Here is a 72089-nt window from a genome sequence, read left to right as displayed (position 1 = left end):
ATGTTCATTTCTTGAAAATTATGGAGAATAACTGGAATGTAATAGCGAATGGGTCCCTAATGTTCAAGTTAATTCAGAAATTGAAAGGCCTAAAATAGGATCTAAATAAATTCCATCTACACCATTTCAGCCTCCTCAGTAAGAAAGTTGAAGTGGCCAACCTCCTCAGTAAGAAAGTTGAAGTGGCTAAGAAAGATTTGCTTTCTATTGAAGAAGGAATGGTAAAAGGCCTAATTAGACCTAAGTTAGCTAACTAAAGAGGAGACTGTTTTTGGAGTTGTATAATCACGAGGAAGATTTGATGATAAATAAGTCCAGGGTTGACTGAATAAGATTGGGTGATAGGAACAATAGCTTCTTCCATGCCTTTGTTAAAGGAAAGTATTTGAAACGCCAAATCAAATATATTAGAAATGAGAGAGGTGATTCGGTAAAGGGGGATGAAGAAATAACAATAGTTATCCTGTAATACTATGAGAACTTACTAGGAAAGGTTGATGTTTCAGATTGCAATACTGCTTATTTAAAAGAGATCATCGATTTCACCTAGCAGAAGAAGCATAAGCAGAAGCTGAGTAAGGAGATAACGGGTAATGAAATCAAAGAAGTTATGTTTTCTTTTCCAGATCAAAAGGCCCCATGGCTTGATGGGGTCAATGCAAAATTTTTTATGTTGTGTTGGCTGATAGTTGGGGAAGATTTTTTTGAAGCAATGCTGTCATTTTTCAAGGAAGGGAAGATTTTGAAGCACAACAACACTACTTTCATTACTCTAGTTCCTAAGGTTAAGAATCCTGCCGACATGAAGGATTTCAACCCATTTCTTGTTGTAATCTTATTTACAAATGCATTACTAAGTTGATGGTAAATAGATTCCAGACTTGCATTGGCAATTTCATGAGTTTGAATCAATCTGCTTTCATTAAAGGGAGGAGCATCAATGATAGCTTTCTATTGACACAAGAGTTGTTAAGTAAATATCATTTGAACTTAGGACGCCTAAAATGGCCCTTAAGGTCAATCTTATAAAGCGTTATGACTCTTATTAGCTGGAGGTTTGTCTTGCAGGTTCTAGAATACCTGGATACCCCCATAGAGCTTGTTCAATGTATTGGGGAGTGTATTTACAACCCTTGGGTTCTCATCAATGGGACTACAAGGGGTTTCTTTAAAGGGGAGAAAGCATTAAGATAGGGCAACCCTTCATCCTCTTACCTGTTGGTTATGGTCATAGAGGTTTTCAGTAAAATGTTAAGGAATGTCATTGCTAATCATTTCCTCTCCTATCATGCTAAGTTTGAGAAGATTTAGCTAGTAAATCAATGTTTTGCTTATGATTTTTTTATCCTTACCAAAGGTGGCCTTTTTTTGCTAGATGTGTTAAAAGGCTTTTGGGTATTTTTTACAGGATGTCTAAGCTTCGTTGTAATGAAGCTAAATATGTGGTTTTCTTTTTAGGTGTTGATCATGTAGAGGAGGAGCAAATAACTGCCTTGTTAGGCGTTGAAAATCTAGTGTTACCAGTTCATTACCTTAGCCTCACTCTCAGCAAAAAATGCTGATTTTTAGGTTCTAACTGAAAAGATTGGGGGCAAGATTAATCATTGGGCCTACAAACTTCTCACTTATGCAAATAAGCTTCAACTGCTGAAATCAGTACTACATAGTATCTTTTCTTTATGGGTTGGAATGGTTATTATTCCTTATTATGTCCTCAAGGAGGTTGAAAGGAAGTTTAAGTGTTTCTTGTGGAAAGGCAATGATTGGAACTCAAGACATGTAAAGTCAACTGGAGCAATGTTTGTAAGATTGTTAAATAAGGAGGTCTTGGTATGAAATCTTCTTCAGATTGGAAAACAGATGCTGTTATGAAGTTTTGTTGGTTTATTTATAACTCTAAAGCTTTCTCATGGGTGATATGGATACACACATATAAAATCAAAGAAAAAAGTTTTTGGGAGTTGTAATCAAGTCATATAACTCTTGCTGCTGAAAAGAAATATTGAATTACAGGAAAGGCATTTATAAGAAAATCAAATATAAGGTGGGAAATGGTAGCTCCATTAAGATCCTTTTTGATAACCGACACCCTTTCAACCCTTCAATTGATCACTATGGTTGTAGTGTGACCTGGGGATCTAGAGATACACTACCTTATAGCACTTTATCTCTGGGTCCTCATGGAACTGGCCAAGGAGATCCAGGGGCTGCTCAGTGAACTTGATTCAGATCAGCTTGGGAATTCATAAGACAAAGGGGGGCAAATAGTAAGATGGAGCAAAGTAGTCTAGTTTAAGCAAGCTCAACCAAGACATTGTTTTATCTGCTGGTTGGCAGCTTTTAACAACTTTCGACCAAGGACAAAATCCTTTCTTGGGGCAACATAACTGGAGTAAAATATGCTCTATGTAATAACCACAAGGAGAATAGAGATCATCTATTCTCCCAATGTTTAGTCGGGAAGACTATTTTGGAAAATTCTTCGTAGGGCATCACCTCGAATACCAGAAGCCATAATTGGGAGGATGTTCTAAATTGGATTGAAGGGATGTGTGGCAATGTGAGACAAAAGGTCAACACAATATGGGCAGCCACTGTATATTTTGTATGAAAACTCAAGAATGAGGTAATGTTTAGAAGTAATGAGGGTTTAGATAATTTGATTAACAAGACTATTATAAAGATTAGAAGATATAGGATAGAGTAGTGGTGTTGTAAAGTTTTTGGTCCGTGTCTGTATTGTTTCCCATTTGGTTTATATGAAGTTTAACTTTTTCCAAAAAGAAAAAAAAAAAAAAAACTATAAAAGTAGTATAGAAATCCAACTTATAGATAAAAATTTCATCGCAACTCATATTTTCTTTGGTAAGTCTTTTATTTGTTAGTGTTTTTTTTAAAACAAAAATAAAAATAAAAATATCAGTCGTTAAACTTGTTGGAGCTTATATAACTAAAACTCAAATGTGATAGAGTTTTGTCATTGCATGCATCATAAGTTTCCAATAATGTAAGGGACAATCGACTATTTGTGACATTTTAGTGTTCTTTAATTTTCATGTGGAAACTAACATTTGGGTTCAATGCATGTATAATTTATAATGCATACTTTCTTAATGTTGGTGTATATGTTTAGTGATGCTGGAAGCAAATTTACTTTGCCTCCGCAACAAATTAATTATGGCAGAGTCAGCAATGATGGGTGCTAGGTAACTTATATGTTTGTTCCAAATTTAACAAAAGGCTAACTTATATTAGATGCATGATTGGACAAATGAATGCCTACAAAAAAGACTATAGTTGAGTGAAAAAACCCTCTTACAATAAAATCACTTTTCATCATACAATCATATACAAATTTGAGAGTTTTATTTTATCATCTTGTAAAAAGTTCTCTGCAATTGATATATTTGTGAACTTTTAGATGAATAATAATACACTTGAAAGCCATAGGAATGCCAATGCTTTTAGAAGCTTGCTTTGGCAAAACACTCCATTCATTGATGTCTCAACATTTACCAAATATACAAGATTTTTTTAAAATTTTTTGCACTTCCACAATCTAGAATTATGGCAAAATGATTGTGGAATTGGTTTTTTTGGTTTGTTTACTAATGGTTTCATGAATTATTTTAAGACAATAACTAATAAAAGAAATTTCAAGATGAACATATAAAACTACAAAGTGTGTATATGAACATAAGTAAGGGATACTGTAGTGCTATCTCATATGAAAGGGTGGGAACTTTTTAATGGAATATTATTTTTGGAGTGAATATATTACTAACTTACAACCATACATTACTCAACACTCAAAAGAATTTCATCAAAATTATGTATATTTAGTTCTATATATATATTCATTTTAGAACACTCATTTCCCCTTTTAATAAAACTTATCCTCGCTACATACTATATTTGATTTTTTTATTTTTTATTTTTTTTTTTGGATAACAAAAGAAGAGATTTCATTGTTAAGAGGAGATTTCAAAAAGGAGAAAAAAACTTCTCCTATCAAAATTATGAAAAAATCTAGAAAAAATAAACTAAAAAAATAAAAACTGGGAAACATAATATTCAGAGCAGAAGATTCTTCCATTCTCATCGAACCTTCAAAAAACTAACTCCCTTAAAGCAACCAAACCCAACACACCATAAAAAAAAAGTCAGGTAGTAAACCTTCTTCCAAACTAACTACCATTTTAATTTTCTCTTTGAAAAAATGTGCATGATGTTAGGACCGGAGGAGCCCATGTGTGGCCTTGATACATATGGGTGAATACTAACTTGACCCAAAAGCTTAAGCCTATTGGGTCTTGGGTCCAACCATGTATATAAGCACCCATCATCTACTCAATTTTTTTAATATGGGACAAACTCAGAAGTGGAATTTTCAACAATCTCCCCCTTGAACAGAAACCATCTCCCTCATGAGAGTAACCCCAATTCCCCAATAATTGCTCAAGTGGGCCTTACCATTTGAGCCTTATGTGCATCGAATTGCATTCCACGTGTCTTCGAACCAATCCTACCTCTCACGTCTTGACCCTATTCGGATCCATCCCCAACATAGGTGATCCTTATCGGTCTTTGCCACACACTTGGTCATCCAACTATTAGCACGCCAGGAGAATTAGCTTCACGTCTTGACTTTTACGATGTCGTTCACCAAGAGTCATGAACCAGCAGCTCTAATACCACTTGTTAGGACCGAAGGAGCCCTTGGGTGGACTTGATACATATAGATGAACACTAACTTGACCCAAAATCTTAAGTCTATTGGGTCTTGGGCCCAACCATGTATATAAGCACCCATCATCCACTCAATTTTTTAATGGATGCGCTTTCTAACATATACGAGCAATCGTCAGCCACTAATAAGGTACATCTTACAAAAAGGTTATTTACTATGACCATATTTGCAGGTGAAAGTTTTAGCAGGCATTTGAATAGTTTCAACAAGTTGTCGGATCAACTAGTTTTAGTTAGGATTTGATAGCGAGATTCGTGCCCTACTGATTCTCAGTCAGTTGCCCGAAAGTTGGAATGGTATTGTTACTGCAATCAGTAGCTCTATAGGGAAATCAAAGCTAGTATACAATGAGGTCGTTAGCATGATTTTGACAGAAGAAATCAGAATGCAGACAAACCATGGTTCCACTTCGAGTTTAGCCTTGAACATGGAAAGTCGAGGCAGAGGAAGCAGGCATGGGCGATCAAACAATCGCAGCAAATCTAGGTCTAGACGGTCCAGATCCATAAATCCTAGAGGTTCTCAGGACGCAGGTTCCCAGGGCACAAAGAATATAGAATGCTAGAACTATGGAAAAACTGGTTATTACAAAAACTGGTGCAAAGGTCCGAAGAAAAAATACGAGACAAAGGCGAAGACAGAAGCAAATTTTGCTTCAAAAAAATGATGATATGTTGATCTGCTCTTTAGAGAGCAAAAAAGAGTCTTGGGTGTTAGACTCCGGAGCTTTGTTTCATGCCACTTGCAGTAAAGATTGCCTAGAGAAGTATACACCAGGTGACTTCGGTAAAGCATACCTTGGCAATGATCAACCTTGCGACATAACCGGCAAGGGGACAATGAATGTCAAGATGAATGGGTCAGTATGGAAGCTGAGAGATGTTAGATATATTCCAGATCTGAGGAAGAACGTGATCTCAATTGGTCAATTGGCTGATGAAGGATATAACACAACATGCATTGGTAATGAATGGAAGATTTCGAAGGGTGCATTGACGATTGCACGAGGTAAGAAAAGTGGAACTCTTTATGTAACCCTTAATGCATGCATGTCTATTACAGTTGCTATAGGAAATGATGATAGCAACATTTGGCATCAACAATTCGAACACCTGAGTAAGAAGGGACTCAGGGTGATGCACTCAAAGGGAAAGTTGACTGATTTACAATTAGTGAAGATTGACACGTGTGAGGATTGCATACTTGGGAAACAGAAAAGGGTCAATCTACATACAAACACCAGTACCCCAAAGGAGAGACTTGAGCTAGTCCATTCATATGTATGGGGACCAATGACCATTTCATCCACAACTAGGAAGCATTTGTAACGACCCCGGCCCGCCACGTGGGCCCAAAGTGCTACTTTAGTGACATCAGTGTACCTAATACCTTGTTCATTATATATTAAACACATATATGCAGCGTAAATAAAATATAAAATCTCCAAATTACATTACCAAAGTTCTAACTATCTTTATACACAAATATATTCATTTTCACATAATTACGTCCCATAAAACTAAACAAAAAGAAAATCTCTATCTACACACTACCTACATAAAATTTACACCTCTAGCTTGGCTCCTCTAACCCGTTAGACCCGATCTCTAGGATTTCCTGAAAAGATAGTTTGTAAGTAGGGATGAGGCACAGCTCAGTAAGGGAAAGATTAAGTTAATGCCAGTGTGTGACCAATATGCATTTAGTGTATAGAAAATAACCAATTTACTAAACAGATAAACACATTGATGAAAACATTCTTATTTTACACTCACACACACAATTAGCCGAGAATAGAGAAGATTACCCGCTCATACAAGTAGCTTCCCTCTACTCTAGTACCATTACTGCTACCAGGGCACTCACCTTTCTCAGTAAACCCTTGAAATTATCTTATTAATTAACCATATTCATATAAATTAACAGATATGCATATAAAACACTCCCTGTGACAAACACACCATTTACATCCCCATGGCATGGGTTGTGCGGCCTAAAGGCTAGACTTAGCCTGGGTGATCAGCCCAAACAAAGTCAAATACAACATCCTCTGCAAACACATCTGCAGGCATCCACAGCAAAGTTGCAGGTCCGACACCCTTACTTCAACCTCACGCAGGCAATCGGCTGGACCCCCTACACTTTTATCCAGACAGTGTGGGTGCACATGGTCTAAATAGCAACGGTATCGTGCTCACAATACACTGGTCCCCAGGGTGCCTAAAGCAAATCATGCAATTTAGATAATAGAAATCACCATTTAAAACACCTGGCCCCCAGCCACAAAATACAATCCGGCTTATAGCCATCAATTAAAACTCGGTCCTCGACCGTCAAATAATAATCATGGCCATTGGCCAATCAAATAACACCTGGTCATTGGCCGTTAGTTCAAACTCTTGCATTTCATAAACAGTTCCAATATTTTCACAAGCATTTCCAGTATTTCACAAACAATTCAGTATTTCAAAATCCCAAATCCAAATATACAATAATCCATACAAATTAAATCATCTGCCACATAATTTTTTCCACATTTGAACATATTCATATAAACAAACTAGCTTTTCACCGTTCATTTTATTCTAAAATATCATACCATATATCCTAAGTTTGTAAAATCCATTTGAACGGTTGGTTTCCAAAATAGCCTTTAAATTTCCAAATGAATAAATAAATAAATAAATAACTAAATAAATTTATATAAACATAATAATTTAATTGATTCAATTTTCATAAAATTACTAACTTAACTTAATCCCCTTACATGATTCCTGAAAAGCCCGACAAAACCTCGGCCTATGCCCTACGACGTTCAAAACCCCTGAGCCCTAAAATTCAAATTTCACCATGTCATTCATCACAATCCCTAGAATAATTTTTCCTAAAATTTTCCTAATTTCTGAATACCCTAAATAGCCTAATAAAAACCTAAATTATCAAACTTACTACCGATTTAGGATTGGTACCCCGGAACTCCAATTCGAAAACTCGCTCCAACTAGATTGTAGAGAATCTCCCCATGAGTCTCCTGACAATTTCCGTTCTTTAATGGGGCTTATAGTTTAAGAGAAATTGAGGTAAGTTTGAGATTTGGTCTTATCCCAGGAGATATACCTACACCGCTCCCACGACAGATCCACTCTGATAGAAATGTTGGTGGCAACGAGCAGAACCCAATGGTATTTTCGAATTTTCGATCGGTCGAATGTTGGAGAAGAAATTGAAGAGAGTGGGAGTGAGGAGATGAGAGACAGGCGAGAGTGGGAGAGAAAGCTGACAGACGAAGAGACTGTTGACAGAGGCGCAGAGAAAAACCCAGGGGGGGGGGGGTTCAGAAGAAAAGGATTTCAATGAATCCTTATAGATTGGGGGGTTCAGAAGAAAAGGATTTCAATGAATCCTTGATAGATTGCATTAAATGCAATCTCATCTCTATCTATATTATATTAATATAATGCATATATATATATATATAAATATATTTTTTTCAATTATTTTTTTTTCTTTTTCATACTAATACTATTCATTATATTTTTTTATTTAATTGACTAATTAAATCTAATTAATTATTTTTTTATTTTTAATTTTAATTTTATTTATTTATTTATTTATTTACATTTTCATGCACACAATTTTTTTTTTTTAGGTCATTACATTCTCCCCTCCTTATAAAAATTTCGTCCTCGAAATTTATTGAATACAATCTCAAGTAAAATCAATCGTTAACCTAATAAGTTTTGAGTTAATCTTTTAAACCATTCTATTAAAACTTGTAACTAACATAAATCGATAAATTATACATCATGTCCTAATACACCTTGCTTCAATACCAACACACAGCACTTCAATTTTTATCTCCAGTATTCTAAAGATCTAACACCAACATAACCTTAGAATAATCAATAGATAACTATCCTTTGATTATGACATGATCCTAAGTTTTCATATTTATTGTTCAGAACCCACATATCCTTATTAGCATATAACCGATGTTCTCATAATGTTTGTGAAGTTAATCACAAGTGTTATTCATGCTTCTTAAGTTTTTGAATATCCCAAAAATCATCCATAAAAAATATAATAATTTGATCCAAGTATGGTCAAATAACTTGATTCATTACATCTATGAAAATGTAAGGTGCATTGGTAGCCCCAATTGGTAACACTAGAAACTTATAGCAACCTTTTTGTGTACCCAGTTTTGTCTTTGGGATGCATAATTCCTAATTATTAATTGGTGAAAATTAGATTGCAAATCAATCTTTAAGAATTTTGGGATTCTACCAATTAATCAAATAATCCACCAATAGTTAGCCTCATTTTAAACAGAGAACTTGCAATGATGACTCATACTCATCAAGGATCATACCTGCTGAGACATCCCAGACCAGGTTGTGTAATCATTGGCCTGTCAGATCAAATGTGTAAAAAGCACTTCAAACTCTCATCATAACTTTGTAATTCATTTAAGTAAAAATTATATGAACTCTCGAATATTCCCTAGAAGTCTAATCACCCAATTCCTTTTCAATGTCAAACTAATGTACAGGCTTACACTTTTAAATCAGGGTAAAGTATCATTTTCCTACCAAATTGGTTTCTAGATTTTTTTTTTTTTTTTTTCCTCACTTAAAATAGTTTTTAAGACTCAACTTCTAACCTATGTTGGAAAACGTAGAATATCAAAACATGGTTGGAAAAAATATCCTCAGTGAAAAATAAGGATTGCAATTATGGCAAGTCCAAGTTTTAGTATACCAACTAAAGCCAACCCTAATCTTACTCCAGTAACTGGACAAATATGCAATAAACACGTATCTTGGTTTTTGGTACAGAATACAATACTAATAAAGTTGTTTAGTCAGCTATGATCAGTGATTGAACATTTTCTGGCAGTATAAATCTTGTGTGAAATAGACCAGGAAGGAAACTGTGATATTCATTTGTGCTAGAGAGTTGCTAATGGTAAATGAAGAATTTCATTACAAAGTTGGAGTTAGATTCTGAAGATGGCTTCAAAAGCTATAATTAACTACAGATCACCACAGAAGATGTAAAAACCCCAAAAAGAGATATAAAAGATTAGAGGAATGATTTCAAAAAAAAAAATTATTATTATTAATTAATTAATTAATTAATCGAATTTAAAAGAAAAAAAATTAATTAAAATTTATTTTTATTTTATTAATAAAATATATTATTATTAATATTAATTAAATATATATTTATTATTATTTTATATATATATATATATATATATTTATTTTACCCACATTACGCTTCTTTATTAATTCACCCCCCCGCCCCAGATATCTTCTTCTTCTTCTTCTTCTTTATTTATTTATTTATTTATTTCTTCTTCTTCCTGCAACCTGCAATCTCTCTCTCTCTCCTCACGTTCTCTCTCCCTCTCTCCTCTATTTCGTGACGGATTTTCGCCCGATCGAAAATCTGAAAATACCACTGGACTCCATTCGCTGCTGCCGTCATTTCTACTGAAGCGGATCGGTGGTAGTAAGCGTATTCCCCGAGGTAAGCCATTTTTCCCTTTTTCTTTAATTTCTTACAAAATATAAGCCCAATTGACGAACGGACACCACCACGAGAATCTAGAGATGATTCTCTACAAGTCTAGTGGGACGAAATTCTCGTGGGGGTGTCGGACCAAAACTCCAAATTTGGGGTGCGGCGATTATTAAGGGGTTTATTTTTAATTAATTAGCATTAATTTAGAAATGCTAAAATATTAAGCATTTGGGACTGAAGTAGGATTTCTGGAATTTAGGCCCCGGGTGAGCGCTGCGGGTATAATTTAGGGACCTGCAAACAAAATTTAAAAATTAAATAGGGATATTAAATAATAGTTTAAATATTAATTTGAGGTATATGGAGCTTAGGGAAGGTTAGATGAGTATTATTTTGGAGAAATAGATTAATTAATTTGGAGAAAATGTAAATTTCAGGAATTAGATTTCGGGCGCCAAGGGTGTGAAATTTTGGGTTCTAAGGAATTTCTCAATAGCCATGTAAGGGAATAAACTAAAGCAATAATTTTTCCATACAAATTATTATTGATTATGAGTAAATTTATTTTCAGAAAAGCATATGTTATATTGTGTATTACAAATGAAATGTACGATTGGGAAAATACTGCTATGATGATTAAAATGTATATGTATGCATGAGATGTAAGGAATTCACGATTTTAGAATATGAAGTATAACTCTTAACAACATATGTGTGGCATGAATATTATTTTATGTGAAATGTATTATGATGTGAAAGATTTTACGAACCAAGCATGATTTCAGGTATTATGAAAATATGAGTTATATTGTGATGGTTTTGACGATTATGTAATAAATGATGTATTTTCAATATATATATATATATACCTGAAACGATTTTGGCGCGGGGCCATATATTTATGTTATCGGCACGAGGCCATGTATTTATGTTATCGGCACGAGGCCGTATTTATGCTATCGGCACAAGGCCGTATTTATATTATTGGCGCGAGGCCATATTTACTATGATTTTGGCGCGAGGCCATATGTATGATTTCGGCGCGAGGCCGTATCTATGATTTCCGCACGAGGCCGTAATGATGTTACGTGTGATCATATATTATATGTTTTCACAACCAGGATGTTAGTTTAGTTCAGACCAGGAGCTCGGTACCGTAACTATGGGTTCATTTTGGCACGAGGCCTTATTAGTGCTACCGTCCCACGAGGGGATGGGAGATGGATAATCGATGTGGCTTTCAGTAGAGTGTGGACGTCCACCTGGCAGTTCGGACCAGGGTGTGGCGGGCTCATCGTACTTACAGACATATTTGATTCGGCAGTGGTCGGCCAGCCATTGTCGGGTCCCGCCTTCGGGCTGCACAACCCGTCATGGGGGATAATACATGACACCAGCTAGCTAGTCATCCTGGGTTTGTTTTCAGTACTACAGTTATAACAGATGATTTTATGTATGATATGATTTATTAACAGATGAGAAAATATATGTTTACCTAGTATGATATGATTATGTTTATAGAATTATGAAATGTACTGTATACGTACAAATGCATTAAATATTCATGTTGCCACACAGCTGTATTTAGTTTATTTTCCCTTACTGAGAAGTGTCTCACCCCCAAACTTAATTAATTTTTCAGGAGCCCTTGAGAGACCGGCGGGTCAGGGCCGCCGTTGAACTAGTGAGATTACCTTGTGAGAAGGGTAAGATTTTGTAATAGCGTCAGAGCTATTTTGTGTTTGACCCTAGAGGTATTCTGATGTATGTGAGGATGTACAGAATGCTCTGGTATTATATTTTATGATTGGATGTTTGAGATTTTATGTTTACTGCTGCTAGGTTTTCCGCTGTGTTTGACAGGTGTCCCCGCTACCCACGGGTTTGGGTTGACCACTTTATTTATTATGTGATACTTTATGTTAAGAAATTGAGGGACATTACAGAAGATTTCACATTAAGCTATATACAAATCAAATCCTAACCAAGCTAATGCCTAAGCAGTTAAATTAGTATCCCATTGCAAAGTAGGATTCGCACAGGATAGAGCGAAAAGATAAAGCTCCAGGTTGTAGTATGTATGGTTTTCCTTCTAGATAGCAATTTGTTAAAGGTCCAAGTATCATTATGATTTTTTTTCTAGGTAAGTTATTAAAGATAATTCTGTTAGGTGTTATTTGGTTCATAGGACCCTTTAGAATACTTGGCAATGTTATGCCTATAACATCTTATTCTCATGTTTGTTTCCAAATTATGGTGATAACATCACTTCCCAAGAAATAAAGAATTTTCTCAAAACATAGGAGTCCAATTGTTGCCCACTTAGTATCTTACATTCTAATGGGCATCTTAATTTTAGGATTAAACTGCCCCCACTATTTTGGCCGACTTATGGAAATAGGAAAATATGTAGTCGATGCACATTCTTATCGACCCATCTTTCTTTTTCACAAACAATACCGACGCTCCCCAGGGTTACACATTGGCCTAATAAACCCTTATCTAATTATTATTATAACTGGTCCTTTAACTCTTTTTTTAATTCTGTCGGTGTCAATTTGTACGGTACTTTAGAAATCAGCGCTTTCCCCAAAACTAGATCAATAGTAACCTCCACCTCATGATTAGGAGGTGGTCCCAACAAATCCTTGCGGAATATATCAAGAAAATCCCTCACTACCGGGATATCCTCTAATCTCAACTTCCCTTCTAGTGACCCCCTCGGGATGCCTAATTACCTCCTCGGTACTGGTGCTGTGGACGTGGATAGTTCAATGTCGCATGGCAGTCCCGCGCCATATGTCCAGCCCCACCACACCGATAACAAATAGCTGGTCCTTCATTGCACTCGCCCTAATGCCTATGGTGGCATCTGGAACATATAGAACACTGCGAACTCCCCTGATGGCTTGAGATCTCGTATCATGTCGCTGGCCCGAGAAATTACCAAGCCGCTTCCATGAGCCCTAACTAGTGATGGTCTGAAACCCCTGAGGCAAGAGTCTCTTCTTTTGATTTGTGGCTCTCTCCTCCTCCTGAATACTGACCTCAACCATCATAACCTTGTCCACCATTTTAGAGACACTCTAAGTCCACAATGCAACCACATGTATGCGTATTCTCTGCCTTAGACTTCTCTTGAACATTCGAGCTTTCCTCGGCTCTCCTAGGACCATATGAGGAGCGAAATGGAATACCTCCACAAACCTAACCACATAATGCGGTACAGTCATGGGTCCTTGGGTCAGATACAGAAACTCCTGAGCCTTCGCCTCTTGGTGGTAATAGGGAAGTATCTATTGAAGTGGATCTCCTTGAAACGGCTCCAGGTGATAGATGTATACCCTAGATGCTGTTCTTCAACCATCTTCGCCAATCTCCACCACCTCTTTGCTTCCCCCACTAATTTATAGGTGGCATACCGTACCTTCTGCTCCTCCTACAAAAATCGGTAGATTCATCCGAGTAAACTGTTGAAAAGTGCAGCCCTGACAAACCGGTGGCTGATCTTGCTCTCTAGAGTCCCTCTGGTTCTCCTTCCTAGTCTGCCGCGCTATACTCCACAACATTGCCAAAGCATAGACATCATCCTCACTAGAAGTATCCACGTGTTTATCCCCTCTAGCTACGATGTCATTTTTCCTAGAATCCATCCCGAAGATAGGATAGAAACCGACTAAAAAAAAATCCTCATTTATCATAATTGAAGCAAGTACGAAATGAAGAAACTACTAATACGTATGAATTCTCAGTTTAAAGATTCATTCCCCTAGTTCTGTCACAAAACCGATAAGATACCAATCTCCAACATAGCACTGATTCCACACACGTACTCGACCGCCCTAACGTCCCAACCTAAATTTCTGAGCTCCAATCTCTCAACCCAAAAACGAAACCATCGATGGATTTAACATGATTTTCCTGAAATCGTCATTCCAAGTTAAGAACAGAAAATCGTCAAGGATCTCCACCTCCAAGCTTCAAGACAAAAACCCATCTTAACCTACCCACTCCTATCCCTATCTTAACTCAACCTATACTCTGGTAATTATCAACCCTTGAAGTCTGCAGAACGTAACAAACCTAGGCTCTGATACCACCTGTAACGACCCCGACCCGCCACGTGGGCCCGAAGTGCTACTTTAGTGACGTCAATGTACCTAATACCTTATTCATCATATATAAAACACATATATGCAGCGTAAATAAAATATAAAATCCCCAACTTACATTACTAGAGTTCTAACTATCTTTATACACAAATATATCCATTTTCACATAATTACGTCTCATAAAACTAAACAAAAAGAAAATCTCTATCTACACACAACCTACATAAAATTTACACCTCTAGCTTGGCTCCTCTAACCCGCTAGACCCGATCTCTAGGATTTCCTGAAAAAATAGTTTGTAAAGTAGGGGTGAGACACAGCTCAGTAAGGGAAAGATTAAGTTAATCCCAGTGTGTGGCCAGTATGCATTTAGTGTACAGAAAATAACCAGTTTACTAAGCAGATAAACACATTGATGAAAACATTCTTATTTTACACTCACACACACAATTAGCCAAGGAAAGGGAATATTACCTGCTCATATAAGTAACTTCCTTCTGCTCTAGTACCATTACTATTACCAAGGCACTCACCTTTCTCAATAAGCCCTCGAAATTATCTTATTAATTAATCGTATTCACATAAATTAACTGATATGCATATAAAACACTCCCTATGACAAACACGTCATTTACATCCCCATGGCACGGGTTGTGCGGCTCGAAGGCTAGACTAAGACTGGGTGATCAGCCCAAACAAAGTCAAATACAACATCCTCTGCAAACACATATGTAGGCATCCACAGCAAAGCTGCAGGTCCGACACCCTTACTTCAACCTCACTCAAGCAGTCGGCTGGACCTCCTACACTTTTATCCAGACAGTGTGGGTGCACATGGTCTAAATAACAACGGTACCGTGCCCACAATACACTGGTCCCCAGGGTTCCTAAAGTATATCATGCAATTTAGATAATAGAAATCACCATTTAAAACATTAATTCACATATATTTCATGTAATTCCAAACACTTGGCCCCCGGCCACAAAATACAATCCGGCTTATAGCCACCAATTAAAACTTGATCCTCAACCGTCAAATAATAATCCTGGCCCTTGGCCAATCAAATAACACCTGGTCATTGGCCGTTAATTCAAACTCCTGCATTTCATAAACAGTTCCAGTATTTTCACAAGCATTTCCAGTATTTCACAAACAACTCAGTATTTCAAAATCCCAAGTCCAGATATACAATAATCCATACAAATTAAATCATCTGCTACACAATTTTTTTCACATTTTAACATATCTATATAAACAAACTTTCTTTCCACCATTCATTTTATTCTAAAATACCATACCATATATTCTAGGTTTGTAAAATCCATTTGAACGGTTAGTTTCCAAAATAGTCTTTATATTCTCAAATGAATAAATAAATAAATTTATATAAACATAATAATTTAATTGATTCAATTTTCATAAAATTATTGACTTAACTTAATCCCCTTACATGATTCCTGAAAAGTCCGACAAAACCTCGGCCTACGCCCCACGACGTTCAAAACCCCTGAGCCCTGAAATTCAAATTTCACCATATTATTTGTCACAATCCCTAGAATAACTTTTCTTAAAATTTTCCTAGTTTTTGAATACCCTAAATAGCCTAATAAAAGTCTAAATTATCAAACTTACCACCGATTTAGGATTGGTATCCCGGAGCTCCAATTCGAAAACTCGTTCCGGCTAGATTGTAGAGAATCTCCCCATGAGTCTCCTGACAATTTACGTTCGTTAATGGGGCTTATAGTTTAAGAGAAATTGAGGTAAGTTTGGGATTTGGCCTTACCCTAGGAGATATACCTACGCCGTTCCCATGATAAATCCGCTCCGGTAGAAATGTCGGTGGCAATGAGTAAAACCCAACGATATATTTGGATTTTCAATCGGCCGAATGTTGGAGAAGAAATTGAGGAAAGTGGGAGAGAGTATATAAGAGAGAGAGACGAGAGTGGGAGAGAAAGCTGAGAGACAGAGAGACTACTGACAGAGGCGGAGAGAAAAACCCAAGGGGGGGTTCAGAAGAAAAGGATTTCAATGAATCCTTGATAGATTGCATTAAATGCAATCTCATCTCTATCTATATTATATATATATACAACTAATCATTTATACACACAGAGACACACACACACACACACACAGATATATATATATATATATATATATATATATAAATATTTTTTTTCAATTATTTTTTTCTTTTTTCATACTAATACTATTCATTATATTTGTTTATTTAATTAACTAATTAAATCTAATTAATTATTTTTTAATTTTTAATTTTAATTTTATTTATTTTTTATTTTTTTATATTTTCATGCACACAATTTTTTTTATTTATTTTTTTTTTTTTGGTCATTACAGCATTACTTCATGACATTTATTGATGATCATTCTTGGAAGGTATGGGTTTACTTCCTAAAATAAAAATCTAATGTCTTTGATGCTTTTAAGATTTGGAAAGCAATGGTTGAAAATGAAACTGGTTTGAAAATCAAGAAACTGAGAATCGATAACGGTGGTGAGTATGATGACACCGGGTTCAAGAAATTCTTCTATGAGCATGGTATCAAGATGGAAAAAACTATGTCAAGTACACCTCAGCACAACGGCATAGCCAAGCGGATGAACAGATCGTTGACAGAAAAAGCCAAAAACATGCATATGCAGTCAGGCTTACCAAAGATGTTTTAAGTAGAAGCAGTCAACACAGCAGCTCACTTGACTAACAGGAGTCCATTAGTACCATTGAACTATAGACTACCAGAATAAGTATGGAGCGGTAAAGAGGTAAGACTTTCACATTTGAGAGTTTTTGGTTCTGTTGCGTATGTACATATCAATGATCATGTCAAGAATAAGCTTGATCCAAAATCCCAAAAATGTACTTTCGTCAGTTATGGTGGAGATGAATATGGGTATCGCATTTGGGATGATGAAAACAAAAAGATGATCAAAAGCAAAGATATGATTTTTGATGAAAAGGTAAAGTACAAAGATAGACACACAACAGAACCTACAGAGTTTGAAACAACCTATGTAGATGTGGATGATGTCCTAGAAGGTGTAAAGATACGACAACGGAACACCGAGAATCCTTAGGCAGAGGAACCTGTGGAGTATATTCTTGCACCACTGCCTCCTACTCCAGCTCCAGAGCTTAGGAGATCTTCTCGACAGCATGTACCAAATAGGAGGTATGTGAATCATTTACTTCTTACAGATGGAGGAGAACCTGAATATTATGTTGAAGCATGTCAGGCAGGAGATTTGAGCAAGTTGGAACTTGCAATGAAAACGAGATGAAGTCTCTTACCTCTAACAAAACATGGGAACTAGCTAAGTTGCCCAAAGGTAAGAAGGCTCTTCACAACAAATGGATGTACAGGATCAAAGAAGAGCATGATGGATCCAAGAGGTATAAAGCCCAGTTAGTAGTCAAAGGTTTCGAGCAGAAGGAAGGAATTGACTACACTGATATTTTTGCACCAGTTGTGAAGCTAACAACCATCAAATCTGTCTTAAGTATTGTTGCCTCAGAAGGCTTACATCTTGAGCAGTTGGACGTGAAGACAGCATTTCTTCACGATGATCTTGATAAGGAAATTTATATGCAACAGCTAGAAGGTTTCTTAGTTAAAGGTAAAGAGAATCTTGTGTGTAGATTGAAGAAGAGCTTGTATGGTCTCAAACAAGCTCCTAGACAATGGTACAAGAAGTTTGATAGTTGTATGCAGAGGAAAATTTTTCAGAAGTGCAATGCCGACCACTATTGCTACTTCAAGAGGTATCGTACTAGCTATATTATCCTATTGTTATATGCTGATGATATGCTAGACGCAGGATCAGATATAGAAGAGATCAGAAAATTAAAGCAGCGATTGTAAGAGAAGTTTGACATGAAATACTTGGGTTCTGCAAAATAGATTCTTAGGATGTGAATCTCTAAAGAAAAGCAACAAGGAACGTTTCGGTTATCTCAGTCAGAGTACATTAGCCGTGTTTTACAGAGGTTTAACATAAGAAGTGCCAAAACAGTAAATACACCATTGGCAGGTCACTTCTGTCTCTCTAAGGATCAGTATCCTTAGACATATGAAGAAAAATATTTCATGGCTAAGGTACTATACGCCTCAGTCATTGGAAGTCTCATGTATGCTATTGTTGGTACCAAACCAGATATTGGTCGAGCAGTACATGTCAAATCCTGGGAAGACTCACTTGGAAGCAGTGAAGTGGATTTTGAGACATCTATGTGGCACTATGGATAAGTGTCTATGTTTCGAAAAAAATGACTTGAAAATTCAAGGGTATGTAGATGCTGATTTTGTAGGTGAAATTGATCATCACAGAAGCACCACCGAGTATATATTCACTATTGGTACAACAGCTGTTAGTTAGATGTCACAGATAGAGAAGATTGTTGTTATATCCACTACAGAAGTTGGGTACGTAGTAGTGACAGAAGCAAGTAAAAAGATGATTTGGCTTAAGGGTTTGTTAACAGAGCTCGGAATAAAGTAGGAGAGAAATGTTTTGCATAGTGATAGTCAGAGTGCAATACATCTGGCAAAGAACTCTACATTTCATTCCAGAACCAAACATATTGGACTTCGTTATCACTTTGTCAGATCTCTGTTAGAGGACGGCGTGTTGACACTTGAAAAAATCCAAAGTAGCAGGAATCCAACAGATATGTTAACAAAGGTGGTAACTACAGAAAAGCTAAAGTTGTGTTCAACTTCAGTTGGTCTTCATGCCTGAAAAGATATTTGAGCAAATCATTTATCACTAGTTGAGGAGGCGTCTCCGTCTCCAAGTGGGAGATTGTTGAGTAGTTGGAGCCAGAGACGCGTGTGAGCTGGTGCCGCATGTGAGCTGTTGAGCCACGTTGAGCTATAATCCGCAGCTGTCCGCGGCTATTGATTGAAGCCGAAATTAATTACGATTTAATCCGTTATTTACTGTAATTTCTCCAACAATCTATTAATAGAGAAGTGTGTGTGCAAGTGAAAATGTGTGTAGAAAAGAGTGTGAGGAAGGTGCAGAGAAAGCTGAGAAGAGAGTTTGTATTTTCTCCCGATTTCATAGTGGATTGTGGTGTGCTCCGTGGACGTAGGTCAATCTAAACCGAACCACGTAAATTTATGGTGTCTCTTACTTTTCTGGCGTGTGTTTATTGCTCGTAGATTCCTAACAAAGCTTAAATCTATTGGGTCTTGGGCCCAACCATGTATATAAGCACTCATCATCCACTCAATTTTTTTAATGTGGGACAAACTCACAAGTGGAATTCTCAACACATGACACTACAAAAATACTGCATTTCCAAGATGCAACCCTCTCCTTCCTTCTACCAAACCCCTCAAAATAATAGATAATAATTCCTCCACAACACTAGGCGGACTCTAGATTCTCCCATCCTACCATTGAAATTAAAAAACTTGTATTCTAAAATTTTCATATAAGTAGAATATATGATTGCATCAAGAAATTTAATTTTTCATTATAATGATTCAAATGGTTGCAAGTAGCAATCATATGAATTTTGTTTGTAAATTAAAGATTAACTAAAATAGAATCTTTGCACATGCTCTCACAAGTATTTAAAAAACTAAAATAAAAAAAAAAATATGAGTGAACAACTACTTATTTTAATCTAGATAAAATACAAAAATTTTAAAATATATAAAAAAAAATTAAAATTATTTTAATCATTTTAATTAGTTATCCCATTTTAAAACTCACTTTTAGTATTGCAAGAATAATGTTGTTATATGTTACAATCTAATTCTCAAGTTTATCTTATTTATTTAAATTAAAAATTGTGATAAAAGACGCTCACCTCTCCTAAAATTTGGCAAAAAGACAGAGACCTCCCCTGAGATTTCAGAAATATCACAAACCTCTCTTAAGGTTTCAAAAATGTCACAGACCTCCCCTGAGATTTGTCAAAAAGACGCAAATATTTCCTCAAAAAGTTTGTCTTTTTGCAAAATACAATAGGAGGTTTATATTTTTTTGACAAATCTCAGGAGAAGTCATTGGAATTTTGAAACCTTAGAGGAGGTTCCTGAAATTTTTGAAACTTCAATGAAGGTCATTGTCTTTTTGTCAAACCTTAGGGGTGCTTAATGTCTTTTACCCTAAAAATTATGAATAAAATGAAAATTTTAATCTACAAAATCTAATGGATGATATTTACATTATTTTGGCAATAAGTTTCCAAAATAATTAAACACCATAAAATATGTTTTTTAATTTTATTGAAAACAACAAAAAAAAAATCAATAGAAATATAAGATTAGCAATGTAAAAAAGTGTTGTCATAATCTATTTTTTTACTATACAAAAATGAAAATAAAAAAATAAAAAACAAAAACAAAAACAGTATTAAACAACTCCTAAACAAGCCACCGGAGATAAAGTTGCAAATGAACCAAGCCACTCAAGAGCTTGGCTAGGTAAGAGAGCATTTAGACTCGTTTATTATTTAAATGAGTAATTTCCAATGCTACTTTTTAGGCTTATTTAGGACCTGTTTGGTAGCGTTGTTGTTTTCTATTTTCTGTTTTCTGTATCTGTTTCTCCACATTAAAAAAAATAAATTATAAAAATGCATTTATTTCTGTTATCAATTTTATGTTTTTATTGTCAATTTTCAATTGTTTGCCAAAAAAGCTGAAAATTAAATTTTATAAATTTTAGTTATTTTGATAACTTATTACCAAAAAATTTAAATATCCACAAATATTTTTTTTGAATTAAATTATTCATCTTATACACTTTTAAATTAAAATTAAAATTAAATTATCAAAAGAATTTAAATATAATTAAATAAAAAATATACATAAATTTCAAAAGAAATAATAATAAAAGCAATTACAAAAGATTTACTATTTTTCAGTTGTCCTATCCAATAAAATTTGTATTGTAAAATAAAATTTGAAAGTAGAACAAGTAAATAAATAATTATAATAAATTTTATTTTTATTATAGTTTTTTTTTTTTTTTTAAATGTGTATTATTTGTAATTTTATTATTTTAATTATATTTTTATAATATTTTAATTTAAAGATAAAAATAAGAATTTTTTTTAACTAGTTTTTTAATTTGTATTAGTTTTATAAATATTAATCAAACAAATTGTTGATTTCTAATTTTTAGTTTCTATTTGTGATTCTTAATTTTTGTTTTTAATTTTTATTTTTCTAATTTTTGATAGTGATACAAACGGATGCTTAATAAATGAGTTACGCCTGAACATAGTCAAGTTCAACTCATTGTGAGCAATTTTGATTACAAATGACTAGGCTCAATTATTAGACTCATTATGAGGCTCCATAATAGGTTTATTAATGGGGTCAAATAAAGTTTGGAGTGAATTAAGCAACTACTATAAGTTGGCAAAAGTCCAATACCAAGGCTGAGGCCCAAGGACCAAGACCGACAAATTACACATTGTACCCACACATAGAGCAGAAAGAGTCAAATAAATTTAAAAGGAAGCCAACCTGAACCAAGACCAAGCCCAAGCCGAAGCCGGGAACCGAGCCTGAGCCTGCAGATAAGTCAAGCTCGAGCCAATAATTTAAATCCTGAGCCAAGCTTGAGCCCAATTTTCTAAGCTCAAATCAAACTATGCCCAAGTCTGAGCCCAAACCAAGTTGAGCTTGAGTTATCCCGGACCAAGATTTTCCTCAATCAAACCAAGTCTGAACATAGTTAAACATACCTCAACTTTACTCATCTGCAGCCCTAATTGAATGTGATTTCAATAATTCATACCAGGGCCCGAACCATATAACTAAATCTAAACGACATTGTCTGCCAGGCACCCTCAGACTTGAATGCTGCGTGGACCTATTAAGGCCCGCGTGAAGGAGAAGAGTCTAAGTAGTACTGTTTATTGTAGGATATCCTACGAATGTGGTGAACCAAACCAAATTTATAAATTTTTATTAGAACATGATCTAACTAAAATTTACTTGTTCAAGTTTCTCCATTAAAAATGTGCTTGGTTCACATGCTCTTAAGTGACTCGGCTTGGTTATGTTCTTTCTAGCCCATGCTTAATACAACAAAAATATGGGGGATTCTTAGCCCATACTATAAACAAGTTTTTTGATGAATTTATTATTATGAAACAAGCTTAAAGATAGAATTCGTGACCCTCCTGATATTCCTTTTTTCAAAATAGGAGAATGAGTTCACATCCGAATGAGTTCACATCCCTCAAATCTTGCAAAGTTGAAAAGCCTATTTTTTTCATTTTCTAAAATTGGAAATTTGAAAAATTAAAAGGAGTGTTTAAACAAAGACCAAAAGAGAATTAATATAAGCAAACTACAAAATCGTTATGAAAGAATAGTCACTCCAAGGCTTTTAACTCCGACCAATGAACTTCTAAAAGGGTCTATGCTAAATATAAGACCATAAACTGCCCCTATAAATGGACTATTCCGCAAGCTCAACGTAGTGTGGTCCAGATTTAGTTTCTTTATATGACAAGTCTAAAAAATAAACTTGAAAATGACTTATTTATGGGAATGATGAACCTAAATGAGTCCTCAGCTGAGCACAACATGATTTAGATTCAGCTTCTTTTTCTTAGGCAAGACCCAAAAGATAAACTTGAGAATCGCTTACTTCTGCAAATTATGAACCGCTAAGTTCAACGAGCCTCAACACATCCTAAACTGAGTACAATAGCTTGTAGCCCTTTGGAAAGTTAAACCATCACAAACAGCATTAAATAAAACATGTAAATAGTTTTTTTTTTTCATTGACACACTTAGAAGACACCAATTTTTTATTTGAAGGGAATTTCTACCTCTTAACAAGCATCATTGCATGTTTTCACACTTCCACACATCATTATGATTTCTATTTGGACATATTGCATCATGTTTTCTCACTTCCGCACATCATATTATGATTTCTATTTGGGCATTCTTCTACCCACCAATGATGCTTCCTTCACAATTTCATTCTTGGAGTCTATCTCTCTCCACACACACACACCGAAAAACAAGGGGTAAATTTCTAGGTCTATTGATCCAAAGGAAAAAGATCATGTTCTAGTAGTTTGTTCAAGCTACAAATCACAAAAGGGTGCAAGTCAGTTTACTTGGATATTGTTGTTTTAAGGGGCAGAACACTTTCGACTTCCTTGGGTTCAGAATTCCTTTCTGCGACAATCTTTGACATTCCGAACATCTGAAATGCACCAGTGATAATTAAATCAGTAATATGTAAACACTCCCGTCTTTTTAAAAAAAAAAAAAAAAAACTTGAGAAAGTAATACCATAGGCATTGAAACTAACCTTCTGAATAGTTTTCTTAAAGCAGGTTTTGTGTTCATCCATGGAAGCATGGATAAACTCATCAATGTGATCCTTAATATCTTCCAAGAAGGTGGCGTCCTCAGACTTCTTCTTCCGACAGGAACTGACGGCTGGAGCTGTGGCAGCAGATGATCTTGTATCTTGTTGACTTTTTTGGGATTCCATCCTTGTAAACAACCTATTCAAAAATTATCCAGTGGTCAAAAATGAGATGATGCTTCTCTGCCTTGCCACATTTAGTTTTAGAATAGAGTACTACTAAAAAACTGCAGCGTCTCTACCAGGATGAATCTTTGAACCACCTCAACATAAGAAATGGGGAATGAGATGTGGGTCAAAAACATGTCACTAGAGTTGCCACTAACTTGCTTTGTCCTAACACAATTTTGATCTCTATTCTATTTTAAACTGAAAGTGAGAAGCGAATATGTCATTTTGAGTTAGATACCAATGCTGTCTTCAGGTTAGGAATTTTAGTTTCCTTTTTGTTATGACCGAGTCTACATGAGTAGATTGCCTACATATACTTCACAGAGGAATTAAGCTATCTGTAGGTTATCTAAACATTTTCAAAAATGACTCTAGGATTAGATTGATATCTAGCACAAACAAACAAACACTAAACATAATATTAGGCCTATTGGCAGTTAAATACAAAGGATCTAAGGATGTTTCTGTATAATTGACATTCGTGAACAAGAAACCACAAAATCTCAATATATGCTGGATGACAGGTATCCATCAAGTAATATCAGTATGTGCCAAGAATGGAATGCAAGTCTTTATAAAATCAATATCCTATATCTGGCATTAGGTAACATAAGCCTTCTGCCAGCAGAACTTTCTTATCAAATATGGTCCGTCAATGCAAACAAGGGAAGTAGCAAGATGCAAGTTTATTTTGCTCCAGTTAAATTAAACTAATTTTCTGCGTGTTGAATTTGTTGAACACACATGTGATAACGCATGCTTCTTCACCACATGCAGAGGAAGCAGGATACCAATATATGATATGGATGCAAGAAGATGTACATATGTTTGCAAATCAATATGCAACAAACTAAGCCTTAAGTCCCACTTCGTGGGATCGGCTACATGAGTATTTTTTTCCATCAATTTACACAATTATAGGCAGTTTCCTCCAACAATGTATATGTCAATATTTTATCATAGCCATCTAGGACACATAAAAGAAGCACAAAAGATTAGATAAAAGAAAACAAAGAATATGAAATCACTGGATTAAAATGGATAATTGCAAATAATTACAACACAATACAATAAAACCAATAAGGTTTGAGTTACTAATAAAATTGGAAGGGGAAAAAAACTAGCTTAATAACTATGAGAAAGCAATTATAAAAATATATATAGCAATAAAAAATTCCTACAGGCAGAGTATTCAGAATTATACATACCAAGAAATAGTTGTAAAAGCATACTCTGTGATGAATAAACAAGCCTGCTCTGGAGATGTTGCAACGTCAATGAGATTGGTGGATACCACACCCCCCCCCCCCCCAACTGTTGCTCCCACTAACTTCTCTTTCATTCACTCCTAATAATACATTACTCTGATGATTTTTTTAATAAAAATAAAAGCATATGTTTTCCAAGTTAGGATTGTAAAAGAAGACAAGGAAGTGAAGAAAAACGATCTGTGTGATGACATATATACTTTTGCTTTTTCAATCTCATCATGTCACCCAAATATTTTAAAATTTCAGTTTTGCACCCCCGCCTTTTGACAGGATAAGTATAAAATTGAGATTAAATGTGCGGAGTCTCCTGACCATATGCCAGTGTCTACCATATCTGAAACTTAAAAAATGACTTTCAATCTTAAATATACATAAAGGTATCCAATTATCCCAACCAATGTGTATCCTCATGTATCAGATATGATACCCCAGATGTTTTTGAAGTATCCATGCCTCATACCAAGAGGCCAGGCCCGAGGAAACCACAAATATTGGCAATATCTTTCCCTCTTTGCCATCACAAAATCAGACAATATTTTTTTTAAATAACACCAAAATGTCGCGTCCTAAGAAAGGCATAGTACAAATGACAAAATGTCAAAAACATCTTCAGATTCATAATACAATAAATAGTAATCAAGCAACTGAAATTTTTGTTAGATGTAGTGTTGGCAGAACATTGGCTAACATTGGCCACTAAAGCCATTTTGTATCACCTTTAAAAATTAGGAAAATGTAAAAAAAAAAAGGAAACAACAATAACTAAAAGCTGGCGACTGTTTGATTATAATCTGAAAACTGAACCAAATTAAAAGCCTGGTTGAAAGCAAGTTGATTTTTGTTTTTGGATCAAATAACAATCAATCATTAGACCATCCTAAGATAGCCATAAATATTTCTACATCAATAAGCAATTTAACACGATACTATATTAAATCTTAATAAATCAAAAATTAGAAATAAATATAAAGTCTGAATTAAAAATTTAAAAAAAAAAAACAACAAAATAATATAAATCAAAGATATTATAGTAAAAAATAGGAATTTGTTAATTATTTTATTTAGTAGTTATATTTTTAAACCCAGTTTTTAGAACTTCAAGAACAATCCTATTTATACATGAGGGTCCAAAGAGAGGGTCAGTCCAACTTCTTGAGCTGCCAAGATATTGAAAAATGCACATCTGATCAAATTCTTTCGCCCAAATCACCCTTAGAACAAGGAAAGTTTAAACAATTGTCAAGTAAAAGGATAGAAGCATCATAAATATCATAGGCAAATTGAAGGTTTTCTCAGATTTAAGGGATGACTAATGGTCCGCTGGAGGGACGTGCTATTATGTCAGAATAACTAGCCGAGCCAGGCGTGACTGACTGATGCACCAGATCAATCGAATTCGCGAGTGCAGAGCATACTTATGAAAACGTTAAATACAGAAATAAATAAATAAAACAACTACTTTATTGAAAGCTTGATTAAATATTTTACATAGAGAAAGGACTTACAGAAGGGAGGGAGAGAGGAGAGGGAAGAGAGAAGTTGAGTGGAGCTCGAAGACTCAGGCTTTCCCTAATAGAAATTAAACCCTCAACTTGGTGCGAGTGCTAAATGAAACTAAGCTTCTAATTTATAGACAGACTGGCTCGGACTTGAAACAATTTGGAATCCGGGGAAATTAGTGCGGGTGCTCATTGGGCCCCATCGTCCACTAAAGTCTTCACGGGTTCCTTACAGGATATTCGAGCAGACATAAACGACAAAAGAAAAAGTAAGGGTTACTGCAGATGGACAGTAGCATTTCTGAGGCAAAGCCACAACCCAAACTTTTAAGGACTAACACAAAATAAAATAATAATTACAACCCTGGGCGAAAGGTGGACAGGTGTACAAGAAAATACAAGCTGGGTCAAATGGCTGACAGCTGTAAAAAATTTATTAATAACTTTTGAGAAGATAATGACCTGTCAATTTTGAGTAAGTAAAGCCGCAACTTTTGAAAAATTTGCTTCAGCTTTAAGTCTTCTTCGAGGAAATTTCCTCTGGATCATGAATAAACTTGTACCAGGTGTCAATATCTGATCCCAGTAGGTTGAACTTTGGAGCGGCAAGTGAGTCAGACTCGGATTCAGAATCGTCCGAGTTGAGTTGAGCAATCATTTTGAGTAATTTTGATTTTGTTGAAGATTTTGACTTTCTTGATGATACTGTTGACATAGTATCATCGTCTTCAAGGTCTTTCTTCTTTTCTTTTTGAACTTGACAAGGAGCTTCTGAGCTGAGGGACTGTGCCAGCCATGCACGAACTTTTCCTTCAAGCATGGAGAACTAATCCCACCATCGGACTTTAAAAATTCTTCGTAATGTCTTTGAATGCTCAAAAGAACTTTCTGAAGGAGGAACAAGAACATAGTCCCAACAGGAGATCCAAGTGATCATAAATATTGAACAAAAGAAGAGAAGACTCGCTGAGTCCTTCAAGCCTTTTAAGTAATTAGAGAGGAGCTTGAAGTTTCTTTTGAATAAATCAAAATCATTTTGAATTTCTTTTGAAAAAATTTTGGCTTCTGGACCAAAGAAGCAAAATGTAAGAAACCATTTTGGAAAATGTTTGATAATTTTTTGGTCAAAATGAATAAACCATGAGTGGGTGAAATTTCTTACAAACAAAGCATAAAACCATGCCTTTTGATAATCTTGATAATCATAAGTTTGAGGAACATAAATTCCTTTAAATTCTTTTGAAGTACAGGAATGCTGACCCCATTCAAAAGGGGAAATAACTTTCAAAATTTTGATTTTTGAGAAATTGATTTTCATAGCATCTTGTAAATCATAAGTATGATCAATAGTGACTAAATTTGTCTCAATAAGAATTACTTCATAAAATCTTCTATCTTTAAGAATGTCGGGAGTATCAAAACGACATCCCCTGAAAAAGCAATTTTTGATAATTTCAAAAGGTTGGGATGAATCCCATTCAGGTTCAACAGGTAACAAATCTTTATAAATATTTTTGGTAAAGTATCCTTTTGACTGATTTTTTGAGGGAGATGGATGTGGAGAAGAAACTTGTCCTTCCAAAATTTCTCTGAAGTTAGGGACTTGTGGTCTTGATGGTCACACTAGGGGAGAAAACCTGTTCGAAACAGGAATTCCTTCTAAAGGTTTTGAAGAAGAGGCTTTTGAATAAAAATCACTGGTTGTTTGTCTCCTTGCCATGGTTTCTTTATAAGAATTCTCTTGTTAAAAAATCTAGGATTGAGTTTGATGTTCCTTTAATAAATTCAATTTGAAAATCATAAATCAAGAGAATTGCTTGCCATCTTGCGAAAATCTGTTTTGAAACAAGATTTTTAACATCCTTTTTAATAATATTTTTTGCACTTGCACAATCAATTCGAAGTAAAAATTCTTTATTGATTAAATCGTCTTGAAATTTTTGAATGCATAAAACAATCGAAAGCATTTCTTTTTTGATGGTTGAGTAATTAATTTGAGGCCCGGACCAGGCACCTGAATGAAACCTGACCAGAGTTTCTTTTGAATCAACTCTTTGTTTAAGAATACCTCCAAATCCAGCATCAAAGGCGTCTGTTTCGACTATAATAAAGGTTTTAGGATCTGGAAGACTAAGGCAAGGGAGAGTTTTGACTAAGGCTTTGATTTTGACAACAATTTGAGTACATTCATCATTCCATGATGGAGGATTCTTTCTAAGTCTTTTGAATAAAGGTTTAATTAAAACTCTAATATTTGGAATAAAGTTTGCAACATAATTGAGACATCCTAAAAATCTTTATAATTGATTTTTATTGGTAATTTCATCTGGGAATTTGTCAGAAAATTCCAAAGATCTTTGAATTTGGGTAATCTTGTTTTGATAAATTTGATGACCTAAGAATCTGATATTGGTTTGGAATAATTTTATCTTTGGTTTAGAAACAACCAATCCATTTCTTTTTACAATATTGTAAAAAATATTGAGGTGTTTGAAATGTTGACTTATTGATTTAGAGTATACAAGGACATCGTCAATGTATACGATGGTGAAATTTATATAATTATTGAAAATTCTATTCATAATATTTTGAAATTCTGAAAGGGCATTTTTGAGTCCAAAAGGCATTACATTCCATTCGTAGTGATCGAATGGTACTGTGAATGCAGTTTTGTATTTATCCTCTTCAACAATTTGAATTTACCAAAACCCTGATTTCATATCAAATTTTGAATATATTGAAGCAGTATTTTGAACTAACTTATCCATCTTCTATCTGGTATCAGAGCCAAGTTATTCATTGCTCTTTCAAAAGTTTTTAATATTTGCATGTTTTGATTTTCGCTAAGCGTTAGTAAGGCAGTGAAAATCCGTTGGTCAGCCCGCAGGAAGCCAGGAGGGTGTATAGGGTGGTCTCGGTGCCGTTCCCGATTAGGAAAAGAGAAACATCCAAATAAAGAAAACCTAGAAAGAAGATGGATAAGCTAGTTCAAAATATCATGAACACTGGAAAATTTTTAAAAGAAGTTAAGAATAAACAAGAAGATTCAAGTAAAAGATCCGATAAAAAAGAATTACAGATATCCTTAGGCAAAATTGAAAGAAGATTATCAAATTGGAATGGTAAGAACTTACCAAACCAAGACTCAAATAAAATTTGGAAAAAGACTAAATCTGAAAGTCAAATTAATAAACATAAAGGATCAATTGAAAATAATGAAGAATACTTTATCAAAGTTATTAACAAATCAATTTCATTAACAACTAATGAGGCAAGGCAACAAAAGAGACTTTTAGGTCTAGAAGATCTAGAATTTCTTAGATCAAAATTTGATAGACTTCATATTGGAATGGTCCAAGTAGGATTATTTCCTTTAACCAGAGCAGGTCTTAACAAACTAGTTTGTGTTGTTCTTCGTGATGCCAGGCATCGTGAATTCAATGATTCCCTTCTCGGCATGTTAGAATCGAACATTGCAGAAGGTCCAATCTATTTCGAATGTTATCCAAACATTAGGGCAAATCTTCAAGATGAATCATTATACAAGCTTTTAACTCTTAACATTCAAACCAAACGTTATAATATGGATTCAAGAAGTTCAAATCTTGAAATGATGTACAGAATTTACTACAAAGCAACAACTTCAACTGTTTTACCAAATTCACTTCAAACAAGTGAAAAAAGAGAAACAATCATGTTACAAGCTAATTATAATAGAAAGTCTTTTGTTTCTCATCACAAGAAACTTCTATGGCATGAGATTCAAGCCAGTGGAGATTGGGAATTTACGAATATAAACGAAACAGATCACCAAATTATTCCTGAAACACAAGAAACAGTTGCTACAAAAGTTATTCAAGATGAAGAAGGAAATGTTAAAATTAATTTTCAATCTTTACTCACAAGAAGTCACAGTTTAGGACAATCTTCAAAGCAATCAATTGATTTAGGAAGAAAAAGTATTTCAAGTCTTTATACATATGTTGAACCAAGTAAAAATCTTAAACTCAAAGGAGTCGATTTTGGCCCTGAAATACCTCAAGGATATTATCAAGAAATACCTGAATCAAACTCTCCAACAGAATCACAAGTTTTAACAGAAGAACAAAGGGAAATTCTTCATGAAGAAGATCAAAGAAAAAATATTATGGTTATAAATAAGAAATTTGAACCAAATATGGAAATGATCAAAAAGGACTATTATCATGAACTTAATGAAAAAAACAGAAAGCTATTTTTCAAAAAATATAATCAAGAAGAAAGAGAGCAGATTAAAACAGAATGGTTTAAAAAAAATGGAAAAATTAAAAGAAAACATTCCTTTCTTCAAAAATTGTCAAAAAAAGACAAACAATTAATATTATTCAAAATCCTATAAAGAGTTGGAAAACCATTGATAATTATTCTTCCAAATCACTACATCCTCCAGAAAACTCAATCAAATTCAATTACAAAGGAACAGAGATTATTGCCTCACCTTTTAAGGAATCAAAAGGAAAGACTGATATTGATCAATTAATTAGTCAAAATAATTATACAAATCAAATGTTAAGATCGATGGCTACTCAATCAACAAGGATTGAAGAACAACTTGAAAATCTTATTGAAATTAAATCAAACAATACTTATGAAAGAGGTGAATCGAGTAAATCCAAAGAAAGACTCGAAGAACCAATTAACTTCAATACATTAGATCAAAGCCTAAAGGATTTTAACTTTGACAAACAAAAAGAATTACTCATTAAAAAAATTGATGAATTAGTCCGTCAAACTTCAAACCTTAAGATAAATACAATAACAAAAGAAGAAGCAATTAATACTCTTGAATCAAATTTTACGGAAGAAAGTTTTGAAGTTAATAAGATTAAAGATTGGAAGAGTCAAAGTCAAAGGACTTATTACCAAAAACCTACGCCTCCAAGCCTTTTATCAGAAGAATCAAATGATCTCCTTCCTCAAAGAAATTTTCAAGGAAATGAAATCCATGAATGGAGAATTGATGGGTTAACTGAACATCAACTTCATTCCTTTTTACATCAAATGGCTATGACAGCAATTGCCTATAGACTTCATTTAAATAAAGTAAGTAAGGAACAAATTGTTGCTCTTCTTGCTCATGGATTTACTGAAACTCTTAGGGAATGGTGGGATCATTACCTCACTCCCTTTGAAAAGAGACAAATTTATGAATCCAAGAAAGTTAAAGAAGAAAATGGAGTTCATACTCAAGAAAGTGATGCAGTAGTAGCACTTATTTGGTCAATTTTTAGACAACTTATTGGAGAACAAAGTAGTCAACATGAGAAAAACAATGTTATTCTACTTAATCTTACTTGTCCAAAATTATCAAATTTTCAATGGTACAAAAATATCTTTATTGCAAAAGTAATGGGCAGACCAGATGGATAATCTGGTTTTTAGAAAGAAAAATTTATTAGCGGATTACCAAAACTTTTTGCTCAAAGAGTCAGAGATCGTGTCAAAGAAACTTTAGGAACGAATTACGAATCAATCACCTATGGTCAAATTGTTTGTACAATTAATCATGAAGAACTTAAATTATGTAATGAACTTAAAATCCAATCTCAAATGAAAAATGAGCTTAAAAGAAACAAAGGCGAGCTTGGTGATTTTTGTGCTCAATATGGTTATGAGAAAATTCAAGCACCTTCAAGAAAACATCAGAAAAAGATCCATAAAAAATTCAAACCTTCATATGGATACTATAAAAAATATGACAAAAAATATTATAAGAAAAAGAAAAGGAAACCTGAAGAAACTTCAAAACCTCAAAGAAAAGATAAGACTTATAAGAATAAGAATCAAAAAACTTGTTTCAAATGTGGAAAGAAAGGACATTATGCAAGAGATTGCAGAGTTAAGCAAGAAATCAAAGAACTCAATATTGGAAAGAAATTAAAAAAGCAAATGCTTAATTTAATCATAAATGACGAATCAGAAGAATCTGAAACCACTAATTCAAGCTTATCATCATCCTCTGATAAAGAATTTGTCAATGAAATTAATTCAAGTTCTGAATCTTTAAATCAAACAATTTCTTCACAAGAATCTTGTCAAGAAGATTTAGGATTCTGTTCTTGTAATAAATGTTCAAAATCTATAAATGTTATTTCAAAAGAAAATGAATTATTTTTTAAATGATCGAACATATTCAAGACTCGGAAATCAAAAACAAATATCTACAAAAATTAAAGAAAAATATAGAAAAAGAAAAATTTCCCAAAATCAATGAAGGATATAATCTTGAAGAAATTTTTAGCAGATTCAAAGATAAAGAAACATTACCAAAAGAAGAATTAAGTATTCAAGATTTACAAAGAGAAGTTAATCAAACTAAAGAAGAAATAAAAAGATTTAAAGAACAAAGTGAAGAATTTAAGCAAGAAATGCTTCAATTAAATTCAAGAATTGACAAAATTAATTATAAAGAAAAAGAAAAAATCAATTCTGATTGTGAAGATGATTTTCAGATTAATCAAGGATTCCTTAATTACCTATCCAAAGTCAATATTCATAAATGGTATTCAAAAATCAAAATTGTTATCAATAAAGATTTTGTTCTTAAAGCTTGCGCCCTTCTTGACACAGGAACAGATTTAAATTGTATTCAAGAAGGTCTTATACCCTCCTGTTATTATGAAAAAACCAAGGTTCAATTATTCAGTGCAACAAATTCCACGCTCAAAATACAATACAAGATCTCGACTGCTCATATTTGTAAACAAGATATCTGTCTCAAAACCACTTTTGTACTTGTTAAAAATAAGCAACAAGAAATCATACTTGGAACACTGTTCTTTACGATGATCTACCCTTTCACAGTTAATAAAAATGGTATTCATACTTTAAATGGCAGTCAAGATATTACATTCGAATTTGTTGATAAAATGCAAGAAAAAGAAATCAATATGCTCAAAGGTTTAGGAATAAGTAAAATAAATCTTATCCAAAATAAACAAAAACATGTTAAATCTTTGTCAAGAGAAATCTATCATAAGAAAATAGAAGAACAAATTCAAACTCCAGAAATCAAGATACACATCGACTCATTCAAAGAAAAACTTGAAAAAGAAGTTTGTTCAAATCTTCCAAATGCTTTTTGGGATAGAAAAAAGCATTCCATCAAATTACCTTATACAAAAAATTTTGATGAAGAAAAAATACCTACAAAAGCAAGACCAATACAAATGAACACAGAATTACTTGAATACTGCAAAAAAGAAATTCAAGAATTACTCAATAAAAAACTTATTAGGAAAAGTAAATCTCCTTGGAGTTGTGGTGCTTTCTATGTTCAAAATCAAGTTGAAATAGAAAAAGGTGCCCCGAGACTTGTTATCAACTACAAACCTTTAAACAAAGCTTTGCAATGGATTAGGTATCCAATACCTAATAAAAGAGATTTACTCAATAGACTCAATACTACTTCAATATATTCAAAATTTGATATGAAATCAGGGTTTTGGCAAATTCAAATTGCTGAAGAGGATAAATACAAAACTGCATTCACAGTACCATTCGGTCACTACGAATGGAATGTAATGCCTTTTGGACTCAAAAATGCCCTTTCAGAATTTCAAAATATTATGAATAGAATTTTCAATAATTATATAAATTTCACCATCGTATACATTGATGATGTCCTTGTATACTCTAAATCAATAAGTCAACATTTCAAACACCTCAATATTTTTTACAATATTGTAAAAAGAAATGGATTGGTTGTTTCTAAACCAAAGATAAAATTATTCCAAACCAATATCAGATTCTTAGGTCATCAAATTTATCAAAACAAGATTACCCCAATTCAAAGATCTTTGGAATTTGCTGACAAATTCCCAGATGAAATTACCAATAAAAATCAATTACAAAGATTTTTAGGATGTCTCAATTATGTTGCAAACTTTATTCCAAATATCAGAGTTTTAATTAAACCTTTATTCAAAAGACTTAGAAAGAATCCTCCATCATGGAATGATGAATGTACTCAAATTGTTGTCAAAATCAAAGCCTTAGTCAAAGCTCTCCCTTGCCTTAGTCTTCCAGATCCTAAAACCTTTATTATAGTCGAAACAGACGCCTTTGATGCTGGATTTGGAGGTATTCTTAAACAAAGAGTTGATTCAAAAGAAACTCTGGTCAGGTTTCATTCAGGTGCCTGGTCCGGGCCTCAAATTAATTACTCAACCATCAAAAAAGAAATGCTTTCGATTGTTTTATGCATTCAAAAATTTCAAGACGATTTAATCAATAAAGAATTTTTACTTCGAATTGATTGTGCAAGTGCAAAAAATATTATTAAAAAGGATGTTAAAAATCTTGTTTCAAAACAGATTTTCGCAAGATGGCAAGCAATTCTCTTGATTTATGATTTTCAAATTGAATTTATTAAAGGAACATCAAACTCAATCCTAGATTTTTTAACAAGAGAATTCTTACAAAGAAACCATGGCAAGCAGACAAACAACCAGTGATTTTTATTCAAAAGCCTCTTCTTCAAAACCTTTAGAAGGAATTCCTGTTTCGAACAGGTTTTCTCCCCTAGTGGGACCATCAAGACCACAAGTCCCTAACTTCAGAGAAATTTTGGAAGGACAAGTTTCTTCTCCACATCCATCTCCCTCAAAAAATCAGTCAAAAGGATACTTTACCAAAAATATTTATAAAGATTTGTTACCTGTTGAACCTGAATGGGATTCATCCCAACCTTTTGAAATTATCAAAAATTGCTTTTTCAGGGGATGTCGTTTTGATACTCCCGACATTCTTAAAGACAGAAGATTTTATGAATTAATTCTTATTGAGACAAATTCAGTCACTATTGATCATACTTACGATTTATAAGATGCTATGAAAATCAATTTCTCAAAAATCAAAATTTTGAAAGTTATTTCCCCTTTTGAATGGGGTCAGCATCCCCGTACTTCAAAAGAATTTAAAGGAATTTATGTTCCTCAAACTTATGATTATCAAGATTATCAAAGGCATGGTTTTATGCTTTGTTTGTAAGAAATTTCACCCACTCATGGTTTATTCATTTTGACCAAAAAATTATCAAACATTTTTCAAAATGGTTTCTTACATGGTTTTGCTTCTTTGGTCTAGAAGCCGAAATTTTTCCAAAAGAAATTCAAAATGATTTTGATTTATTCAAAAGAAACTTCAAGCTCCCCTTTGATTACTCAAAAGGCTTGAAGGACTCAGCGAGTCTTCTCTTCTTTTGTTCAATATTTATGATTACCTGGATCACCTGTTGGGACTATGTTCTTATTCCTCCTTCAAAAAGTTCTTTTGAGCATTCAAAGACATTACAAAAAAATTTTGAAGTCCGACGGTGGAATAAATTCTCCATGCCTGAAGGAAAAGTTCGTGCATGGCTAGCACAGTCCCTCAGCCCAGAAGCTCCTTGCCAAGTTCAAAAAGAAAAGAAGAAAGACCTTGAAGACGATGATACTATGTCAACAATATCATCAAGAAAGTCAAAATCTTCAACAAAATCAAAATTACTCAAAATGATTGCCCAACTCAACTCGGACGATTTTGAATCCGAGCCTGACTCACCTGCCGCTCCAAAGTTCAACCTACTGGATCAGATATTGACACCTGGTACAAGTTTATTCATGATCCAGAGGAAATTTCCTCGAAGAAGACTTAAAGCTGAAGCAAATTCGTTAAAAGTTGCGGCTTTACTTACTCAAAATTGACAGGTCATTATCTTCTCAAAACTTATCATGAAATCTTTTACAACTATCAGCCATTTGGCCCAACTTGTATTTTCTATTAGCTTTACTGTGATCCCAAGAGGGGGCTGAATTGGTACTTTTAAAATTTATCCCCTAGGTATTTCTCCTAACAACAGTATGTTCACAACCCTCCGGTCAATCTAATGCGAATAATATAAATATATCAGAAACTAAATGAAGCAGTTTAATTAATCGCACAAGCACTAGAAAGCAGTAAATAAAGGGTGACACGCAGATATGTTATCGAGGTTTGGCCAACTACCTACGTCCTCGCCTTGGCTAACTAGCACAAGGATTATCACAATAACTTGCTCACTTAAACGGGTGGAGTGGCACCTATACAATCAGGTCAAATTATCACAGGACTGACCTCAACCTTTACACCAATCCTTACCGGACTGGATTACTGCCCCCTTAGGCCACACCTGGAATCTCTCAGATATACAATCAAAAGGTACAATACAAGGGTGCTTTCACGTAAAGCAGATTTGTACCACAAATGCGCACAGTATCACATACACCACATATGATTTAATAATGTAAGCTCAGTGTTGTCTAGATAGTTTAACTCTCAAAGTTGTTTTCTATCAGTGTAGTGAGTACGTGAGAGCATCAATAATAATATGTGTATTTCAAAATATTCAATCAAACGTGTTCACACAGAATATCAAACAAGCCTCAATAATATCAATCAATAAAATGTCTCAATCACATGAATATGTATATGCTTGGATTGCAAGATATAAGTAATCTTTGTATTTCAGCAAATGATATAGATTTGAATGGATATTGCACAAAGATTAATATAACACAAACGAATATCTTTTCACAAGAATATCGATATGAATATGACAAGATATTTGAATACGTTTGAAAATAGTTTTGCAAGCCAAATGCAAATACAAACTTCCTAAATTATTGCAATGAGAATGCAACACTCAGAAGTTTAACAAGTCTTCTTAGGATAGGCTTATTAAAAAAGCCTCCTAAGAATACTTAGGTTATGCTCTCGTATGAAAAATCGATTCAAAGCACTTTAAACAATGAGAGCAAACCTCTAAACAATATCACTCAATGCACTTACAAATGATACAGAAGGATAGAGAAGGTAAGTTTGAGTGGATTTAGCAAGGGTATGAGAAGTAGGATGTTTTTGACTTGAGAGATAATTTTTAAGTATATTTTCTAATTGATGTTTAATCTCCCAAATGAAATGGTATATATAGACATACCAAAATTTTTGACCGTTGGGGACTTATTAGGGATTGTTGGAAAAGTTTAATGGCACTTAAACCATTTTAACCCTGTTTAAAAATTATTTATCCGCGATAAAAATTGTGGCAACCCGAGAGGTCCGGTCGAACAGAAAATGTTTCGGTCGACCAGGACTCAAATGGTTCGGTCGACCAGGAGGTTTTTGAACTGAGGGCTCGGTCGACCGTAAGTGGCCGATTTCCCAAATTTCTGAGGTTCGGTCGACCAGGAGGTTTTTGAACTGAGGGCTCGGTCGACCGTAAGTGGCCGATTTCCCAAATTTCTGAGGTTCGGTCGACCGAGCCATTTTGAACTACCTGGTTCGGTCGACTAGACTGCTGGGAAATTTCCCGAGGACCATCCGGTCGACAAGGTAGTTGGAGTACAAAAGTGGTCAGTCGACCGAGAGGTCAAAATGTTGACTCCCAGGTGGTTCGGTCGACCGAGGTCAAATGAACTGTAAGGGCTCGGTCAACCAGACTGTGGTCAACATGTTGATCCGGACCGGTTTCGGTCGACCAGGAGAAAATGATCTGTGTGGGTCGGTCAACCGAAAGTACTAGACTTGTACATTTTTGTCCTTTTTCAAGCATGCAATTACCTAAGTCAAATATTCAAACATATGTATGCATGAGTGAGTGTCCTAGGGTCATTTGTGTCCAAAATTAAGACACTGAAAAAGTCCGGCGTCGGTCGACCGAAGGATACGCCCTAAGGTCATTTCTAGGTCACTATTTGGTTTGAGCTTACAGATTAAACCATACATGTGTTGTGTGTGCTTATTACAAACCAAATAACCTAATTTACTATTACAGGCCAAATGTGCAAGAGGAATATATATTACAACACTTAATAAGAGATTTGTCTTCAGTTCTTCATTGTCTCCATGTGCATGTGTACTATGATTTTGACAGTTTTGGTTGCTGCACATATTCTCAAATACCCATTAGATATATAAAGAGTATTTGTCAAAATCAAAACCAGGCATGACCCATAGGGTCAACATTTTCTTTTACACCTGTCCACCTTTCGCCCAGGGTTGTAATTATTATTTTATTTTGTGTCAGTCCTTAAAAGTTTGGGTTGTGGCTTTGCCTCAGAAATGCTGCCGTCCATCTGCAGTAACCCTTACTTTTTCTTTTGTCATTTATATCGGCTCGAGTATCCTGTAAGGAACCCGTGAAGACTTTAGTGGACGATGGGGCCCAATGAGCACCCGCACTAATTTCCCCGGATTCCAAATTGTTTCAAGTCCGAGCCAGTCCGTCTATAAATTAGAAGCTTAGTTTCATTTAGCTCTCGCACCAAGTTGAGGGTTTAATTTCCATTAGGGAAAGCCTGAGTTTTCGAGCTCCACTCAACTTGTCTCTTCCCTCTCCTCTCTCCCTCCCTTCTGTAAGTCCTTTCTCTATGTAAAATATTTAATCAAGCTTTCAATAAAGTAGTTGTTTTATTTATTTATTTCTGTATTTAAAGTTTTCATAAGTATGCTCTGCACTCGCGATTTTGATCGATCTGGTGCATCAAAAACATTGTTTTTATAACTTTCTCAAGATTGCTCAAGGGTTGTCAGTCACGCCTGGCTCGGCCGGTTATTCTGACATAATAGCATGTCCCTCCAGCGGACCATTAGTCATCCCTTAAATCTGAGAAAACCTTTCTATTTGCCTATGATATTTATGATGCTTCTATCCTTTTACTTGACAATTGTTTAAACTTTCCTTATTCTAAGAGTGACCTGGGCGTATCTGGTAAATTCTTTATCTCATTCGACAAGATATAGGCCGCCTCCTTTCAAATATCAAAATATGTGAAGTTCCCATGAAAATTTTTTCCCTTTTATGCGTCAGATTTGGATGGAACTAATTCAGGATTCGAGCATGTGTAAGTTGGTCGAAAAGCTCAAAAAGGCTAAAGTTGCTTTAAAAAGGTGGAATGTAGAGGTCTTTGGTCGGGTGGACCTTAATATCAAGGTTTTAAAGAATCAAATGATTGACCTAGAGGAGCAGTTACAAAGGGGATATAATCCGGAGGTGGAGACAGACTTCCTAGTCACAAAATGTGAACTAGAATATTAGGAAAAAAGAGAGGAAACCTGTACTGCTCAGCTTGCAAAGAAGCGATGGTTGGTGGAGGGATATTAAAATTCCAAATTTTTTCATGCTGTTATTAATCAAAAAAGTCCTGATCCAAAAAAAATTCCTTTACATTCGCCTTACTGCTAGAATGCTTTGACTCGTTGGTCTCAAAAATTCGAAAAAAGGTGGCAAGTTGGAAGATGAGGTTGCTATCTCAGGGAGGTCATCTCATCCTTATTTGGCATGTTTTATCATGTATGGCGACACATACACTAGCAATTCTCTCAGTTCCTTTGGTGGTGATCACAAATATTAATTTCACTCCTCATCTTTCCTCTAGGTCGTTGCCCCGAAGCGAGACGCCGTGTCGGCACCCGAGTACGGTGTCAAATATGCGAGGGTTCCTGCATCATTCTGGACGTGGACAGGTAAAGACGTTAGTTCAGGAAACTAGGATTAGATTAGCAACTTGGAATATAGGGACACTTACGGGTAAATACATGGAAATTGTGGATACAATGATTAGAATAAGAATTAATATAATTTGCCTTCAAGAAACTAAGTGGGTGGGGGAGAAAGCTAGAGAAATCGATAAATCAGGATTTAAACTTTGGTACACTGGAAAAGAAAAACATAAGAATGGAATAGACATTATTATAGACAAAAACTTAAAAGATAGCGTTGTGGATGTAACTAGAGTAAGGGATAGAACTATAAGAATCAAGATGGTATTATGACAAGAGATAATAAATATCATTAGTGTTTATGCTCCTCAAGTTGGCTTAGCAGAAAATCTTAAGAGACAATTTTTGGAAGATATGGATAGTATTATACAATGCATACTAGGGACTGCGAAAATACTTATAGGAGGAGATCTGAATGGACACGTTGGAAGAGATAATAAAAATTATGAAAGGATACATAGAGGATATGGATATGGAGACAAAAATGAGTCTGGGGAGATGATCTTAGACTTTGCTATGTCATATGATTTTAGTATAATGAATACTTGCTTTAAGAAGAGAGAAGAACACTTAATAACCTTTAAAAGTGGACAAAATAGAAGTCAAATAGATTTTTTTTTAACTAGGAGGGTAGATCGTTTATCATGCAAGGATTGTAAAGTTATTCCAGGTGAAAGTCTAACCACACAACATAGAGTCTTAGTGTAAGATATATGTATTAAAAAATGGAAGAAAAAGGATAAAATAAACCAATACAGAAGAACTAGATGGTGGAACCTAAAAGGAGAAAATATAATAAAATTTAAAGATAAAATGATCAAAGATGGGGATTGGACCTTAGAGGATAGGATAGATACAAATACTCTTTAGAATAGATTAGCTAGCTCTATTAAAAAGATAGCAAAAGAGATTTTAGGTGAATCAAGGAGAAGATTCTCAAATAGCAAAAAAAGTTGGTGGTAGGATAAAGATGTACAAAAAATCATAAAGACAAAAAGAATTTGGTATAAAACGTGACAAAAATGTAGAAATAGAGATAACTTTGAAAAATATAAGGAGGCAAGAAAAGATGCAAAAAGGGCCGTTAGTGAAGCTAAATATAGATCATTTAATAGTTTGTATGCTAGATTAAGGACAAAAGAAGGGGAAAGAGATATATTTAAACTTGCTAAAGCTAGAGAAAGGAAGAGCAGGGACTTAGGAAATGTAAAATGCATAAAAAGTGAGGATGATATTGTCTTGGTTAAGGACGGAGATATTAAAAAAAGATGACGAAGTTACTTTAGTAGGTTGTTTAATGAAACCCAAATAGAAGGCTTAAACTTAGAATTGTCAAATGAGGAAAAAACTAAAAATATAAGATTTATTCGCAAAATTAGAGTTAACGAAGTTAAGTTTGCACTAAAAACATGAAAAATGGGAAAGCTATGGGACCAGATAACATCCCAATTGAAGTTTGGAAATGCTTGGGTGATAACGGAATTATAAGGTTAACTAATTTATTTAATACAATTGTAAAAACTAAGAAAATGCCAGATGAATGGAAGAAAAGCACTTTAATACCTATATACAAAAATAAAGGAGATATTCAAAATCGTAATAACTATCATGGAATTAAATTTATGAGTCATACGATGAAACTATGGGAAAGAGTAGTTGAACAAATATTAAGGTTAGAAACGAAGATCTCAGAAAATCAATTTGGTTTTATGCTTTGAAGATCTACCACAGAAGCTATTTATCTTTTAAGAAGATTAATGGAAAAGTTTAGGGAAAAGAAGGAGGACTTGCATATGATATTTATTGACCTTGAGAAAGCATATGATAGGATACCTAGGGAAGTTCTATGGTGGGTTTTAAAAAAAAAGGGTATATGTTGTAGGTATGTCGATGTCATTAAGGATATGTACGATGGAGTAATGACTAGTGTGAGGACTATAGATGGAGAAATTAGAGAATTTCCAATTACCATAGGTGTACATCAAGGATCTGCTTTGAGTCCTTATCTTTTTGCTTTAGAGATGGACCAATTGACTAAGAGTATTCAAAAGGAGGTTCCATGGTGTATGTTGTTTGCAAATGATATTGTATTAATTGACGAAACTAGGAATGGAGTAGAGGCTGAGTTAGAATTGTGGAGAGAAGTTTTGGAATCTAGAGGCTTTAGGATAAGTAGAAATAAAACAGAATATATGAAATGTAATTTTAATAATGATAAGAGGAATATTGGAGACAAAGTTAAACTTGATGATGAAGATATAAATAACACTTGTAGATTTCGATATCTTGGATCTATTATGCAAGTTGAAGGAGAAATTGAAGATGATGTAATGCATAGAGTTAAAGCAAGTTGGGTAAAATGGAGAAATGCTTCAAGTGTGCTATGTGATCGTAGAATACCCTTAAAATTGAAATGGAAGTTTTATAGGACAGCTATAAGACCAGCTATGCTATATGGATCGGAATGTTGGGTGACAAAGAAACATAATATCCAAAAAGTAAAAGTTGTCAAGATGAGGATGCTTAGATGGATGAGTGGTATAACATTGAAAGATAAATTAAGGAATGAACATATTCATGATAAGTTACGTGTAGCTCCTATAGAAGATAAGATAAGGGAGGGACAACTCAGATGGTATGGACACTTGCAACGTAGGCCTTATAGTGCACCTGTGAGGAAGAGTAACTTAGTTACTGTGGGAAGCAGTAGAAGGGGTAAGAGTAGACCTAAAATAACTTGGAAGGAGATAGTGAGTAAGGATTTAATATCTTTGAATCTATCAAAAGAAATGGTCCATGATCGCATAAATTGGCGGAAAATGATTCATATAGCCAACCCCGCTTAGTGGGACTAAGGCTTGGTTTTGTTGTTGTTGTATCTTTCCTCTAGGGGGAGAGTAATGGTAGGGCAAAAATGAAATGGTGTGCTTGATCAAAGGTTTGTAAACCCCTAGATGAAGGGGGTGTTGGCGTTAGGGACCTTAATGACGTTCAAAGATCTTTTCACATGAAGTTTGCTTGAAGACTGATGACGTTAGATAATCTTTGGACCCGTTTCTTTAAGGCTATATATGTTAAATCAGGTAACATGGCTTCAATCAATTATACTCCTACGGGCTCTCGGTTTTGAAAGACAATTTTAAAGGTATTTCCAAAGGTCTATGAGAATGTTTATGTGAAAGTTAGAGAAGGAAAGGCATTTTTTTGGTTTGATAAGTGGTTGAGCCGTGGTCCCCTTGCGGAGTGTTCTTACATGGTCCAGCATACTGAGCTTAAGATTCAAAACTGCTAGGAGTCTGAGATTTGGGATACTAATATGCTAAAACATTTGGTAGGGATCCCCAAAATGAATGAGATTTTGCTATCATTTATAAAGCACAAATCGGGGCTTGATGTGTTTGCTTGGAAACCTTCCATAAATGGAAAATTTTCAACTACCTCGGCTTGGGAGGTGATAAGAATTAAAGGGGAGCAGTACCTATAGATGGAGTGGGTCTAGCATAATCTACTCCCTAAGAAAGTATCGATGTGTATGTGGAAAGTCATGTTCTAATGTCTTCCTATAGATGAGAGTGCGCAGAAACTAGGACTTGATATGGTCTCATGTTGCAACTGCTGCGTGGATAAAAAAGAGGAATCTCTCAATCATGTTCAGAGTATGGGATCCATCGCAAGTATGCCGTGGAAGAGAGCAGCATCTATCTTAGGAATTCTAAATTTTGATGATGAACCTTGGAGGGTGAAAATTAGTAGATGGTTCAAATGTGCCAAAAAAATCAACCCAAAAAGGTACAATCATTGGTTTGTTACCTACTATAATTTCTTGGAGACTATGGCTCAGACGTTGCAAAGCCCGCATGGAAGATAAGTATAAGTCGGGGAATGCAGTTTGGTTATCGGTGAGATTTTGGCTCGCAAAAATTGCAGAAGGCGTGAAGGGTTCTCTGACTTCTATTGACAAGAATTTATTGGAAGAGTTCCAAGTGAAAACAATAACACTGAAGGTTAGAACTCCTCGAAAAGCAGTATGGGAAAAGTCTCATGTAGGTTAGTTGAAGCTAAATATAGATGGCTCTTGTAGAGGAAATCCGGGTTCTTGTGGTGGTGGTGGTATCATCTGTGACTCATCAAGTAATATTAAGGTCGCGTTCTTTGAAAAATTTGAGTCAAGTACTAATAATGGAGCGGAGTTGCAGGCTCTTACTAGCGGTGTTCGGCTCTGTAAAGAGTTGGGATGTCAGAATATTTGTATTGAAAGCGACTCGGAATTGGTGGTGGGTTGGATCACATCTAGAATTTGCTATTCCTAGTACTTATGGGACTTTTGGGAAGTGTTAAAGGAGGAGCTACAAGGCCTTCAGTTCTCTATAAAACACCAATTTAGAGAAGGTAATCAGGTAGCAGATTACTAGGCTCGTCAAGGCGAGGGAGGCAACACGAGGAGATATTTTGTAGGTGATGTGCTGCCGAGCAAAATAAGAGGTCAAATTCGTATGGATAAGATGAGTATTCCAAGCCTTCGTCTTTAATTGTCATCATTTAGTTCTCCTATGTTTTCCTCGGGTTTTTTGTTTTACAGGTATTTGACATCAGTTTGCAGGTAATTTGTTTTTGTTTGTGTTTGTTTTGATTACTTTTGGGCTTATTTAGTTTGTTTTAGTTGGTTTTTTATACAAGTTTTGCTAAGCTTGTTTTGGTTTTGTAAATCTCTTGTGGCATGATTGTAACCACGGTTTTCCTCCACCATAAGTGAGGGCTATCAATAAATTTAGGATTTTCGTTAATAAAATAATTTAAAAAAATGCTGCCTCAAATGCCATCCATGCCCAATCCAATGGACAAATCTTCAATTTGCCCCTAGCATGGTGAAAAAAAATGATAATTTTTTTAAAAAAATATTCCAAAATTTTATACAGTTTTGGGATATTCTAAATTTTATTTTATATTAAATTCACATTACAATTTTATTTTAATTTTTATTCTTTAAAAAAACTATGTGCAACATGATTTAATTCACAATAGTGAATTCTGGATATTAAAATACTAACCAAGGTCGTTGCGACAACTAAAAACAAGAAATATGGTTTTTGATTATTGCAACAACAACAGAAAACTAGCAATGAAGACAAAAATTGTCACCACCTATTTCTTCATTGAAATAGAAAACAAAGAAACAAAAATTGTTATCAAATAGTGTATCTCTAAAAGGATAAAGACATGGTTGATGAATAGGCATTTTTGAAGGAGTTTCTAAGCAAATTTCCAAAGCAATTAGCAAGGAAAATTGAAAAGACTATTGATCTTCATCAGTCCAGGTCTAATAGGCCTGAACTTACACATGCTTACAAAAATCTTGAGTATGCTTGATCAATGCTAAATATAAATCAACATACCTTAGTTCATAACGGCTTTAAACTTCCACAAAAGTGAATTCTCGATATTAAAATACTAATAAGAGGTTGTAACAAGTAAAAACAAGTAATATGGCTTTCAAATGTTGCAATAACCGCAGAAAACTAACAACAGAAACTAGAAAAGAAGACAAACACATTGTTGCCACCTATTTCTTCATTGAGATAGAAAACAAGAGACATAAATGGTACCAAAAAGATGCAGGCTTGAAGGCAAGGTCATCAACTTGCAAAAGAGAGTGAATACAAGAAATTTTCTTCAAAGAATTGTTTATAAGGTTAAGCTCAAAATAAAACTCTCAAAGAATGAATGAAGAGATGACATTTTGAGTTTTCTAAAATTTCTCTCAAGAATGAGTAAGCTCGAGAACAGAGAGAATTCTTGTGAGAAAGAGTTTTGGCACTTGATAAATCAGTTTGGAGTATTTTCCATACTTTCTCTAGGCTTAAATCGGCATAGTTTCGAGAAAAAACTAGTCATTTCATGCTCATTAGAAAAGTTTTGAAGTTAGACCAATCGACCACTTATAGAACCTGATCAACCTAGCACTAGTCGTTGAAAAGAAAAATCAGACTGTTGTATGCAAAGTTGGGTAAACCGCTCAACCGCCTTCAAGGGCCGGTCGACTGCCTTCTATCTGGACCGATCAACCGCCCCCTATGGGCCAGTCAACCACCCCATGCTGCAAAGCCTCGTTTGGTCTCCTTTCTCTCTATTTTTCTTGGTTTAGTTGTTGTGTGTCAAACTCAATCAAATTCTTGTAATTGTACAATTACAACTCAAATTTGCTCAAAATTACAATGGCATAAAGTTGAAAAAAGGTCTTGAAAGTTCTTCAAGCTTTGGCAAATTCTACATCCTTAGAGATTCTTTCAAGCTTGTCTTAGTTTATACCTTGTTTGTCACTCTTAAACTCAAAGTAATTAGATTTTAAGTACTTTGTTATCATCAAAATCAAGTCATGAAACCTTGGGGCTAATAATCTCCTCTTTTTTTATGATGGCAAACTCCTTTTTGAAAAAATGGGAGCAAAGGCTCCCCCCTAAATATATGCATTTCTATTTACAAAAAATTCAAAAGAGTTTCATCTTAAAAATGCAACAATCCAAATAGGGTTGCAAATGAACCGAACAGAGCTGAGTTAAGTTGTAACGAGCTCAAGCTTGACTCATTTATTTATAAGCGAGCTCGACTTGAGCTTAAAGTTTTCTGTTCAAATTCGACTCGTTTAACAAATATATAACTCAAGCTTGGCTCAAGCTCTATTTAACGAAAGCTCATTTCACATTAATAAATGAGCTAAGTTGAGCTCGAGCTCAACCTTGACTCGATTGAAGCTCGTTTCAAACTAATAAATGAACCAAGCCACTAAGGTAATTAATTTAAATGATAACTAATAATTATAATTTGAGAAAAATTAAAATAAAATATTTAAAGAGATTAATATCGAGCTTGTTCACGAGCCTAATATCGAGCTAGTTCATAAGCCTAACATCAAATTAATTCACAAGTTACTAATGAACTAGTAAATGAGCCAGCTTACGAGCTGTTAAATGAGTTGACTTGCGAGCCTAGCAAGTTGAATTTTAACCAACTCGAGCTTGACTCGCTTAGTTGATTGGCTCAAAATTTGAGCTCGAGTTCGACAAGTTTAACTTAACAAACGAGTTTGAACAAGCCATTGTGGAGTCGAGCACCGAGTAGCTCAGGAGTGGCTCAACCCTAAATCCAAATACATTAAGTGTAACAAAAAACATTTTAGTGTTGCTCAACCTTTCTAAGGGTGCAACAATCACGAAGCTCAACAATTCATGCACAAATCTCAAGCAGCATATAGTTAAAGTCACAATTCATCATACACTAGCTCTATCATGAACATACATTTTTCAATGTCTCCCCCCCTTCGTCAACATCAAAAGGAGGGGGGAAGAACAATATCATACATAACTGAGTCAATAAAGTCTATACAAGAAAAACTAGAAATAAAAGATTTCCAAAATATACTACAAGACCAAGATAAAACAAAAAGTCAAAACACAAATCACATCGGCAAAGGAGGTGGGCAGTGTTACGAGAGGAACTACGTCATCCATTGGAAATGATAGTCTACATCTCCTCCTGAATGTGCAAGTAATCAGTCACTGGCTCCTCCATGCGATTGTTCAAATCATCTATTAGATTGAGTACTTGCGGTGTTTTCACCATCATCAATATAATCACCAACCTCATTATCAGAATCCTCTCCATCATCAAAATCATTAGGAGTTATCAAGTGATCTAGGTGCATGTGAATCACCATCCCAAAATCAAGACCATTGGCTACTTTGGAAAAGTACCCAACCTCACTTACTCGACGAGAATAAAACAAATGGGTGAGGAGTTATTAGACTGTGCTCCTAGTGATAAATCAGTTACACAGCATACCAACAGCACAGCACAACAAACCATCAGATAAAGCACTGCAGAGGCTATAATTTGTTATTCTCTACTGTTATATGTAACCATAAAATATTCTTTGATTCTTCATGTAAAGTCTATATATAGACACAATATTCATAAATGAAATACACTGAGAATATTGCAGCAAATTCCATTCTATTAACATGGTATCAGAGCACTCTGACTAGCTCGTCCTCAATCCATGGAGTCATCTTCTCCCTCCCATCCCTTAGTGCCTTCCATTGCTTCTTCATTCTCTCACATTGTTACTACCAAACTCACCACAGAAAACTATCTCCTCTGGAAAGTTCAAATCACAGCTTACCTAAGGGGTCAAGACCTCTTCTCCTATGTTGATGGCTCGCTCCCTTCCCCACCTGAATTTCTCACTGCGACTACGAATCAAATACCCAAACCCAACCCTACTTTCTTAGCTTGGAGGCGTACTGACCAATTGTACTAAGTGTACTGTTCTCCTCTCTCTCGGAATCCATTTTAGGTCATGTGCTCTCATCTTCCACATCCCGAGAACTATGGTCTTCCCTCTCCTCCATGTTCTCCTCTCACTCACAAGCAAAAGAGTTTCATATTAGGTTCCTACTCACCAACCTCTTTCATGGCGAACAAACCATCTCTAAATATTTTGGGAAAGTTCAAATTCTAGTTGAATCTCTTGCTGCAGTTGGAAATGCTCTCTCTGATAAAGAGCTTGCTTCCTATCTCTTAAAATGGCCTAGGACCCTCTTATGAACCCTTCATAAACTCCATTACAACCAAAGTCGACCCTTCGACCACTCATGAACTGTATCAACTTCTTCTCATTCAAGAGAACAAACTCTCTCATATTACCAAAACCACAACTCCTTCTCATGACTTCTTTGCAAATTTCAGCTTTGCTAATGGTACACGAGGTCATCCTTTTCAACGAGCTAGGAGACAGGGCCATTGGCCTTGAGATAAGTTCCTACAACAATCGTGGTGATCATAATGGTTCTCGCAACCCATACCAACAAAACACATCCCCACGGCCAACATGCCAAGTTTGCAACAAAATCGGGCATGTGGCACTCCAATGCTAAAACAAGTTCAATCATTCTTATCAATATGATTCTCCTAGAAATTTCTCTACTAATTTCACTGCTTCTAGCTCATCTTCAGACAATGTATGGTACCCAAACTCTGCTACTACACATCATATCACAAATGAACTGTCAAACTTGAATCTCTCATCAGAACAATACAATGGTGATGACACTATCAGGGTTGGCAATGGCTATGGACTCCCCGTCCAAAATTTCGGTGATTCTTCTTTTCCTACTTCCTCTTCTTTTCTTCTTAAAAAACTCCTTCATGTTTTGTCGATCACCAAAAATCTAATTTTTGTTCTTCGTTTTTGCATTGACAATCACTGTTTCTTTGAGTTCCACTCATTACATTTCTCTGTCAAGGACTCTTAGACAAAGCAAACACTCCTCACCAAGCCAACTCATGATGGGATATACGTGTTTCCTACCACCGCCACTTCATGTTCTCCTTCCACCCATGTTAGTCAGAAAACTTCTCTTCCACAGTGGCATCGTAGATTGGGTCACCCTTCCCTTGCTCTCGTTCATCGCGTTCTGCACAATAGTTGTTTGACTTATTGCTCTTAAGAAGCCTCTTTCAAATTGCCGGTTTGCCCACTTGCGAAATCACATCAGCTTCCCTTTGCTTCAAGTCAAACCGTGTATCACAAGCCTTTAGAGTTAGTTAATTTGTTCGGACCTTTGGGGCCCATCTTCATATGTATCCAGTTTGGGTTATAAATACCATGTTTCTTTTGTGAATCACTATACCAAATTCACTTGGTTGTTCCCTATTAAACTAAAATCTGATGTTATTCACATATTTTCCAATTTTTTACCCTTTGTTGAAAGAATGTTTAACACCAAATTAATAACCTTACAAATTGATGGAAGCGGTGAATTTAAATCCATCACCGCCATGTGTCAAAAACTTGGAATTCAACTTTGCCTTTCATGTCCTCACACTAATCAACAAAATGGGCTTGTTGAGAGAAAGCACCAACATATTGTTGAAATCAGACTTGCCCTCTTGGCCCAAGCATCTCTTCCCTTTTCATATTAGGCCGATGCCTTTGAAACTAAAGTTTATTTAATAAATCGTCTCCCCTCTCCAACATTAAATCATAAATCTCCTTATTCAATGATTTATAATCATGAACCCGATTACAATTTCTTGAAGATGTTTGGTTGCCTTTGTTGGCCCAACCTTCGACCATACCTCTCAAACAAATTTAATTTTATGTCCACTCTTGCTTATTCCTTGGCTATAGTGCTTCCCACAAGGGATACAAATGTTTAGATCTCTCAAACAATAGACTATACATATTACATGATGTCACTTTTGATGAAAACTCATTTCCTCTTGCACAATCTCTGCTCAATACACCTTCTCAATCATGGCCCACAAACTCTTCTCAATTCGCTCCTTCCACTCATGCCTCCTTACCCATTCTATCACCTTCAATACCCTGCCCAGCTCCGCACTTACCTCCCGCTAGCCCAACTCGGGCAGCTCTGCACTTACCTCCCGCAAGCCCAAATCACTCACAATCACCTTTTGTTCTCGGCCCAAGCCCCAATCCACTACCACAAATATCTTCTCCGGCACCTTCTTCTACCTCCCGATCTGACAAAACATCAAACACCTCGCCTCCTTCCAACTCCATCTCCTCAAATGATCCTCCAATCCTTGTCCCTCCTCAGTCACCCATAATAACTCGAGCCCAGACCAATTCCTCCCGCCCTAGAGTGTTCTCTAATGGTACTATGCCCCACCCAGCCCGCCAGTGCCTCACCACCACCGTTCCTATTCTCGATGAGCCTTCAAGCTACACAGTGGCTTCAAAATTTCCGAATTGGTATGCCGCAATGGCCCATGAATTTGTTGCTTTGACTCACAACCATAGTTGGACGCTTGTGCCACTTGTTCCCTCTTCAAACACTTTTGGATGCAGCTGGGAATATCGCACCAAGACCAAGGCAGATGGTTCATTACAGCAACGGAAGGCCCGAATAGTGGCCAAAGACTTTCATCAACAGTCTGGACTTGATTACCACGAAACATTCAGTCCCGAGATTAAACCTTCGACAATTCGTCTCATCATGTCCATTGTTGTGTCTCGGCGTTGGGCATTGCACTTGCTAGATATTGAGAATGCTTTTTTGCATGGAACTCTTATGGATGATGTCTTTATGCAGTAGCTTCAAGGCTTTATGGACCCAGCTCATCCTACATTTGAATGCAAGACAATTTATGGGTTGAAGCAAGCTCCAAGAGCTTGGTTTGATCAACTCAGTTCCTAGCTACTTGATTATGGATTTCTCGCCTCCAAAGCAGATCCTTCACTTTTTATTTTTAGTAATGGTTCTGTTAGAATTTTCGTGCTTGTAACTCCTATGTTATTGATACTTTTATTCCTGTCATGCGTCATGCATATTGCCTTCCCTGTTTGAGATCTTGGGAATTTGCCTTTCTTTTTGGGTCTTAAAATTGATCATACCACACAAGGCTTGTTGATCTCCCAAATAAAATATATCAAAAATTTACTCACCCGCAACAACATGCTTCAATCGAAACCCACGTCCTCACCAATGGCTGCATCACTTAAGCTTTCTAAATTTGATTCACCTAATTTCGATGATCCTATTCTCTACAGAAGCTTAGTTGGAGGTCTTCAATACCTCAATTTCACCCGCCCAGATATATCATTTGCCTTGAATAAACTTTTGTCAATTTATGCAATCGCCCACACTTATTCATTGGAGTGCATTGAAAAGGATCCTGAGATACCTCAAGGGTACAATCAACCATGGTTTATTTTTTGCTTCTCAATCAAGTTTTGTTCTTCAAGCTTATTCTGATGCGGGGGGTAGTTGTCCGTGTCAAAGTATTGTGTGAATAGCCGAATATGACACAGGGTAGTCGAATTATTCGTCATGTGATTAGAGGCACCCGAGTCCACATAGCAGAGTTTAGCAAAATTGTTGCCTTGGAGCTCCATTGCTAATAATGCCAAAATTAGCATATGTTGCACCATTTCGGGTGTGCAGTAATTTGTTGTAGGAGCTGCAAGAACAGAGCAGTCACCTAAAGAAGAGCCAGGGCCACAAAAGTAACTGTTGGGGGGGGGGGGGTTACACTAACAGAAGTTTGTAATGGCTGGGCTTGACGATTCTGTGGGCGGATACAACAGTCTTTGATAATGTGACCCTTATTCTTGCAATAAGAGCAGAATTTCTTGGAACAATTAGCAACAATATGCCCAAATTATTTGCAACAAAAACACTGCAAGTTGCTAGAATGCGCAGGTGGTCCTCATCGTTGAGCAGCATAAGCCACAAGGATAGACCCTGAACTACCATGAGATTGTGCCAGAGTAACTTGAGTAGTAAGTCGTTGTTCTTCACGAAGTAACTCATCAAAACAAACATCAAGAGAAGGAACACGAAAGCGATTCAACAGAGACGAGCGAACAGATTCATACTCAGGGCGGAGTTTCATAAGAAACTGATCACAATTACTAGTCTCGTTAAGACATTAAAAAATGGGAAGAGAGACAACAGGAACATCCGCACATAGTAGTTGGCGCAAGGCGAGCCGAGGCGCAAAGGACCTTTGAAGCCAAGGCGAAGGCGCGCGCCTCACCTAAAATAGTGTACAATGCCTATTTAAGGTAATTGATATATGAACATATAAATATCTAGTAATATTAGAATTTAAAATGCCAAAACATTCAATACTAAAATTGGGAATCTAATGAAATTGCCAAGACGAAGGCCAAAAGTGTCAATAATTAAACATAGTTCAACATCCAGAATCCATTTAAAATTTAAGACCTAATATCCTAAATGCAAAAACAATGTATAATATATTTAAGAAAAATGTATAGTTTCATTAGTATACTGCATTAAATGAAAGATCCTACATAATTAAAAAAAGTAACTAAATTCAAAAAAAAGATGTTATATATTAGTTATAAACTTGCATTAAATGAAACTACATAATTAATTACATGTAATATTAGAAGAGGAAGCAGCAGGCAGCAGAAAAGAACTAAAAAATAAGAAGCATAAGAAAAACTGAAAAAGACGAACTGAAGAAGAAGAAGAAAAGTTGCAGAAGAAGAAAAAGCTGAGCTACAAAAGAAGAAGAGGAGGAAGAAGAAAAAGAAGAAGACTTACTAGTTCGAACTTCGAAGCAGATGAAGCAGATGAACTCACAAAGGCTCGAAGGCTTGAAGACGAGCTCGCGAAGAGCTCCTACTAGTTTGAATGTCCACGACAAACTCACGAAGCTCCTAACAAACTCGCAAAGGGCTCCTGTTGGTTCGAAGGATCAAAGAAGAACTCGTGACTACAGGTTCGAAGGATTGAAGACGAACTCGCGACTGCTAGTTCGAAGGGTTGACAACAAACTCACGGAGCTCCTAACGAAATCGCGAAGATGACATGACGAACTCGCAAGAGCTCCTTCTAGTTCGAAACGAAGTCGCAAAGGGTCGTGCTTCTTCGAAATGAGGAGGACGAACTCACGGTTCTAGTTCGAAGCTCGAAGATGAGGTCGCAAAGGCTTCTAGTTGGTTCGAAGGCTCGCAGATGAACTCACGCTGCTGGTTCAAAGAATCGCAAAGGTTCCTTCTGGTTCGAATGTGCAAGACGAAGGGTCGTGGGGCTTCGAAGGGCTGAAAGGGGCTAAGGCTCCTGTTCGTTCGAGTTGAATGAGGGCTACGGCTCTAGCTGTGGCTATTTCTCTCAGTTAAAAGACTAAAAATTTACAAGGCGCGACTCACTGCGCCTGTCGCCTCACTACAACTCGTCTCACCTCGCGTTGCGTCACCCCGCATGGTTTGAGGCGTAAGCCTCTTCGCCTCACTGCGCCTTGCGCCTGAGGCGCGCTTTTAACTACTATGCATCCGCAGTAATCAGATCAGAATATTCGTTCCAAAGAGTCAGAAACCCCGAATAATAGTCTTGGATGGAACAATTGTCATGTTGAAACATGGCAATCGCATGCTCTAATCGAAAAAGACAGGCACCGTTATCTTGATGACATACTGTTTTTAAATAAGTCCACATGGATTGAGCGGTACAATAAGGTCGCAAGTTGGGGACAATAAGTGGCTCAACCGAGCCAAGAAGCCAAGACATAATCCGAGCATCAAGCACAGCCCATAAAGGACAAGCCGCTAAATCCTTGGCACCAAGCATAGCCCATGAAAGACAAGCTGCTAACTCCTTAGATTTATCAAGATTGGGTGCACAATCCGTGCCGTCAATATGACCCCAAAGATCTTTTCCCTTCAGGAAAAGTTAAAATTGAAAAGCCCACGTAGAATAATTGTTGCACATAAACTTGGCACACACAGGTGAGAAGTCTATGCTAAATAAAGGAGAAAATTGAGAAGCCCAAAACAACAGACTGTGCCAAAAGAAAAAGACCATCAGAAAATCTAGAAGCCCAAAAAATAAACAACGCATGTACAAACAAAACCAAGAACAACCTGCTTGCACTAAAAAAATAAATCTTGAACCCAAAAAAACCTGTTGTGCTGAGAATCACAAGGACAAAGCACCACCAGAAACAGCAACAGAGAGAATCAAGACCAACCTTCCTGCACTTAAAAAAATAAATCTTGAACCAAGAAACTTGCTGTGCCAAGAATCACAAGGACAAAAACCAGCTGTGCCGAGACAGAGAAGTACTAGAAACAGCAACAGAAAGCTGTTATCTGCTTGCCAAGAATCACAAACAGCAACAGAAAGCTATTGCCGGCTTGCCAAGAATCACAAGGACAGAAATCTATTGTGTCGAGACAAAGAAGCACCAGGAACAACAACAGAAAGCTGTTGCCTGCACTAAAATAAATGGAAAACCATAAAACCTTTTGCGCCGACAGCCACTCAGCTACAAAAGTACTGAAAGAACAGAGAGCAAAAAATTCCAAAATAGAAAAAAAACAAAAAAAAAAAAAAAAGACACCACAACAGCCACTTAACTGAGAAGACAAAAAAAATTCGAAGGGGAAAAAAATTTAGCAGTCGACTGGCTCTGATACCATGTCAAAGAATTGTGTGAATGGCCAAATATGACACAGGGTAGTGGGATTATTCGTCATGTGATTAGAGGCACCTGAGTCCACATACTAGAGTTTATTAGAATTGTTACCTTGGAGCCCCATTGCAGATAATGCCGAAATTAGCGTATGTTGCACCATTTCGGGTGTGCAGTAATTCCCTATAGGAGGTGCAAGAATAGAGGAGTCACCTGAAGAAGAGCCAAGGGCCGCAAAAGTCACTGTGGGGGGGGACACTAACAAAAGTCTGTAATGCCTATGTTACATTACCACTTTACCTAAAAGCTTAAGTTGTTAGGTTGTGGGCCAATAATGTATATTAGGCTTTAACACTCCCCCGCACGTGCAGCCTAACAGCACATGGAGAAATAAACAAATGATAAATAACACCACAAAATAAAGCGAGCGACAAGACTAGAATCTAGGACGTCCTGGTAACCAAAGCTCTGATACCATGTTAGATTACCACTTTACCAAAAAGCTTAAGTTGTTAGGTTGTAGGCCAACAATGTATATCAAGCTTTAATAGTCCGGATGATCGACGATCAACCAATGGTTTTTGCATCTATCTCGGCAACCATCTCATATCATGGAGCTCTAAGAAGCAAAAAACAGTAGTTAGATCATCCACAGAAGCTGAAAACAAGTCCTTGGCATCTTCGGCAGCTAAATTAATATGGCTTCAAACTCTTCTCAAAGAACTTGGTCTATTTTTACCTCAAGCACCAAACACTTTGGTGTGACAATCTTGGTGCAACATACCTTTTTGGTAATCCTGTTTTTCATTCAAAAACCAAGCACATGGATATAGACTACCATTTTGTTTGGGATCGTGTCGCTGCCAACACATTCAGAATTTTCTTTTGTAGCTCCAAAGATCAACTTGCGATTGTTCTTACCAAACTGTTAGTTACAGAAAAATTTAATTATTTTAAAGCAAGTCTCAAAGTGGTTGACACCTCCCTTGGACTCAAGGGGTGCATTACACTATGTGCTCCTAGTGATAAATCAATTACACGGCATACCAACAACACAGCACAGCATACCATCAGATAAAGCACTGCAGAGGCTACAATTTGCTATTCTCTACTGTTATTTGTAACCATAAAATATTCTCTGATTCCTCACGTAAAGTCTATATATAGACACAGTATTCATAAATGAAATACACTAAGAATATTACAGCAAATTCCATTCTTTTAACAAGAGCATGCCGTAAGGCTGCCGTAAGGCAGCCGTAAGGCAAGCAACAGATGATACCCAAGGAAGGTTGGAAGCACTCAATCATATAACTGAGAATAATATGCCCTAAGTGAAGTCGGATATCGCCGACAAGAGCACAGAGGATTTCAGAATCCAATCATGGTGTCAAAATATTCCACTCTAGGAATGACGTTGTGAGCGATGATTTTAGCGGTGACACGCTCTTGAGGTCTTAAATCAACAAATCTATAGGCAAAACAAGAATAGACAACATGTCGAGGGGTGATAGGATCAATGAATCCTCTGTGAGATGAGTGGTAACATAAGACGCCAAAGTCTTCAACACTAAGGAAGTTAAATATAATGAATTTGTTAAGGTAGAGGGAAGTATCTTGAACCAAGGTCTTAAATTTCGATTTCGAATCAAATTTCGAAGCTCCAAAAGTATGGAAATTTCGATTTCAATGTCAATTTTGATTTCGATTTGAAAAAATAACGAAAATCAATAGTAAAGCATGGAATTCTTTGTGAAACTTTAGAAATGGTAAACAAACATAACAAAATAAGTTTTGGGACTAATATATTACAAGTTAAATAAATAGATATTGTGTGAGGTGGAAATGTTGTAATATAGTATGTATATCAAACATATTTGAAAGATAATGTACAATAAACATTTTCAACTAATACAAATGAAATTCATAAATCATTTAACTATTATTTATTATACAAATAATGATAATTTAGACATAAATGATTAAATAAAATGCTGCTATAAGTTTATTTTTTCATATAATTTCAAAAGCATTTGTAATAATATTTTGTTTTGATAAAAATAAAAATAAAAATAAATTAAAAGAGAAATTTCACTTCACTCCTAAATCTCTTATTTGTTTTTCAAGGAAATTTCATTGTATAGTTAAAATTTTGACAAGTTTCGCTAAGATTCTGACATTTCGAAAAAGTTTGCGATGATTTGTTAAGATTTCAATGGAAATTATGCAAGACAGAAATTGAATGCCATTTCGATTTTGAGGGTGACAAAAACCGGGAAATTCGACGAAAATTTCATCAATTTTGTGTAAATTTCAGACCATGTCTTGAACCCTAGAGGCCACGGATTGACGATCAGGACTTCAACCAGTTTTTGTAAAATTCTAAGATCAAAGGTGTTATGGATTTAGAACAAATTCAACATCTAAAGATTTATTTTCCGGCAACAACAGAAGAATTTTCATTCTTCTTGTCCTTTGATCTGATTTATTATTTTTCTTAAGTTTAGGACAATTCCACTTAGTGTGCCCCTTCTTGTGACAATAGAAGCATTCAAAATTTTCCTTCGATCTGGATTTGAGCTGTTGAGCAGCCATTATTGACTCTCATGGGATTGTTGGAGCAACTGTTGTTGATTGTTGAACCCATACAGCTAAAATTGTTGACATTCATGCAACCCACCAACTGCATGATTTTCTCACAGCCACCTATTTTGAAATGCACCAGCCCATCGGATTTGAATGTTTGCACCATCCAATTGCCTATATAAGGCCATGCAGGCTCAGCTATGAGAGCCATCCCAAAAACATAAAAAAAATTGAGTGATTTATATATATCCAATTTTGTCTATATCTTGTGAGGATTATTGGGTGTATTTGGGTTTTGGGTTAGAGAGTGTGAGCTTCCAATATTTTGTATTCTACTATTTTATTTAGTGAATACTTATGATCCGTATTCACCCATGGAGTAGGCACACTACCAAACCACGTAAATCTCCAGTGTCTTGTGTGTGCCATTTTATTTATTTATTTTTACCAATAATTTTCTCGTGATCATATTTAACTCCAAATTCCGATCCTACCCGAAATATTATTTATTTCTGGGCCAAATTTCATAACAAACTAGTATCAGAGCTATTTTAGTTTTTTGATATCTATTTGGAGTTTTTTGAATTTCCAAAATGTCTATCAAATATGAGATCAAGAAATTTGATAGCAAAGTCAGCTTCAATTTATGGCGTATTAAAATGCATGCAATTTTGGTCCAACAAGGACTGCAAAAGGCACTATGGCCACAAGAAAAATTGCCTAAAGAAAAAGGAGCCGACAACAAGGCTCCAACTGCGACCACATCGGCTGCAACATCGGCAGCCTCGACCGCAACGACCGTTCCGAAGAAAACAGTGACGGTTGCGGAGTTAGCAAAAGTAAACGAGAAGGCTCGCAGTGCAATTATTCTCAATTTATCAGACAAGGTCTTATGCGAGATTGTGGAGGAAGACAACGCGTTGAAAATGTGGCAAAAACTCAAGTCTCTACATGACAAAGTCTCTCACCAACAGGTTGTACCTTAAACAAAATCTTTACACACTACGGATGAAAGAAGGTACGCTTATTAAAGAACACATTGATGAATTTAACAGGGTAATTATGGATCTAAGAAATCTTGAGATAAAAATTCATGATGAAGATCAAGTCATTATTTTATTATGTTCATTGCCTCATTCCTATAAGCATTTTGTTAGCACTTTACTCTATGGTAAAGACTCCATTAGTATGGAAGATGTTAAAGCATCATTAAATTCGTAAGAATTAAGAAAAAAAGCTTCTAGCAATAATACTGAAAAATTTAGGGACAGCCTTATTATTTGAGTGGGAGGAGTCCAAATAAGGGATCTAAAAATAGAGGCCGATCTAAATCCAGATCGAAGAAAAATGTTGAATGCTTCTATTGTCACAAGAAGGGGCACACTAAGTGGAATTATCCTAAATTAAAGAAAAATAATAAATCAGATCAAAATGATAGTAAGAATGAAAATTATTCCATTGTTGCTAGAATTGTAGAAAATAAATCTTAAATGCTGAATATGTTCTTTCAGTTGCCATTGTTGATTCTAACTCAGAAAATGAGGGGATTATTGATTCGGGTTGTTCCTATCATATGTGTCCCAATAAAGACAAGTTTACCACATATCAATCAATTAATGGTGGTACCGTCTTGATGGGTAATAATATGACAAGTAAAACTGTTGGAATAGGTACAATTCAAATTAAGATATTTGACGATATTGTAAAGACTTTGACAGATGTTTGGCATGCTCTGGAGTTGAGGAAGAATTTGATTTCTTTAGGTACTCTTGATGTTATCCGCTATAAGTTATCAGGTCAAGGTGGACTATTGAGAGTTCCGAAAGGTGCACTAATTGTGATGAAAAAAAAATAGAAGAAAGGGTCTTTATTTTTTGCAGGGTAATACAGTTTATAGCTCTACTTCAGTTTCTTCATCAATTGACTCAAATTCAGATGCTACTCGGTTGTGGCATATGCGTTTGGATCATATGAGCGAGAGGGGCATGACCGAATTGAGTAAATATGTTTACTTTGTGGACAAAAGACAGGTAAACTTGACTTTTGTGAAAATTGTGTTTTTGGTAAACATAAGAGAATTAAATTTGGTACTACAGTGCACAAGACCAAGAAACTATGGATTATATCCATTCTGCTCTTTGGGGTCCTTCACAAGTTCCCTCTCTCAATGGTTCTCGATATTCACTGACTTTTATTGATGATTTTTCTCACAAAGTTTGGGTTTATACCTTGAAAAATAAAAATGACGTGTTCGAGAAATTTAAGAAGTGGAAGGTTATGATTGAAAACCAGACCGGTAAAAAGATGAAACGTTTACGGACTGATAATGGTTAAGAATTATGTTCGGGAGAATTTAATGAGTTTTGCAGGAACGAAGGCATCGTTCGACACTGTATGGTCAAGGGTACCCCACAGCAAAATGGAGTTACAGAACACATGAACAGAACTCTTTTGGAGAGAGCACGTTGTATGCTCTTTACTTTTGGTCTTCCAAAGAAATTTCAGGCTGAGGCAGTCAACACAGCTTGTTATCTAGTGAACAGGTCTCCATCGACTACTATTGTATGTAAGACACCTAAAGAGTTATGGTCGGCTAAACCTGCTGATTATTCTTGTTTAAGAATTTTTGGTTGTCCAGTCTATGCTCATGTTCATGAAGGGAAATTAGAAGAAAGAATTCTTGGAGTTGAGGATGCTAGGTATAAGGCACATTTGGTAGCAAAAGGCTACAGTCAAAGGGAATAAAGTTTTCTAGCCTGTGGTAAAACATACTTCAATTCGTGTTTTACTTGCTTTAGTTGCCTTATATGATCTAGAGCTTGAACAGCTCAATGTAAAAACTGTTTTTCTTCATGGTGACCTTGAAGAACAGATTTACATGCATCAACCTGAAAGTTTTGTTGTCCATAGAAGAGAAGACCATGTCTGCTTGTTGAAAAAATCAGTGTACGAGTTAAAGCAATCTCCAAGACAGTGGTATAAACGGTTTGACTCGTTTATGATTGATCATGGTTATTGCAGAAGTAACTATGATAGATGTGTGTATTTCAGAAAGCTCTCTGATGATTCATTCATATATTAATTATTATATGTTGATGAAATGTTAATTATTGCTAATAACATGTCAGAAATTTCTAAGTTGAAATCTCAACTTAACTCTAAGTTTTAGATGAAAGACTTAGGAGCAACTCGTAAAATTTTGGTCATAAAAATTTACCGCGACCGTCAAACTAGAAAACTTTGTTTATCACAAAAAAATTATGTTGAGAAAGTGCTTGAGCGATTTGGGATGAAAACTTCCAAGCCAATTTGTACACCACTTGCTACGCATTTTCGCTTATCAGCGGAGTTGTCCCCACAGACCAATGAGGAGGAGCATATGTCACGTGTTCCTTATGCTAGTGTTGTTGGTAGTCTTATGTATGTCATGGTATGTACTCGTCCTAACATTTCACATGCAGTTAGTGTTGTTAGCATATACATGGAGAATCCAAGAAAAGAACATTGGCAAGCTGTGAAATGAATACTGCGGTATTTACAGAGTACTTCAGATGTTGGTCTGGTATTTGATCGTAGCAACGTTAACCAGTGTTTTAAAATGCGAAGGCGTAAGGCGAGGCGTTTTACCCTCCGTGAGGCGAGGCGTAAGACTCAAGGCATTGAAGCGTAAGCCTCAAGGCATTGAAGCGTAAGCCTTTTGGGACTGTATTTTTAAAAATAATTCATAAACAAAAAATTATATATATAGTATTAAAATGAGAAAAATGTTAGAATAATGGAGAAAATCTTTTATATATTTACTATTTCCAAAAAAAATCTTTTTTTTTCCCTTTGAATCAACTTCAGACATTTCAACAGGTGCAGCAATATTTAATTTAAACAATTAAAATATGAAACAAAAACTTGAGAGACGAATAAAGAACTCAGACATGTGAGACTTCGAAAGACAGAGAGCAGATGCTGAGAAAGAGAGAGCAGATGCAGAGAGAGAGAGAGAGAGAGAGAGAGAGAGAGAGCAGATGCTGAGAGATAGCAGAGGCTTCAAGAGAGATACAGCAAATGTGAGAGGCTTCGAGAGAGAGCAAATGCTTCATCAAGCTTCGTTCAAGCTTCGAAAGAGAGAGCAGAGGGTTCGCCGAGCTTCGTCGAGTCTTCGAAAGAGAGATCAAAGGCTTCAAGAGAGAGCAAAGGCTTCGTCCAGGCTTCGAATAGAGAGAGCGAAGGCTTCATCAAGCTTCGACAATAGAGCAAAGGAGAAGAAGCTTCACGGGAGACAGAAAGGCGTACGCATGGCTTATGAGGCTAAAAAAGCGTGATTTTTTTGCTGAGGCGTACGCTTTGTTGGCCGAGGCAAACGCTTTCTTGGATTTACGTCTTTACACATACGCTTTGAGGCATTTTTGTCCAAAAAACACACTCAAAAACGCCTTTCGAAACACTGGCGTTGACACTTCTAAAAGTGTCGTTGGATTTGTAGACTCTTGACTATGCAGACGATTTGGACAAGAGGAGATCCTTGACTGGTTATATTTTCACTCTATCAGGATGTGCTGTTAGTTGGAAAACAGCTTTACAACCAATCGTTGTTCTTTCCACTACTGAGGCAGAATATATGACATTGACTGAAGCAGTGAAAGAAGCCATTTGGCTTAGAGGTTTGGTTTCTGATTTGGACTTACAAAAAAATTTGACTGTTGTTTACTGTGATAGCCAGAGTGCATTTGACCAAAAATCAAATGTATCATGAGCAGACCAAACATATTGATGTCAGGTATCACTTTATTCGAGATATTATATCTAATGGTTTTATTAGTGTTGAAAAAATTGCTACAGCTGATAATCCAACTAATATGATGACAAAGCCTGTTCCGACGAGCAAGTTCAATCACTGCTCAATCTTGGTGGGTGTCTACAAGACGTAATTCCTTATTGAAATTTTGGAAAAGATTGGATCAGTAATTTTGTTTTTCCTTTATGGGGGAGTTATGGTTTGTAGTTTTCTCCCCATATTTGCTGGAGGGGGAAAATTGTTGCGCAGCCATTATTAACTCTCATGGAATTGTTGGAGCAGCTATTGTTGATTGTTGAACTCATGCAACTAAAATTGTTGACATTCATGCAGCCCACCAGTTGCATGATTTTCTTACAGCCGCCATTGTTGATTTCACATTCACAACCTCCATTGTTAATTTCACACACACAGCCACCTATTTTGAAATGTAACAGCCCATTGGATAAGAATGAAAATTATTCCGTTATTGCCAGAATTGTAGAAAATAAATCTTCAAATGCTAAATATGTTCTTTCAGCTACCATTGTTGATTCTAGCTCAGAAAATGAGTGGATTCTTGATTCAGGTTATTTCCATCATATGTGTCACAATAAAAACTGGTTTAACACATATCAATCAATTAATGGTGGTATTGTCTTGATGGGTAATAATATGACGTGTAAAACTATTCGAATAGGTACAATTCAAATTCGATGGGCTGCTGCATTTCAAAATAGATGGCTATGTGGGTGAAATCAACAATGGAGGTTGTGAGTGTAAGAAAATCATGCAGTTGGTGGGCTGCATGAATGTCAACAATTTCAGCTGCATGGGTCTAACAATCAACAACAGTTACTCCAACAATTCCATGAGAGTTAATAATGGTTGCCCAACAATTCTCCCCTCCCAATAGATGTGAGGAGAAAACTGCAAACCATAACTCCCCCGTAATGGAAAAACAAAATTATTGATCCAATCTTCTCCAAAATTCCAATAGGGAATTACATCTTGCAGACACCCACCAAGATTGAGCAGTGCTTGCACTTACTCGTCAGAACATGCTTTGTCATCATATCTGCTGGATTATCAGTTGTAACAATTTTTTCAACACTAATAAAACCATTAAATATAATATCTCGAATAAAGTGATACCTGACATCAATATGTTTGATCCGCTCATGATACATTTGATTTTTGGTCAAATGTATTACACTCTGGCTATCACAGTAAACAACAGTCAAATTTTTTTGTAAGTCCAAATCAGAAACCAAACCTCTAAGCCAAATGGCTTCTTTCACTGCTTCAGTCAATGTCATATATTCTGCCTCAGTAGTGGAAAGAACAACGATTGGTTGTAAAGCTGTTTTCCAACTAACAGCACATCCTGATAGAGTGAAAATATAACCAGTCAAGGATTTCCTCTTGTCCAAATCGCCTGCATAGTCAAGAGTCTACAAATCCAACGACACTTTGAGAAGTGTCAACACTGCTATGATCAAATACTAGACCAACATTTGAAGTACCCCGTAAATACCGCAGTATCCATTTCACAGCCTGCCAATGTTCTTTCCCTGGATTCTCCATGTACCTACTAACAACACTAACTGCATGTGAAATGTCAGGATGAGTACATACCATGGCATACATAAGACTACCAACAGCACTAGCATAAGGAACACATGGCATATGCTCCTTCTCCTCATTGGTCTGTGGAGACAACTTCACTGATAAGCAAAAATGCGTAGCAAGTGGTGTACAAACTGGCTTGGAAGTTTCCATCCCAAATCGCTCAAGCACTTTCTCAATATAATTTTTCTAAGATAAACAAAGTTTTCTAACTTGACAGTCGCAGTAAATTTCCATGCCCAAAATTTTATGAGCTGCTCCTAAGTCTTTCATCTCAAACTCAGAGTTAAGTTGAGGTTTTAACTTAGATATTTCTAACATGTTATTAGCAGCAATTAACATATCATCAATATATAATAATTAATATATGAACAAATCATCAGAGAGCTTTCTGAAATACAAACAACTATCATAATTACTTCTGCAATAACCATGATCAATCATAAACGAGACAAACTACTTATACCACTAGCTTGGAGATTGCTTTAACTCATATAATGATTTTTTTCAACACGCAAACATGGTCTTCTTTTCCCTGGAAAACAAAACCTTCAGGTTGATGCATGTAAATCTATTCTTCAAAGTCACCATGAAGAAAAGCAATTTTTACATCAAGTTGTTCAGGTCCAAATCAAACAAGGCAACTAAAGCAAGTAAAATACGAATTGAAGTATGTTTTACCACAGGCGAGAAAACTTCATTCCCTTTGACTATAGCCTTTTGCTACCAAACGTGCCTTGTACCTAGCATCCTCAACTCCAAGAATTCCTCATTTTCTTTTGAAAACCCATTTGCAACCAATAACCTTTTGGCTCTTCAACGGTTTAACTAGCTCCCATGTCTGATTTCGATGAAGAGACTCAATCTCTTCAGTCATAGCAACAGTCCATTTAGCAGATTCTTTGCTTACAATGGCAGCACGGTACGTGGAAAACTCATCCTCTTCGATGAATTCTGCCACAGACAAAGCATAAACAACTAAATCTACATAAACATATCTCTCAGGTGGCTTAATCTACCTGCGCTGTCTCCGAACAGCAATACTATTCTGTTGTAGTGGGGGTGCTTCTTCATGTTGCACCTCCTCCTCCTCAGTAGGCTGATATGTCGGTGCTTCAAGCATCGTCTTTGAAACATCAAACTGAAATTCCACCTGATGTCTCACACTTTCACTTCAACATGTATCGGAAGAATCCTTTTTCTGGTGAAGCATAAAAGATTCATCAAAAGTGACATCCTACAGATTAGAAAATTGGGTAACTTAGGATCAGGATACCACAACTTATACCCTTTCACCCCTTGTCCGTATCCAAGAAAGATGCATTTCTTGGCTCTAGGCTCTAATTTCCCTTCATTGACATGAGCATAGGCTGTACAACCGAAATTTCTTAAACAAGAAAATCAGCATGCTTACGTGACCATAACTCCTCAGGTGTCTTACATTCACTAGCAGTTGATGGAGACCTATTCACTAGAAAACAAGCTGTGTTGACTACCTCAGCCCAAAATTTCTTTGGCAGACCTGCAATAAAGAGCATACAGCGTGCTCTCTCCAAAAGATTTTGTTCATGCGTTCTGCAACTCCATTTAGTTGTGGAGCACCCTTGACCGTATGGTGTCGAATGATGCATTCATTCCTGCAAAACTCATTAAATTCTCCTGAACAAAATTCTAAACCATTATCAGTCCGTAAACATTTCATCTTTTTACTGATCTGATTTTCAATCATAACCTTTCACTCCTTAAATTTCTCGAACACATCATTTTATTTTTCAAGGTATAAACCTAGACTTTATGAGAAAAATCATCAATAAAAGTCAAAAAATACCAAGACCCACTAAGAGAGGGAACTTGTGAAGGACCCCAAAGATCAAAATGGATATAATCCACGATTTCTTTGGTCCTGTGCACTGCAATACCAAATTTAATTCTCTTATGTTTACCAAAAACACATTTCACAAAAGTCAAGTTTACCTGTCTTTTGTCCACAAAGTAGGACCACATTTACTCAGTTCGGTCATGCCCCTCTAGCTAATATGACCCAAACGCATATGCCACAACCAAGTAGTGTTTGAATCTGAGTCAATTGATGAAGAAACGAAAGCAAAGTCATAAACTATATAACCCTGCAAAAAAAAAAAGGTCATTTCTTCTATTTCCTTTCATCACAATTAGTACACCTTTCGAAACTCTCAATACTCCATATTGAGCTGCAAATCAAGAGTACCTAAGGAAATCAAATTCTTCCTCAACTCTGGAACATGCTGAACATCTATCAAAGTCCTTACAATGTCATCAAACATCTTAATTTGAATTGTACTTATTCCAACAATTTTACATGTCATATTATTACCCATCAAGACAGTACCACCATTAATTGACGGATATGTAGTAAACCAGTATTTAATGGGACACATATGATAGGAACAACCAGATTCAAGAATCCACTCATTTTCTGAGCTAGAATCAACAATGGTAACTGAAAGAACATATTCAGCATCTAAAGATTTATTTTCTATAATTCTAGCAACAACAGAAGAATTTTCATTCTTATTGTCCTTTTGATCTGATTTATTATTTGTCTTAAGTTTAGGACAATTCCACTTAGTGTGCCCCTTCTTGTGACAATAGAAGCATTCAACATTTTTCTTCGATCTAGATTTAGATCGACCTCTATTTTCAGATCCCTTATCTTAAATCCTCCCCCCTCGTAATAAGACCGTCCCCAAATTCTTCGGTATTATTGTTAGAAACTTTTTTTCTTAATTCTTGTTAATTTGAAGATGCCTTAACATCTTCTATACTAATGGAGTCTTTACCATAGAGCAAAGTAGTAACAAAATGCTCATAAGAACGAGACAATGAACATAATAAAATAATGGCTTAATCTTCATCATCAATTTTTATCTCAATATTTCTTAGATCCATAATTACCCAATTAAATTCATCAATGTATTCTTTAATAGGCGTACCTTCTTTCATCCACAGTGTGTAAAGACTTTATTTAAGGTACAACCTGTTGGTGAAAGACTTCGTCATGTATAGACTCTCGAGTTTTTGCCACATTTTCAACACGTTGTCTTTCTCCACAGCCTTGCATAACACCTTGTCTGATAAATTGAGAATAATTGCACTGCAAGCCTTCTCGTCTACTTTTGCTAGCTCCGCAACCGACACTATTTTCATCGAAACGATCGTTGCAGTCGAGGTTGCCGATGTTTCAGCTGACATGGTCGCAGTTGGAGCCTTGCTGTCGGCTCCTTTTTCGTCAGGCAATTTTTAATACGCCATAAACTTAAGCTTATTTTGCCATCAAATTTCTCAATCTCATATTTGGTAGACATTTTGGAAATTCAAAAAACTCCAAATAGATATCAAAAAACTAAACTAGCTCTGATACCAGTTTGTTACGGAATTTGGCTCAGGAATAAATAATATTTCTAGCAGGATCGGAATTTGGAGTTAAATCTGATCACGAGAAAATTAATGGTAAAAATAAATAAATAAAATGGCACACACAAGACATAGGAGATTTACGTGGTTCGGCAGTGTGCCTACTCCACAGGTGAAGACTGATCAGAAGTGAACACAAAAATAAAATAGTAGAATGCAAAATTTTGGTAGCTCACACTCTCGAACCCAAAACCCAAATACACCCAATAATCCTCATAGGTTATAGACAAAATTGGATATATATATATATATATATATATATATATATATATCACACAATTTTTCTGGTTTTTGGGATGGCTCTCATAGCTGAGCATGTATGGCCTTATATAGGCAATTGGATTGCGCAAAAATTCAAATTTGATGGGCTGCTACATTTCAAAAAAGGTGGTTGTGTGTGTGAAATCAACAATGGAGGTTGTGAGTGTGAAATCAACAATGGTGGTTGTTAAAAGATCATACAGCTGGTGGGCTGCATGAATGTCAACAATTTCAGCTGCATGGGTTCAACAATCAACAACAGCTGCTCCAACAATTCCATGAGTCAATAATGGCTGCCCAAAAAAAGGTTTGCTAACTTTCTCAGAAAGACATAAAATTTTCCCAACCAACATTAGAGAACAAAAAAATGAATATTTAGAGTAACAAGTTGAGGAAGTGTGAGCGGCTTACCATAAGCAAGGGGCTGCATGGTGAACTAAGGAGCATTTCTTCCTTTCCAACATTTTGTACCACCATCCAGTGCCACTTGTAAAGCCACGAAATGAGGAAAATAACCAGTGAAAACAAATAGGAAGGGAAGAGAAAGCTTTTGGATGGATGGACCTGGGCTAAAATGAGAGTTTAGAGCTATAGATTGAAGGAAGATGAAGAGGGGGGGAGCGGAGTTCCGCGTGGGAGAGAGGAAGAAATGAGAAGAAAAAGGATTTTTTGAGGGTTTTAGAGGAGGTCCTGCCGCAACCCAGCCGACTACCTCGAGAGAGTATGCCAAGTACTCCAAGCCAATTTATCAAGTGCTAAAACTCTCTCTCTCTCTCTCTCTCTCAAAAACTCTCTTTATGCTCAAACTTGCTCACTCCTAAGAAAAATTTTAGAGAACTCAAAGTGCCATCTCTTCATTTATTCTTTTGAGAGTTTTCTTTTGATCTTAATCTTGTAAACCATTCCTTGTCAAGAAAATCTTTTGTATTCACTTTCTATTGAAAGTTCATGACCTTATCTATGTGAAAACAAGGAGATTGTAAGAGATGTCCTTGTCAATGTTAAAGCAAAAGATATAGTAGAACCTCAAGATGGTTGACCTATAGAGAGTGAAAGTAGGTTGGGCTACCGAACTACTATAAACTCATGTGCAATCTCTTTTCTCTATGCTCCTTTATTTAAATTGTTTTTTATTTGTGCATTTGCTTGCATTGTGTAATTTGCTTTAAATTTTGAAATCAAGTACTTTCAATTTTTGAAACCCAATTAACCCCCCCCCCCCCTCCCCTCCTGGGTTGTCTTTGGGCCAACAATAGAGTTTATCTAAAAGGATAAAGTCAGGGTCGATGAATAGCCATGTTGAAGAAATTTCTAAGCAGATTTTTTAAGCAATTAGCAAGGAAAATTAAAAAGAAAAAAGACTATTGATCTCAATCAATCTAGGTCTAATAGGCCTCAACTTATATAGCCTACAAAAGCTTGAGCATGCTTGATCACTGGTCTAGATAGTAAATATAAATCAACATATTATAGCTCATAACAGCTTCAATTCAATAAAAAATAAATAAATAAGTGAGCTAGTTTACAATGCTCCACAAAACATACACTCTTGATGAAATTTCATAAATAAATATTCAAATAGCCCAACCATGAGATAGGATCCATGTGATTCCTAGACGCGGTAAAAAGGATCATTAATTCAATTTCAATTTATTCAACATTCAAAATCACCTAGACGTGGTACAGGGGAGTATTAATTCAATTTCACTTTATTCAGCATTAGAAATCAACACAACCACTTATTTTAGATGAATTCTCTCACTTGTATCACTAGGATTGAGTTTCCAAATGTATCCATCGCATACATGATACGGACACAACGATTTTGCAAAAACAAAGATATGACATGGGCGGGACACGTTATTAAATGAATATAAAAGATATATATGTTTAGGCATATTTTTTCCTTTTAAATGAAAAATATTGAGGTAATAGGCATTAGCTCAATTATAAATTGCATAATCATTAACAACTCTTATATTAGAGAACTCAAGAAGCATTCATCATTAATCAACAATCAAAAATAGCCAAAGACTTCCGAGAAAAACATAAAAATATTTGTCCAAACATCAATTTTGTGATTGGGCACTTCAATAGTTCAATCATGTTATGCGAGCTAGTAGAAAACGAGTAAGGAGTTGGGGAAGAATGAGGGAAGGAGGAGGGAGGGACTCACGTTGAGGAAAGCGAGAGAAGAGGCTTCGAGGCTACGGCAGCAGAAGAGGATTCGAGCCTTCGAATGTCGATGAAGGCTGACACGTCTGGCCACCGGAGGTTGGGAGAGAAGTTCGAGGGCTGGGAAAATGGATCGCGAGAGAAAGGGTTCCCCTTCCAGACTTACAGACAGCCGTTCGCGAAGCTCCTGGAATGTCCGCCTTGCCTTCGAGTTTTGATGGAGTGGAGAGGAAAAGGATGAAGATGGTGCTAGTAAAAGCACATGGTTTTCCCGTGAAAGCGGGAAGGATTTGAGCCAGTACTTTGCAAACGTGTCGATATATTATTGGATGATATAAGAATATTGGTCAAGGTCAAACATGAGAAGATCTGTGATTTATGAATCTCAGTTAAAAAACTTTATACGGCTTCGACGCGTCTCTTTGCTTTTGCAGGAGTGGGAGCGCATGATCATAACTCCGTGACTTGGAGCGCAAGCTATGGAGAAAGTTAGTACGACGTCGTTTCCTGCTTGCAAAATGAGAATTAATGGGAAAAAAAAAATTCGAAATAACTCTCTTTGATAAAGAATTTTGTAAAAATGAAAAAAGCAAGGGACTATTTAATTGCGAAAGATATGCTGTATTTTTAATTCTTAAAGAAGACATGGTTGTGAAATTATTACTTGATGAAATCAAAAGAATTTTGAATTTTCCAATTAAACTAATTTGTTACAATATACATTTCACAATATCATTGTGGACTTGAAGTTCGGGTGCAAGCTCCTATTAGGGTGTGGCTCGTATGGGTTTGGCAGTCGCACCACCCAGCAGCTTATGTTGATATTGTTGAGAAGACCAGTAGCCCTCTACCAAATAGCTACCTACCATGTTGAATTGCAGCTGCCTTATTTGACTTCCTCTCCCTCCCATATGTGTATATATATGTGTGGGTTGTGTGGCTGTGTGTGTTGTGCAATAGAGGGTTGTGTTGTGTGCGTGCAGAGAGTTGTATTGTGAGAGTGTAGAGAGTCATGTGTTGCAGAGAGGTGTGGTGTGTTGTGTGTGTGAGGTAGAGTGAATCCTTGTAGAGAGAATGAGAGAGGAGTTGAGGGCAGTAGCCTCCTCATTCTCCTTGTGTAATTCTCCTGATGGTTATAGTAGATTTTGTGCTCTCCCGTGAATGTAGTTCACAGTGGACCGAACCACGTAAATCTGGTCTCGTATTTTTTGTTGCGTAATTTTGCTTGTACGATTGTTGATCATAGATCACTTCCCAACAGTTCCAGCTATCAGATATCAGTATAGCACGTATGATCAGAGATTTGAGGTGATTGGAAAATTGTTTGTTCAATTTTTGTGCACATTATCTCTAAAGCATAATACAAGAAGGTCACATGAAATTTTGAAAATCTCAATCGTACCTAAGATAAATATGATTGTTCAAGTAAGATTAGGTAAGATTTCATCAAAGGCATAGGGCAGTTACCCAAATACGGTGAAATCACTTATTGCTCATTGTCCTGAGGACTAAAAAGAAACTATGAAATCACTTCTTGCTCATTATCTTGAGGACTAAAAGGAAACTATTGCTTATATGATAACAAATTATTGTTAAAACAGTCTTATCAATTATAAGGGGCTACTCAAGCAACTTGCTCAATCATTAGGATAGAAGATGCTTAGTCATCAAGTAAGGGACAAACAAGCATTGAGCGTGGTCACTCATGGCATGAGAGTTCTTTCAAATGTAATAATTAAACCCTCTATTGTTCAAAAATGACCTTAATTTATGACTAGGATTAATGTTTAGATATATCTTGAATTTAATATTATGATTAATCCCGAGTTTATGATTTGCAATCATAAAATTTATGTAGATTTGACCCAAAAGTGAAATAAATATGTGTAATTTTTATTGTGATAGGACTTCCAATTAAACATTAAAACCAACTTAATGCTTGATAGAATAGGCCACAACGCCTTTCTATT

At 35.7% G+C, this 72089-nt stretch overlaps 2 protein-coding genes across 2 annotated transcripts; one reads left to right on the top strand and one right to left on the bottom strand.

Annotated features, from left to right (window-relative positions):
• Window positions 1–23150: 23150 nt before the first annotated feature.
• On the bottom strand, window positions 23151–70524 carry LOC131156210 (uncharacterized). The gene is made up of 3 exons (XM_058109723.1): window positions 70121–70524; window positions 23720–23918; window positions 23151–23611 (listed from the first exon to the last, which is right to left on the bottom strand). Exons 2-3 carry the CDS (start codon window positions 23903–23905, stop codon window positions 23519–23521), a joined length of 279 nt encoding a protein of 92 aa, XP_057965706.1. The 5' UTR covers window positions 23906–23918; window positions 70121–70524; the 3' UTR covers window positions 23151–23518.
• On the top strand, window positions 50963–51397 carry LOC131155831 (uncharacterized mitochondrial protein AtMg00820-like). The gene has a single exon (XM_058109276.1). It carries the CDS (start codon window positions 50963–50965, stop codon window positions 51395–51397), a length of 435 nt encoding a protein of 144 aa, XP_057965259.1.
• Window positions 70525–72089: the final 1565 nt, after the last annotated feature.

This window comes from Malania oleifera, chromosome 5 (genome assembly GCF_029873635.1).
Source record: "Malania oleifera isolate guangnan ecotype guangnan chromosome 5, ASM2987363v1, whole genome shotgun sequence".
Taxonomy (NCBI): Eukaryota; Viridiplantae; Streptophyta; class Magnoliopsida; order Santalales; family Ximeniaceae; genus Malania; species Malania oleifera.
This window is presented reverse-complemented; position numbering and strand designations above follow the sequence as displayed.

Excerpts from the sequence above, each read along its gene's own strand:
- LOC131156210 (XM_058109723.1), bottom strand. The coding sequence starts at position 23,905 with ATGGAATCCCAAAAAAGTCAACAAGATACAAGATCATCTGCTGCCACA. Across the intron at positions 23,612-23,719 it reads TTAAGAAAACTATTCAGAAG|ATGTTCGGAATGTCAAAGAT; the intron begins GTTAGTTTCAAT and ends GGTGCATTTCAG.
- LOC131155831 (XM_058109276.1), top strand. The coding sequence starts at position 50,963 with ATGCCCCACCCAGCCCGCCAGTGCCTCACCACCACCGTTCCTATTCTC.